This window comes from Motacilla alba, chromosome 1A, assembly GCF_015832195.1.
Source record: "Motacilla alba alba isolate MOTALB_02 chromosome 1A, Motacilla_alba_V1.0_pri, whole genome shotgun sequence".
Taxonomy (NCBI): domain Eukaryota; kingdom Metazoa; phylum Chordata; class Aves; order Passeriformes; family Motacillidae; genus Motacilla; species Motacilla alba.
Genome location: NC_052031.1, coordinates 18,529,995 through 18,602,083, shown reverse-complemented (window position 1 = coordinate 18,602,083; position 72,089 = coordinate 18,529,995). Strand labels below are relative to the sequence as shown.

Sequence of the window (72,089 nt, the reverse complement as noted above, 5' to 3'; positions counted from 1 at the left end):
CAGGTGCAGAGCATTTGATAGTGAGGTGTCAAGTACTGATGAAAGGAAAGAACTAAGGCCACTCAGAATCCTACACAGGTCAAAACTTAATTCATGGCCATATTTATAAATCTCAACAGTATGCCCTACTTTTTAACCAGCTTCACAGGTACCTTTGCAAATGAGAAAATACATTAAACATTTCAGAATTGTTAATCAATTACAACACTTTACAGCTATTCATGAAGAAAAATTGCAGTGAGAAAAAGTAATGCAAATGAGTTATCATAATTGCATTTATTGTTTTATCTCAAGCTCTATGATTTTCGTATTTCTCTGTCATTTTGAGATTCCTCAGCAGGTATGAGCTCCACTGTCCTCTCTAGGATATTTTTATCAATATTCACAATTTAATATGTAGGATTCCAATATACTTAAAGGAAAACTTCTGCAACTGATCTTGAAAATCTTGGTTAGTCCCTATCTAAACCATGATTTTTGAGTGCATCTTAAAGATGCACTGTTCCCAGTTTAGTACTTGTTGTGGTGATGCACTCAAGTAGCTCTAATAGCTGAGGATCACCATTTCCCCTGACAACTCTTAGCCAAAATACTCTTGGTGGTATAGGACCCAGTTCTTCAGTTCTTGTCCAAAAATTCCAATAATTTCAAGAGAGATTTTGTCTGTGTGATGACTACAGAGAAATCCCTTAACTTGTGACAAAAGAGTGTCTGCCCTAGAGAGAAAATAAATAAGAAAGCCTGAAGTTGTAAAGGAAGCCTGTTCTGCAGTGCTGAAAAGCGGTAGGAAAAGGAGAAAGAAGCCCTTCAGTCTTTCAGAAGTCATAGCTGCACGTCTCTGTAAGACAACTACTGTTATTTGGAAAGCGGGGGCAAGGTAACTTGGAAGAAAAGCAGAGCATAAAAATAATCTCAAAACCTGAGTCCTTGATGGCATTTTTGTTAATACCACAAAGAGCAGTTGCTCAACCCTGAGATTAGCTCAGTTGTTTAGAGCATGCTAACTAACACCAGTTCTTTTTCCCCCCGTGCTTGTTGGTGTGAAAGGATTCATAACAATGTTGATCTTAATTGTACCTCTCTTTTCCTCTGCTGAACAGACTTTCTATGTCACCAACTAACAGCACAATCCTTTTATGGCCTGTGACAAACTCCTACTGATACAGGTGATGAGGGGAACATTGGTGAGTCACAGTTTCAGAACAAATAATACACACTATCATATTCTTTACTAAGTTATATCCTATTATTTAGTATTATTTTAAAACTAATGTCATCATGGCAAAAACTGCACTGGAGCCAGAGGTTCTTTTCACCCAGATAGTTTTCACTGGTTATGAATATATATATATGTGTGTGTGTGTGTGTGTATGATGGCAACTTTTGTTTACATCTTCCTGCCATCTTATAACTTTCTTAATTCCAGAACAAAGTAATATAGTTGACAACACTGATTATTTAGCCAAGTTATTAACAGACCTGAAATTATTTACTCTTTCTAACCAATTTTTATTTTCTTATAATATGTTGAATTTCTTTGATGGAAATTTCAAACTACACAACTTCATATATATGGCTATCTATATATATATAATATTTCAAACTCCTACAGTAGGTTTTCTCTAATGAACAAATTCAATTGAAGCTCACTGACAACTGAGCACCACAAATAGTGGTCATCAAGGCAATATTAAGAAGTCATAAAGAACCCCTGGACAAACACAAGATTATCAGAAGTGCACATTAAGTTCTCCCAGATCTTGCAGGTGGCCAGTACAAGCCTTGTGTGGCACTGGTGACAAACTGGGATGGAAGATACTTCAAGTAGCATAGTGATAAGGCGTCAAAGGACTTGGTGCTGGTGTTCTTCAGGGAAAGATTACCACGCACAGAGGGCATGTGTTTGTTCTCTAGTACTGTGCTTCTGCACTCCAGCTGCTAAAATTGAATGTAATTGATTGCCAATTGGCTTAGACCTGGAAAAAAAAATAAAAACATTTGTGTTGAAATGAGAGTATCTTGGCATGTCTAGATTAACATTTACAATGCTGTTAACTGACTCAAGTTAATGCAATCAACTCAGAGGAGCAAAACACTCCAGAATCACAGAATCAGCTAAGAGATTGTCTAATCAAACTTTCTGCAAGCACATTTTCCCAGGTAGGTTTTTGAACTAACACCTCTTTGAGAGCTATGGATAATAAAAAGTGGTTCGTTGTCTCTTTTGTCACTAGTTTTATATAAAGCCTGTTTGGGAACCTTTGTTGGAGTACCTGTTACCCCAAATTAGCTGGTATGGTTTCAGTTTTCAACTGAAACCCTGGTGTGGGTAGGTAGATCAGTACTTACCACAGCCTGATGTATGATTCTCATGTATATTTCCATGTATTTCCATCACCTTAGAAGGTGATTTGCTTATTTAAAGAGCAATATGGGGTATGAAAGGGTTATGTAAATAGATGCTTTGCAACTAGAGTTTAAATAGGTAAATGTCATTTAAAAATCACAAAGTGAAGAAAAGTTGCAATGGCATCTTTGTCTGAATACAGCTGCTCACTGATTACCTAAAACTATGGAGCAGCTACTTGCAACAGATTTACCCTGTGCATGCATTTCAGTCTAACCATCTCAAAACTGACTGTGGTATGTTGTACAAATTTTGACCACAGGCCGGCCTGCATATGCCACTGTAATTTATACAGTTGATTACCTTCCACTTTCTCAAAGATATTAACTGGCATGAACCTTCATTTTTTTTTTTTCATTTCCAGTAATTAATTCCCTGTAGAGAGTGACTGAAAATACTAAACAAAAGCTTTTAATCAGAAATTATTAGAGTTGTCTTGTCAGCCGTCTGTTAATCACTGTGCATTTTTGTATAAGGAGTGAAAATTGTATTAAACCTTATATTTAATTAAAATATATTGTTTCTGTAGCAGACTGGAAAGTACCGTTATCTGTTTAGACTTGCACCCTAAGATTCATTAAGGCTTGATTTCCTGCAATATGCAGGTATTTAGAAATTCGTTCTACTGGGCACTGAATGAAGGTACAAAAGGCGAGGGTGGTAGCACACGCAAGAATTCTTTTGTTGAAGGTCTTCCAAACCCCCACCGTAATGCAGACTGACAACATAGACAAGGAATACTAATGAAATTGAATGGGATTAAAACTAGAAAGTGAAGAATAATGAGGAAAAAAATTGCTTTGCAGATTTTGGGATTCATTGTGGCAGTCTGGTCTTGTGAATGACATGGACACTAGAATTTTCTACAATCATTTCTGTTTGAATCTTTACTATAAAAATTAAAAAGTGATTTTTTTGTAAATTTGCCATTTCTGGGGAAGCGACTACAGTAGCTTGTTGAAAGCTAATGAGACCTGAATGCTCTGGTGTAAGATTCCTCTAAAGATTTAGAAGGAAAAAAAATATGGGAAAATGACAATGACTGATTACTGTTTATTTTTACAGTGAGGTGCAGACTTGCAAAGCATTGCTTGTTTTTAATGTCTTTTTAATGCATCAGCATCCTGCTACATCATCATTATGTAGGAACATGTAAGAGGTGCATATACTATTACTGTTTTCTGGGAACAATTTAATATCAGCCCCAGGTTCTTGCCAGAGTGTGGTAGACGCTGCTCTATCCATCAAGATGACTCAACTGCAGACAGTCACTTGGCCAAAACTGGTGTTAAGTGTTGGCTTGTAAGACCAATCTTATCACTGCGTCTGCTGCTTGTTGTGTTTTGTAGAATCTCACTGTTATCAAGCTTGAGGAGGAGTTTTGCTGTGTTCCTGCCTGTTCCTTGCCCCAGGGTTCATCTTTAGCTACCTGGATTTCTTATCTCTTCACTATTCTTTACCATTTTCACACCACACCCTTTGGTTTCATAGATCTCTTGACTATCTCTTGGTTTCTCTGTCTCTTGCCTCCAGCCCCAACATCAGGGATTTGCCAACAGCGTTCATGCCCCAGGTGTATTGCTGCTGTGCAGACTTTGGAGGGATTGCCCTGGGAACATATGGTCAGATGCAGCAGTAACAAGTGCAGAACCTCACTGAGAGCCAGATGCAGGCATGGCTAAAAAGCCATTAATGTTTTATATTACTCCTATTTATCATTAGCAGCCGATGATTAAGTAAGTAATATGACTGATCTCAGGCAATAAACACAACTTTGCTCTGAAGCACTTGCAGTCCAGAAAGGCAAACAGCAGGCAAAGTGTAAGGGGAAAGGGATGAATATATGTTTTTGAAACAATACCGTCTATTTCTACTGGCCCTCTGCCTGGCCATTATTAACTCAGAGAACTTTGTAGGTATCCAAGTTGGATCTTCCTGCTGTTGCTGGAAAATTTTTCTTGGCTCAAGTATGAAAATAATTTCCTTTCAAACTCAACACTATGTTGTTACAATATCCATTTTGATAATCTAATGGTCAAATGTGATGATTGTCTCTTGGAGCACCTCACAGGGACACTATTGTTGTGTGGCAGTGACCTTACATCTGGGAACAGCCTTGCTTAGGGCTTCCCAAATCTGTCTCTTACAAGGCCACGTGACAGATATGCGCAAGGCTCCATGCCTTGTTTAAAAACTCCTTGACACAGTCATGCCACTTCTGACTCTTTGTACTGCTGTGACATGACCCTGACACTGCAAATATTCTTCTGTATTATGCAAGGGTGTCACTACAGAAGGAGGATTATGTGAGGTCATGGCTAGAGTCTGATCCTGCCTCAGTCCCAGATGTACAAGCAGAAAACTGTTGAGTGGATTAATTTGTAAGTGGCTTTTAGAGGCAACTGCCCTCTTATCTGACATTGCTAGGTGAACAGATGCTAGATGTTGCTAGATATTGCTAGGTGTTGCTGGATGGCCCCAATCTGTTCAACAACCATCTGCATTAACTTATAACATAGGATAACCTTGTACAAGAGCAGCCAATGGAACCAGCCCGCCTTTGTCACACGCATGGGCTTATTTTTACTTCTTTAGGCATGTACACATTACTCTATTTTTATCCCTTGACAGCACTGAGACTTAGTCATAGTTGATAGCTGATCTCATCTCCTCTTCATCAACCAAAAAAAAAAATCTAGTCAGAGGAGCCATATCACTTCTAACAGGAAACTGTACGAGCCAAGTTGGTCTGCTGAAACAGAAGACACACCAAAGCAGAAAACATTGATAAAAGTAGGTGTGTAATGTAGGCCTTTCTTTCAAGCTACACAATTGGACTTCCCTGGCAGAATGGAGCTGCTGGAGGAGACCTTTCACTGCCTAACTTCATGTTTCCAGCTTCATTACATTAGTACTCTAGTATCACAAGTATCTACCACATACATAGGTGCCTATGAAACCCACATATTCCTGTTGGAAGAGTCTTCAAATATCTTATAAAAGCTATTACTGCTGATGCATATGAATTCTGTGGATTTTTTTGCCTATATCTGCCCTTCTTAAAAAGAAAATCAAACCATACCATGGTCAGGTTTCCCCTCCATCTCCTTACCCATTGCCATTTTCACTCTTACCAGTATGTCTTCACTTTGCCAGATGGTGAGAAAGAAAGAGATCTCAGGTCTTGATTATCTTGACTTTAGAAATTAATGTTGTCATCACATGAAGTGTTAACATAATGAAAGCAAACTTGACTTTCAGAAAAATCAGTGAGCTGGAGGAAAGTAGTTACATCCCTTTGGACTGAAATTAGACAAGTTCAGGGAATGTAGGAATAACTACTTGTTGTATACAACAGGAGCACATCAGAGCAAGAGCCTTCCCAGATGTGCTTTGGATCACCTCTAAAGGGCTTTGGAAGGCCTATGACATGGCAATCAGAAAACTGCCAAGAGGGCAGATGCAGAAGCAAGCTAAAAGGTAGATATTTGCTTTAACTCTGTTAATTGCATGAGCTGTTGGGGCTGGGGGAGACCTAAAGTTTGATTAGAACCTTTCTGCTCTGTGACATTTCAAAAGAAAGATTATATCTGCGTCTGCTCCCCAAAGAAAGGAAAGAGTGACCAACAGCAGAAAAGCTCGGAAGGTGAGTGGGAACCAAATGATCTCGTGCTGTTGGTGGCAATAGTGGATACAGGGTGAGGAGCACTGACGTGGACACAATGCAGAAGAATGATGTCTTGGAAAAGTCCATTCATCATGGGTTTAAGGATCAGTACTGCAAAGATTTTAAGCGCTAATAGCACATAATATCGCTATCTAAAGTTCTGTCTAGACTTGGGAGACCAAGGACAGATTGTCCTAGATTAGACAGGTTTCAGGGAGATTAGATAAAGTCCTTCGATTTTTTTTTCTTTTACTTGTGATATTAACGAAATAGGGCTCTTAGGATATCATTAAAACTGTTAGCACCTGCTCAGGTGCAAATGTGAAGACACATGGAAATAAAGCACTTTGTCCTTAACAACATCAATAAACTGCGATTTTCCTCTAAAGGATTCACTACTTGCTAAACTGTCAAGGCCAAAGATCTCTTTATCCTGAGTGCTCAGAGGATTTTGTTAACATAGATTTCATTTACATCGTTGGATCTTGAGCCTTTCCAGACAGTTAAGATAAGCAAGGCTCCAACAGGTGAAAATGAGAGGGAGGAGGTTCCAGTAACTCAATCTTCTCTCCAGCACCTTGGGAAGTCATACGATTTTTGGGCAACTAAAGTACTTTTGTAGTACTGCAAGGCATCTAGTCAGTCTGGAAGAAATCAACACTTCAAGAGAACTTCTTCAGTAGGTGTTAAGTGCTCCCATCCTCTCGGCAGGAGATTTTCATTAATGAAAACATCTCGTGGGGATGAGTCCAGGAAGAAAACAATGCAGTGCTGAGGGGTGTGAACGGCTGCATTCTCTTTGGTGGGTCCTCATCCTCCCTGCCTGGGGTTCCGTGCTCACAGTCTGTGATGCTGTCAGTTGTTAGCAGCTGACACAGCCAGGTTTTGTGGTTGTTCACATCATGCAGTCATGTCATAGCTATCATCAAGGCGGTAACAGAGAGAAGGGCTCCGGCAGTTTTAGTGTACTAGAGACCCTGGATCCTGCAGCCCCTGCTCCTTAAGGACACCCGAGGCTCAATGGAAATGTTCACCCCCCACCTTTTCCTCCTCCCTTCCTTCCCCACGTGCATCTTTGCCTGAAGAGAGAAGGACCGCTAAGCCACTGGCCACTGAGGTCAGACAGGGAGAAGGGAGAGATTTGGATGCCTCCTGCAGTGGCAAGAGGATCCATCAGATCTTGTTTCCTGTAGAAGAAAGGTATGCAAAGACTCCCAGTTTCCTTGGGAAAGTATGTAGAGAATCCATGAGACAGCTGGAGAGGCAAGGACCTTTATTGCCTTTGTTTTCATGAAGGAAGACAGATATTACACACACACACACACACACACACACACACACACACACACGCACACACTCTTCATTCCTAGCATGCATTGGCTTTGGCAGCGTGTTCCAGATTTCCCTTTTTCCATGACATCCTCACCTTGTCCTGTCTCATGCTTTTGCCTCCTGAACTTCTCTTCCTGTTGGGAAAATAGGGGACAACTCTACCCACATACCCTTTCTGTCCCAGTGTCTGTTTCCTTTACTGCCTGCCCCCAACAAACAAAGCCACATAAAATTGCTTTTTAATTTTCCAAACTAGTTTGAGTACTATTTGAGCTGTATTTCTGACTGGGTTTAAACAGTTAACAAGCCCTTATGGTGCTTGTCAAAATGCATATTGCTGGCAGTGGGGTGGGTGATTTTAATAATCAATGCCATTGTAGAAAGCAATCTCCTTTGTCCTCTTCTTAATACTGTTACACTTGTTACTTCTGCTGCCTTTACCTAGTAAAAGTTATTGTAGAAGCCTGGACAAGAAAGATGTCATCTCTTTCTGACTCTGTCAATAGAAACCTTCTCTGTATTACTGGAGAAAAAAAAAATTGGAGATATATTCTTCCAGCCCTTTCATTTCATCTGCATTTGCAATAGGTTTCTGAATGTCAAGGTCACACATTTATTTTAGACCTTTTAGCTGTTAGCCAAATAGCAGCAGTGGAATTTGATCATTAGATACTCAAACCCAAGAAAGATGACCGTATGGTTATATGTTATTAAATGTTGCAAAGAAAGAAGAGAAGAAAACAAATCCCTGCATATCTGTTCAGTACTTAGAGAAATTTCATCCAAAAAATTCAATTAGTTCCTTGCACATGTCACGTGGAGCACATCAGTTTCACTGCTCCACGTCATTTAAGCTGAGAGTGCAGAGCATTTGGGAAAGAAAGAGGCCAGGGTTTGGCATCATCATCATCATCATCATCATCATCATCATAATCATCATCATCCCGGGCTCTGCTCAGGCAGGGGACCTCCAGCTCCTGCCCGAGCTGTGGCCAGGCACTGACAGGGCACAAGCACCCAACACTGAGTGAGTGAGCTCATTCAAGAGCTGCACCTAATCATGAGTTTGATCTACAAGAAAATTAAAAATATATGAATCCCAGAATCTAAGGTGTGTGAGAGTTTTTTGTTGTTTTTTTTTCCCTTTTTTTCTGAAGAGAACTGTCACAATAAAAAAGTAATTAATAATGTATTTTGCTGTTAGTGTCTTTATAAAGAATTGATTTTTCTGGCGTGAATTTGGGTTTTTCTCCAAGATAAGATGCTCTTTGAATAATTCACAATACTATCCTAGAGCAAATTGGGATTTATAGCAGAAACAACAATAATATTTTTAAAGGTAAATTAAATCATGTGCCATTATTCTCCTGTAAGGCTCTTTATTTAAACACACCTTGCTCATTTCAGCAATACGAGTTATAATTACATCCAAACACTTTATTTATGTAACAGTAGGATTACTACAGAGAAACAAAACGGGAATCCAAACAAGATATTTTTAAAGAAAACTTTCATTGCCTCCCCACAAAAAATGAAGCAGTTTCTTCCACTTCCAACATCAGGACTTGGCAGACCTAATACTAGATCATCTTTTTTTCTAGTAAGACAAGTGTTTCAGAGGAACACAAATGACCTTTCTCACAACCCTAAAATAACAATGCCTTTTTAAAAGGCATATGTATGATATAAATTTCCTCATCATTACATGTTTTCTCACTTGGCCCCATAATTTTGTGATGTAAACAGTGTCAGCCCAGACAGTCTGACCTTTAGTAAAGGTTTTACTTGAGCCCAGCTTAATTATCCTTCAGCTCAGTGAGAGAAGTTATATGGCTATAAACCACAAATGAAACATACATTTATATTATCAACTATTCCTTCATAAGACATTTTAAAAGAGCCTTATAAAGCTTTTTTTTTATGTGAGAAATATCAGTTCTTAATTTAATTTTTCCTGATGAAATTTGTTGTCAATGTCCTTGCACTGGCAAGATGTCCATGAAACCTATGAGTGGCCCACAAGTGGAAAAGAAAACTCATACAGGAGGCAAGTTTCTTCTTTGAGAATAAATAGCAATATTATGGTGGCATTTATCAGGCAGGAGTAAAGACAGTATTTTGTTTGCTCTGCACCTGTCAACATTAAGGCAAGAATTTATGACTTCTATTAGCACATATTCTTCTGGATATACATACACCAGTGGCTACTGTAAAAGCAACTAAAAGGGTTTAAAATACAAAAGCCAAATGCTCTTAAAGGTGATTTTCAAGAGATTGTTAAAATTAAGTTTGTCTTTGCTTCTTATTTAATACATACTAAAATTGCATAAGAGGATTCTTTTACTTCAATTTTAAGAGGTTCAGAATTAAAAAAAAATATATATAACAAAAAGTTAAATAATTTTTAAAAAGCACAAAAAAATGCAACATGCTATATAGTATGTATGATATATGTACATGTTTTCATCCAAAGAGAAAGTAGAAACCTGATTTATTTACTCTTTTATTCCACACTTGGTTCTCACTATATTCTTATTAGTGCATATTTAGGCCTGAAAGAAGCACCAGGAGTGAGGTAGCTCTGTGATGAAAAGAATTTATCCCTCCCTGGTATTTCTGCCTGAAGGGAGAAGGCAACTTTTCTGTAGCTCTGAACAATTTCCCTGGATGTCATGGTTTAACCCCAGCCATCAGCCAAGCCCCACACCAATCTTGCTCACTTCCACCTGGTGAGATGGAGGAGAGAGTTGAAAAAGCAAAAATGACAAAACTCATGGATGGAGACAAAACCAGTTCAATTGGGATAGCAAAAGCCTCACAAATAAAGCAAAATAAGGAACTGATTCACACTTCCCATGGGCAGGCAGGTGTTCAGCCATCTCAAGAAAAGCAGGGCTCTATCACACGTGGCAGCAACTTGGGAAGATAAATGTGATTACTGGAAACATTCCCCTCTTCCTTCCTCTTCCCCCAGCTTTATACACTGAGAATGATGCCATGTGGTTTGGAATCTGCCTTGGGTCATTTGGCATCAGCTGTCCTGGCTGTGTCCCTTCCCAGCTTCCTGTGCCTCCCCAGCCTCCTTGCTGGTGGGATAATGTGAGCAGCAGAAAAATCTTTGACTCCGTGTAAGCACTGCTGTGCAGCAGCTGAAGCATCTCTTTGTAATCAACAGTTCCCAGCACAAATCCCAAACACAGCCCCATAACTAGCTTCTGTTGAGAAAATTAACTCTATCCCAGCCAGAACCAGCCACAGAGTAACTAGGGACTGTGCAGGAAAAGAAAATTGTAATTATAAATATAGGAGATACATTAATTAACATTGCCTTTACGGATCAATCATCTAGGAAGTATTTGTGTTTCTAGTACTCAAAAAAAAAAATATTCTGCTATTGTCAGCAAGCTTACGTTTCTTCAAATGTGGAAAAGAGCACCTGGTTAACTCTCAGTCAAATGTAGAAAGAAATTGCTTACCCAGACTTTATATATTTTTGCTCCTGTATCCAAAATAGCATACATAAATTTGCTTGTACTTGAATTTCATAGCCAGGCTTAAAAACTGTTATAATATTTCAGTCAGACACAGAGATTAAATATGTCCAAATGCTAGTTTAAGCAAAGCTTTTGTCAAAAGGAGAACCTGAGGTTTCTGACATGATGTAGCCAGTAGATAGAGCAGAAAAAGTGTCACCGTAGCAATTTTGCATTCGGGTATTAAAGAATTGCAGAATTATGCTACTTTTGTTTTTTTTCCATTTGCCTTGGAAAACCAAATTTCTAAAAATCTTTGGTTTGGATACTTAATTTATACTTGCAATAAAATAAAATTGTCATTAGCTCTAAAAGCAGAACTTAGTCTATCTAGCTTCTGTCCAAACCACTGATGTTCCCTTCAGCTAATATTGTCCATGGCTATATAATACTTTTCTGACTTTTCATTATATATAGCAACAAAGGATTTAATTGCATCTATTTCTCCAAAATGTGATCAATAACTCTAAATGTAGTCTGTTACTTGGTTGAGATTTGCTTAAAACAGCATAAATGGTACATAATGGGACTTATTTCCATGACAGAAATTAGGACTTTGAAAAACTTGTGTCACTGTCTTAGACATCATGAAAGCTGTATTCTTTACAAATCACTCATGGTCTCAAAAAAAGCAAAAATATTTGTAAATAAAATGTTTTTTTTTTTCTTTACTTCCGCCTAACGAGTACAGAAGGAAGTATGTTTGTTTCCTTTCTGGGGGAGCAGAGTAATATTTTTTCTGTATGTTCTGTATTTCCTATATTTATTACTATTTCTATCCATTCACTTCTGACTACACTACAAAATATTTTTTTCTCCCTGTGTTAAGGATCATGACAGGAATCTTTAATTACTACCAAGTTGCACTTGAAGCCAAAACCAGGGACACGTGATGTGAAACTCTGCATTCTTTGCAGTCTTGGGTGTCCAGTAGAAATTTTAATTCACAGCAGCAGGCTGTAATGCTGCAGCAAAAGAAACACAGTTTATTTGGGCTCTGGTCCTACTTACTTTGGAAAAGCTCTTTATGTTCTTTACAGAAAATGTATACTCTCTTTTAGAAAGAATGAAGAACAGAGTTTTCGAGGCCAAGATCCTGGGCAGATATTTCATGTCAATTCCCAGTTCTACAGCTCAGGAGGAAATGAAGCAGCTTTGACACTTGTGTATCAAAAGCACAGAAAACCCATGTAAACACCTACTCAGAGCAGAAATAAGAACGAACAGAAAATATTTTTAATGGTGATAGAGAGATGCTTGGAGACTAAGTACCATGCAGCTGCTCACTCATACCTGCCCCCTCCTGTCTCAGTGGGATGGGGAGGAGAACTGGAAAAAAAGGGTAAAAGACATGGGTTAAGATAATAATTTATTAATTTAAATAGTTTAATAATTGAAATACTTATTATAATTATTATTTTATTTATTATTAATTATAATAATTAATCATAATAAAACCACAAATAATAGCAAAACCAGACAGGAATAAAACCCAAGAGAAACAATGCCCAATCCAGTTGCTCACCACTGACTGACACCCAGTCTGGCTTGAGCAACTATTGGCCCCTCCTGGCCAACTCCCCCCAGTTTAAACACTGGGTATGACATTCTGTGGTGTTGAATACACACTTTGACCAGTTTGGGTCAGATGTCCCAGCTGTGCTCCCTCCCAGCTTCTTGTGCAGCTCCTCACTGGCAGAGCATGGGACACTGAAAAGTCCTTGACAGGGTCAGCACTACTCAGCAACAGCCAAAACATCAATATCAGCGTGTTATCCTCATTCTCATACCAAATCCAAAACACAGCAGTGTGCCAGCCACTTGGAACAACATTAACTCTATCCCAGCCAAAAGGAGAGCTATTCATAAGGCATGTTTCTGTCTTGTGAATTTAGCCCACTATAAAGGGAACTTTGCTGTTTTGCTGGTGTCAAAACATACACATAGCTTTTGAGAAGACAATAGAATGTGTTTTGCTGGCAGAGTCATTCACAGCATCATCAATTCTGTGAGTGTTCTCTGTATCCTGCAAATACTGAGTCAGGGAAATGTCACTTCAACTGTGTTTACATCCTTTTATGCTCATTTAAAAAAAGATTAAAATAAAGGCATCAAGCTTTCTAAAATGGCAAATTTGAAAAAATAAACAAAACGAAAAAAAACCAACTAAAACGTTTGCTGGAACATATTTATTATTTCTATTCATTTCTATACCTTAATTTTTGATGCTTAATTATACAGATCAACCTTTCACAAAAGGCATTATCATGTGAGTTGTATAAATAACCAAAAATATAGAAATTTTGAATGTTAATATTCACAAAAGAATTCTGATTAATTAGTTCTGGACTATTTTTCAAGTAATTAAGAAAAAAAAAAGTTTCTCAATTCTCTTATGAATATTCTGAAAAAGAAAAAAAAAGTCACTCCCAACTTTTATTTTTTCACAGAGTGACCCAATCAATTAGGTTGGAAAAGACCTCTGAGATCATCGAGTCCTACTTGTGACCAAACACCACCAGGACAACAAACCATGGCACTTGGTGCCATGTCCAGTCTTTCCTCAACCACCCCTGGAGACAGTGACTTTACAACCTCCCTGGGCAGCCCATGCCAACAGCTAATCAACCTTTTTGGGAAGAATTTCTTCCAGATGTCCAACCTAAACCTCCCCTGGTGCAGCTTGAGGCTGTGTGTTCCTGTCCTCTCACTAGGTACCTGGGGGATGAGGCTGGGTGGCTCTACCCTCCTTTCAGGCACTCTAGAGTGAGATAAAGTCACTCACCAGAGTGGGATAAAGTCTCCCCCAAGCTCCTCTTCCCCACGTTGAAGACCCTCGGCTCCTCAGCCACTCCTCACAGGAGACAGGACATGTGCTTTGTTCCACTTCAGTCGCAGATCAAAAGATCACTTTCCAGCTGACATCTCTGACTGAACACAACAACTGCTGCTGAGATTTACTCAGGGGTGGCAGATGAAAATCAGCTGTGTTAGGATCAGTCAAAGGAAACAGACGCTGCACTGCTACCTAGAGAGTAGATAGAAGGGTACTCACTGTCTCTTTAGATAGAACCCTACCAAAAATGTGTGTCAAATAACAACAAAAAAAATTTCAAAATAGTTTGTACATTAAATATTTGAACATTTGCTATGGAAAGAAGCAGGGATATTCAATGTGTGTTGTAAAAAGATCTTGAATTCTGTTGAACCCATTAATTTGTGCAACTAATTGATGTTCTATGAGTGGTATTCATTATCACTGAGAATACAGCTCTATGTTACAAATGAAATGCAATTATAAGAGGGTTGCTTTTCCTTCATTTAGAAAATCCAGTCTGTGAACTTTTCCTTTTGTAATATTGAATACTTTTGCTTTAAGCAGAACATGTGGTGGATCTTCTTTGGTTTAGTTATTTAAAAGAAAAACCCAAACCAATAACTATAGGGTCATATGCAAAGACCTCCCCAAAAATGTGTGACTTTACATGTGTGTAAATGCAGGTTTGTTTGAACTGGACAGAGATCTCTTGACACATCTCTAAACTCTAAATGCACTAAGGCAGATTTGCACTTCCTTCTGTGATCTCTCTGCAACTACCCTTGCCTGACATGCCACTGCACACGCTGGCCTGTTTAAAACCTGAAATATTGCAAATTCTGTCCCAGCTTTAAAGTGATTATTTTTTACAGAAAGTTTGAAATTATCTTTTTTATTATGTGAACATGAAAATGAAAAATCTTATTGTATTAACATTTAGACCTGTGAGGTACATTCATACTATGACTTTGCCTAACTTATCCAAGTTTTATATTCTGTGGTATATGCAGTCAGTGTAGTTTCTGTTCCTAAGGATGCCTGTGCAATGACGTGTGAGAGAATGTGCTTCTGATTCTGGAATGGAGAGGAATCCATTTCCTTAAAACAGGTTAAAACAAAAAACCCACACTAACCTGTTAATAATACTAAGTCCAAAAGATGCAAGGGTAAGTGGCACCTATAACTAACTTTTTAATAGAGTTATTTAGGCAAGAATGCATTGCTTCAGTCTCAGCAGTGTAGTTTGCAAAAGTATTTCACATCTCTATCCAGCAGCTTGCTAAGTGTTCTGTCACTGGCAGCAATGGTCTCTTTGCTCCCTTTTGCTAGTCTCTCTAGAATTGCCTGCCAAGGAAGGATTAGCATCCTGAGCTGAAGAAGATGGTGGCATTACCACTTTCTCTTTAGGATACCACTGAGAAGGAAGGGTGAACTAGCAGCTTGCAAAATCCTTCCTTGGCTACTGACTATCCCAAACTCCTTTGCTGCATCCTGTTTCCACATGGTCTTACCCATTTTCAAGGCTATGACCACTTCTTTGAATTCCTTCTTCTGCACTCACATTTCAGTGAGTGTTTTCCCCTCCTCTTCCCCCCATCTCCCCTTTGTGAGCAGGCTTTCTGCCACTCCATGTCCACAGCTTGGGATCCTGCCAAGACAATTGAGACAGCAAGTCTGGAAATAGCCTCTACAGCCTTGCTTTGCTAGACTGGAAACTTTTAAAAAATACTCTGGAAAGATTTATACAATGGATTGGCAGCTGATTAACAGAAAAACACACCCAGGAGCCAAAATGAATTTCGAGTCCTGTAGAAGGATGCCAGCTTAACAGCTCTGCAACCCAAAGCTATCCACAGGACAGGTACAGGACAGGGACCAACTCTACCAGCTTCTGCCACTCTCTCTGAGGAAACCTGATGACTGTGATGAGAAACAGTCACTGTCCCTGGATGTGATTTTTCATTGAAGTAAGACCTGAGGGTTAAAGAGTACAGGAAACAGTCTCATAAGCATTATATTGGTCTTTTTAGGCTTTTTCCTTCTCTGAAGTCCATGGCAGTAGTTTGGATCTCATTAGCATTTAGAGTAGGTCAGACTCATACCACCACTCTGATGTTTTTAATTGCTCAGCAGAACATTTTTTCATCCAAAGAAGATTAAAGTCATGTGACAAAAATTTTCAAATCTGTCTAATTTCAGGTAAGTTGTCTGTTAAACAATACCCTACTGAGATCAAAAGAATGGACAAGTGAGCCCCGGATAGCAAACATATCTATGGCAAAAAAAGGTGCATCAAGTAATGAAGATATTTTCCTCTTAGTTATTTTAATACACACAAAGAGAGTTAAGTCCAGTGTTATTCTTAATATGTCACAAACTTTGACACTTTTTAGTTGTTCCTTGTGAACTCCTTTATTTTCAGCATTGAAAACAGAATATTACAAGCATTGTAATACCACCAGCAATATGTTATTAGCCATTATTGTATTTTGTGCTCCCCTGTATCCTGTAGTGCATGTTTTGTTTACTAAATTACAGTGATTCTAAGTGTATATTCTTTTGGAATAGCAGTAGGAATAATTGCTCTGATTTATATTATTCCAGCTCCGCAGTTTTCTCTTATTATTTTCAAGCAAAAATGCATTTGAAGCACTGAATCAACAACATCTTTCTTGTTTCTGTGTTAGTTTTGAAAATACTGGGTTTTACTGAACTGAATGTTCATAGATTTAAAAATAAATTAATAGAGAATTAAGTTAAAACACACTGAAGTTTTTTTGCCTACATGTACCACATCCTTAGAGCTCTTGAAGGACCCAAAGCCTCAACCAGGTATTTAAAAGAATCACTTGAAGTTTTCAGACTTTTTTCAGCAGAAAACTGGTTTCAATAAAAGCTTTCTCGTAAAACACTGACTAGTTTCAGCTAACTTTATTTTTAACAACTGAACTCTGAAAACTTAAACATTCTCTTTTTCAGGTAAAACTATAAAAACATTGACCCAAAGTAAATTGGGGTAAGTTACTGCATTAGATAAAAAATATGTTGCTCCTTGTTCCCTGGTCTGACTTGGGATTGTCTTCCAAATGATAACTAGGCCATTCTCATGTCTTTGCATTTCATTTCTACTTTCTACTCTGGGAAACATATCATCACTTCCAATGAAAACTGCCTAGTCAGAATAGACTCTTATTTCTGTGGGAAATATTCTATATTTTCTTACCACCAAACCAAAGAGTCTATCAGATAAAAGTCAAAACCTCATTGACACAGTGTAGTAAGTTATTGACAGTATTTTTCAATGAAAATATAATTAGAACTTACTTTTCCTTATATAAAAAAATTATATGTCAGTTGTTATTTCTCATTTTTTCTTTCCTCCCTGTAGATTTAAATGTTCCAAGCTGTATGTTATTTTGTAAAATTTGCTGTGGATAACGCCTGACACTCCCATGGCCTGGAGATGGTCGGTACAACAATTTGGGCTCTAATTATTGGAGGCAAACTTGTACTTTCTACATTTATTACAAAGTAAAACCACTTTTACGATCCTTTTTCTTTTTTTCCTCTCTCCTCTGTGAATTTACCATCACAGGATAGGTCAGGTTGGATGGGACTACCAGAGGTCTCCAGTCCAAGCTTGTGCTCAAAGCAGGATCATCTTGAGGTCAAACACAGATGCTTACGGTTTTATCCAGTTGTGTCTTCAACATCTCCAAGGCTGAACTTCTTCAAGTGTTGGACCATCCTCCTGGGAAAAAAAATTACGTGTCCTCTGAACAGCTCCTGCTTCAATCTATGCTCATGGTCTTCTGGCTTCCTGCCATGCCCCAGAATGCCTCACACCATGCTCCTGGTGACCTGCTGTTAGGAGTTCAGGTTTGCTCTTTGGTCTGCCCAAAGCCATCCCTTTTCCTCTATGGGCAAGCCCAGCTTCCTCAGCCTCTTCACAGGACAAATGCTCAGCATCCCAACATCTTCACAACCTCGTGCTGAATGTTCAATTTCTCAATAACTGTTTTGTAAAGGGGGACCCAAAGATGGACGTGATACTCTAGAGGATGAATAGAAGGATAATCCCTTTTCTCAGTGTGCTGGCTCTGCTTCTGTTAAGATAGCCTGGGAGGCTTTTTCATACTCATCTCACTTCCCACCGGAGCCCCAGGACTGCTTTCTGCACATTTGCTCCCCAGTCATCACTGCCCAGCCTGTGTCATTGAGAGTGACACAGGCCATCGCCTTCCGAGAGATTGGGACTTTCATTCATCCTTGTTGAGTTTCTTGTATTACTTACTGGCCCTTTCCACAAATTCATATTCTTCTGCTTATTTCTCTTAGAAGACTTATTAAAAAATTTCACTTGATGTTAGCTTGTCTATGATTCCTAAATAATCAGTACCTGTCAACACCAGACAGGAGAGACACATGGGGCTCCAGGCTGGAGCAAGCTGAATGGTGTCAGCTGAATGCACGTGGCTGCTGTAAGGTGGGCATGTGAAAATGCACTTCAGCCAAGGGTAAATGTCCTTTTTTTGGACCAGAGGTATAATATGTTCAGGAACTGTTATAGCCATTAACAGATGCTTAATACAGTTGAGTTTGACCTGCCAAGAGTTGACCCAATGATATGTCTGTGACTTAAATTGTTCATTATGGATGTCCTCATCTTTGCCTTTCTTGCTTTTTTATTCAATGCTTTTTTTTTTTATTTCATGGATTCATTATGTTCTTGCAGGACTTAATGGTAACATTGGCTGCATTGAAAGCCATGTCTTTGACCAGTGTTGCAAATTCTGACAGGAACCAGGCTTTTCTGCAGTGCCATGTCAGTAAATCACTGGATCTAACACAGACAGTGCCTGCAACTGGTACTGGAGGTACTTTCTCCCTGCAGAAGGTTTTCCCACCACCAAAATTATGTTCTCTGTGACTCTCTCCAGCAGGCATAGCACTAATTCACATAATTTCTCAGACCATATTGACACACATATTGAGCCAACCTTCAACTTCCCCATAATCCAACTGAAGTGTTCTGTCAAAGGAAGCTACTGAGTATACCTGGAATTTGGTTATGGTCCTGATTGCTACTACCATCTGAAGTATTAGTATATTCATTCAAGATGTGAATATCTGAATTTAGGATTCCTGAAACAGCTTTTCCAGGTGACCATGACCTTTGATTCTGAATTCTCCTAATCTCACCTTCCCTTCCCTGGCTGAGTCTCTGTGCAGCCAAGATCCTGAGAGTCACAGGAAGAGAAAGAACATTCACCCAGGGGCTCTCTAGTTCTTCTTTGGTGTCTGGGATATTCAGATGAGACAAAAGATGTAAAGGCTGTAATATCCATGCTTGTGACCATTTCTGTCACTTTCTGTCCAACAGTGACAAATAAATGTCAGATGGCTTGACTTTCCTTCTTTTAGCTGGAGTTAAATCTCTCTTTTACTTGTTTCTCGTGCACTCCTCTCTCCACCATAGTGGGTTGATGATGAGATTGTTTTGGAGACTGGTGGCTGGAAAAGGAGAGTTAGGGCTACTCATACTGAAAGGAACTCGGAATACAGATCTGATTCCTAAGGTCTTTTTGCCTCTAGGCTATTAAAATGGAGCAAAGAAAAAGGAACACTAAGTTCTCCCAGGAAAAAAATTTCAATCACTTCAACGCATAAAATATCTAGATAATTTATTGCTACTTCAAATTTAAAGACACTTCCTTCTCTTATGGTAGAGGGCACAGCAAAATTCACTTTAGGAGTATGGATCATTCCATAAGGAATATGAATGTAAGATCTATATCCAGATAACTGTGCTTTTCAGGCTTGGGAAACACAGAGAAGTAGTACTTTAACATTTAATTTGGAGAATATGTATTTTCCTGTCTTTAAACTTTTGTTGTGCTTTTTGTCATTTTAAAGGACAGCAAAGTAAATTTTTATAAATTTCTGGAAATAATAGAATAAGTCTTTGCTTTTACTAAGACTTAATTAGATAATTTAACATAATATTAACCTTACTAGGAAGCTTTATAAAAATTTTCATATCCAAGCAGCTTTCCTGTTGAGATATATGAAAGTGCATCTAAACCAATAAAGCCTGATTCAGGAAATGATGGGCTCATTTGCATCCTGGCCAGAACATCAATCAATAGCTTTCATTTTGTTTAAAGGCCAGGGGCCAAATTAGAGTTTAAAAAGTCCTTGTAAAACCTTTGGGTAATTTTGAGATTGAATCTAATGAAAGATTAATGAATACAGGCATCCATTTCTAGCCCATCTATTTACATATGACTTCTACCTGAAGTCCTGCTGAGTGGCAATCAAAGTGAATCAGTCTGTTTCTGCAGATAGTGCTGACTAGCTAAGAATAGCTCCTGCTACCATAGCAATCTCTTTTTTTCTGTGCTTGTATCAAAAGTCTAGAAAGCCAGATATAAGAAGGAACAGCAGGTGCACTCTCTGTTTATCACTCCTAAAAAATTTACCAGAATTTCCTCTCTAAGTATTGGAATCATAGTAAATATTAGGTATGGTAATATCACCACATAATGGCTCCTACAAGCTACAGATGTGGAGAAAATCTCCACTGGTGAATGAGAGCACAATACTCTTTGAATCATAAATTCGTATTTCCAAACAAACTGCTGAGTATATTTGGTTACATGATTCTTTTTGCAGTGGTAATCACTAGATTGACTAATCTGAAGTTTTTATTCTATGTAATAAATACATCTAATTAATTTCATTTTCCAATATTATTTGAGCTGCAGAAAGAACACATATTTTCACTACTGCTACTTTATTTACTTTCATGAAACACTTGATTTGCTTTCTTTTTTAAGGGAGACTAAATATTCCTGGTCTAAAATTTTCTTATAAGAATAGCAGCTGAAGTTTTTATTTAGTCTTTTTTTTCATGTGAAATTAGTTATTTTGGTTTTATGTCCCACACAAACAGAATAAATTGTTTTTTTTGTCATCCAAGTTGCATGATGTTTCTCCTACAACTTAACTAAACTTAAGCTTCATGAGACCCCACCCCTCAATTTCCTCTGAATTATTTTTTTACTGCGGAAGTGTTACTTGGATACGCAGAAATTATGAGAACCCTTTATTTTCTAGCCTATTTTCTAAAATAGGGATGTAATATCTTAACATAATGAAAATATGTTTTTTTTAAAGTAACCTTTCTTATAGAGGCTCCTTTTCCTTGTACCTTCAGAATTTAAACTTTACATATAAAATCAAAAAATTTTCAGAGCACTTTTTTTTTTTTCAGAGCGCATTTTTTCACCCTTTCTCCAGATAACTAGATTATGTATATTTGCTTTGTCCTGATCTTCACTGAGTATCTTAGTATATCTGAACTATTTCCAGTCATTCCCTCTCTTTCAAGCCAGTTCCCAGTCACTGTTACCATCTGGGAATCGCCACACCAGGGACTGGGAGCTCCTGCTAGTTGTGCATTGACAAGTCCTTTTATTGTTACTAGGTGCTAATCAGAGAAGTCACTGATAATGAAGTGATTTTAGAGCCTTCTGTTCATTCTACTGGAATGAATTCTTTTAATAGACTTAGGGATTAAATGTAAAAAGAATAAAAATTCCTCCCAGGTATCTTCTTGAATGTGATTAAGGATCTTGAAACAATCAATAGAAAGCTTTACTCATGCTGTATATACAGAAATGAAAAGGAATATTCTGTTGCATTTGAGTGGAAAAGGAAGATGATTGAACTTGATTTAGACTTTATTCTAATTGAAGAATGGGCAAAAAACCCTTATTTTTCCTTTGCTGTGAATGTTAATAGCTTGTGTTTTTTCTAGAAAATTTAGTTCTAGAAAATTTAACGCATTTTATACCAGACTTAAGAAAAAGTACACTTTAATTGAGACAGAATATACAGATGGAGGAAAGCTACAACTGCAATGTACCAGTCCCAAGAATACCAAAGATTAGTAAAAAAGCATAACCATGTTCAAATTCCTGATCCAAGTGGAATTTTAGAGTTCAGAGCACGAGAGAAGTAAGCACCACAGAAGTAGTCTGCGTTAAGAATTAGCACTGGCTCAAGGAGCTCTCCTCAGAGTTTCCCTCCCAAGGCTGCACAGAGGAGTCAGGTCCCTAGTGTTATAGGTAGTAACCAATAAGGCCGAATTGATGACCGAGAGAGCCAAATTAAATAAAAGAAACAGAATTTATTTTGCAAATCAAAATACAATTTCAATAGCCACAATCGAAAGGACAGCGTTGAGCCCAGGATTGGCGCTGGGTGAACCTCGTTCCGACCTCTATCACATCGCAACCCACAGTGTTCACCAAGCTCATCTGGTGAGCTTGGGTTTTATACTGTTTTTCTTGCCCGGGTCAAAGTTCCTCTTGTTCTTTTCTTCTCCTTCGCATATTCATGCAGTCTTCTCTCTCTTCTCAGAGTCGGAAAAAGCCTGTCTCCAGGTAGACAAAGCAGTTCTTGGGGGTACAATAGCAAGCTCCTGGAAAAGATGAATGTTAATTCTGTACAAGAACCAGGCATTGGGATGCGGGTTCTGGGTTATCTCCATCTTTAGTCATTATTGATCGTTGATGGCTTGGGGGTTGCTGAAATCACCCAACATTTCCGCAGTGGCCAGCTCCTTCACTTGCCAATTTGGAACTCTATTCAGTGACCACCAGTGATTTCAAATGCAGTGAGGTAATCTTCTCTCAAGACCCTATGTGTGATTTCTAAACCTTGGTACTATTTCTGACAGGCATCTTACAAATATGACGTATTTCATACATACCCTTTTTATAAGCACGAATTTATTCTAACATTTATTATACCAGGCAAGGGAGGAGCTCACCATGCCAGAGGATCTGGGTGTGGTAGGGTAAGGCTGCATGCAGGAACCCACACCGTGACTGAAGAGGGGAAGCAGCCATCAGCAGGTTTTTAGTGAGATAATCAGGAGACCACAACCAGAACAGGTCACTGGGAGCTGCAGCAATGAGATGCATCATTCTGTGACTATCCTCAAGGGCCCAAAAACCTATGGACTGATCCTGGCACTACAGAATTCTGTGTGGTACTGACTTGTGCAGCAAAGAGGCAGCCAAGTCCCATTAGCTTCCATGGAAAAGCACCTCAGGATTTTTGCTTTGTGAAGAACTGAATTAAACATATATGAAAGAATACAAATAAAACACAGCATCCTTTGATAAAAATGGAGAAACTCTCAGTACAGTCTTCCTTCTGATAGCTCATTGCAGCTACTCTTGTTTTCTGAGGGTAGATGTGGTTTCTCAATGTGATTATATAAAATTCCTAGAGCACTTTGTCATGATATGTAGATATTTCTATCAATAAATTATATACTTGAATTGTCTGAGGGAGCCACAAGGTCTAAAAAGAGCATATTGTATGAGGAAGTTTTGAAATCTGTGTGATCCTGGCATCCAAATTATGTTAAAGCACTAGCCTGTTTTACTCCAAAGCTCAAAGAGACAGCTGCTTAATGTGTGAAACCAAAGACACACAAATGCTCCCCTCAAAAACACAGAAGTCCCTCACATGTATAAATGAAGGGTGCCCAAAATATTGCCCACAAGAAAAGTTCTGCTCCCCTGTGATCACAATTGTTTTCTCTGTGTAAGCAATTTAAAGCAATCATATGCTCAATATCTCAAGCCGTTACTTGAGACCTCATCATCTAGCAGAGATGACACAACACAATCAAAAAAGGCAGACATTTGACAAGATGATGTGCTGGAGCCTTGTCTTCTCTTTCCCTCTACATTAGATTATCTAAAAGAAGATCCCATCACTGTCTTCTTGCAGCTCTCATTGCCTTTTGAAACTCTGACACCACTCTGCTAGGATTTGCTCCCTCTTATATGGAACCTGTTCACTTTATCCAGGAAATGAGGTCTGGTAAATAAATACACAGACTTTTAGTGACAGAGAGTTTTTGCAATTAATTTTGAATAAGAGCAGAAATATTTTAAATCCAAATTGTCTTGAAAAGTGAGCAATAAACTAAATCAAAAGCTTTTCATGTCCTTTTACCCTTTTCTTTCAGATATTACCATTTACCTCCAGTTATTACATCATTTACCTCCAGACAAGACATTTTTCACCTAAGTGATTCCAATAACTGAAATAAATAAGGTTTATGAAGATGATATTCTGTGAACCATGTAAATGAATTTATCCAAACTCAGAGCTCCACAATGTAGATATAAATATCTGACCTTGTTCTCTCACAGACTTTTTTTAATCTGTGGAGAAAAAAAACCTCTTCTTGCATGTTATTCATCTCATGTCAAAGTAGGCAACCAAAATAAATCAAATTAATTGGACTCTAAATTGTCATTTTTATCAATGATATAAAGGGAGGTTAGAGAGACTATCTCAGATGTAGAAAACTACGAAGTAGATATTTAAAGTTAGGTGAAATGAATCTCATCTCATCAGAAAATGAATCCTATAAAAAGTGTCTATTTAAGAGCTAGTCCTTAGAAGAGGTTGTGACACCCAATATTTTACTATCTGATTTAATTCGATGAACCAATTATAACTTTACAGACTTCTGCAGTTCCTCTTTCAATTGTCAGTTCTAAAAAGCCTTTGTATTATAATTTATTTGCTAATCCAATAAAAATTATTGCACTTTGATCCCTGTCCTCTTCTCCTCTCCCCCTCTGTAACTGAAAAGCTTCTGCTCTTCATTTCTTTTGGTCCTGCTGATTATATTAGCTTTTATCTTGCAGAATTCTGAGGTTGATACATTGACATATGTGAAAAGTCATAAAAATTTAAGGTGTCAAGGAAGGAAAAAAACCTTTCCTTCTGGATTTCTTAACAATTTCAAAAATGCTGATAACTTTTCAAACTTCGGTTTAAAAAGAGAAGGTGTTTTTTAGAAAGTTATTAAATTAAATTCCCAATTGTCCTGGTTTCAGCCCAAATCAGTGGGATGGGGCACAGCCAAATTCATAATGCTACTCAATACCACTTTACATTATTTCTGGGGTGGGGAAAGAAGGACTTCCCCTTCTGGCGGAGAAATGGTGGGGAAGAGTTGGTCAGTGTCTGTCTCCGTTTCCATGTAAATCGTTTCTTTGTCTCATGCCATTTGTTACTAATATTGTTGCAGTTACAGTTAGTTTTCCTATCTCATTTCTGTTCCCAGTAAATTGTTCTTATCTCAGCCCATGATTTGCAGCTTTTGTGCCTCCAATTCTCAGCTCTGTCCTCAGAGCAGGAAGGGGGAAGGCAGGTGGGGGAAAGGAGCTGGTGAGCAGCACCTGCTTTGAGAGAGCCTCTGTGGGGACCCTGAATTGGGCAGTACTGATCTGAAACCATGGCAACTCAGCAATGTGAATGTCATTTCATTTCATCCAACTAAAAAATATATTCTTACAAATGAGTTAGTTAAAATGAATCGTGGCTCTAACTTAAGGGGATTCTACTCCTCTCTAGCTCTGCCTCTGTATTGACAGAATGGTTTCTATTGGAGCTGTAGTATCTCTGCAAAAGGGTTAGCAATACCTTCTTTCACCCATTGAACACCTGTGCTTGACCCAGGGCAGTTCTCTATAGCTCTGGCAATTTTACATGGAAATAAATGTGTGGCTGGAGTGGACAGTGATGGACAGAATCTTCTAAAGTCAGTTTTCATACTGAAGACAAAATGTAGTTTGATGGTTTTATGCCATTGCTCTGGGTTTCCCTGCAGTCAGTAAATGGAAATGTCCTCAGATGATAAATAATTTCAACTATTTTTGGCACTCATAATAGCATGAGATGAGAAGGGCATCATCCAAAGATAGCTGTCTTTGTTGGAGGAAGTCTAGACAACCCTGCTAGATGTTGTAGTTTTGAAAAGCTGAATTTGAGAGAGATAATCTTATTATAAATCTTTTAGGATTAATTTGAGTATGCAGATTTAAAAACCCAAGTGAAAATATAAAAAAAGTAAATCTACAATAAGAGTTCATCTGGTTGAGAAAGGAATTTAGCAGTGCCTGGTGAGTCACACACTTACTGCCAGAAACTAGCATTGCAATTATTTATGTATTTATGCATTTTTCTTAGAAAAATTAAAAGAGGTAACTGTGCTAAAAATTAGTAGATGACCACTGAAGCCTTTTGGAAGACGGTTGGTATTTTTAACTCTTTATTGAACAATAAATTAACCTTGTGGGATGTATATCAAGACCAGGGCTGGATTTTTCGGATTTTTCAGAGGAAAATACAACACCTGCATAGGGAGCTAGTCTGTGAGACAAACACACACAGTCAGCTTTGCAGGCTTCTGGCCTGGGTACCAAGGCGGGCCTGTGCCCTGCTCCCAGCAATGCATGCAAAGAAGAATACTGTGAACTTCTCTGAAAGAATCTGCCATGGTCAGGGGCTCCTACTGGTCAACCTAGTACATCTCTACATGTCAATCTCTACATGTCCCTTGTGATGCTTTCAGTTCCTCATTTGTTGCCCCTCAAATGCATTACTGTAGATTTCCAAATGTTTTGTATGTGTTTATCATAAAAACTGAAAACAGCTACCCTGGACTCCCTAGAGGAGGCCAATGATATAACTGCTTTACTTAGGCACACAGCTTTCACAGGAAATGGTAAACACTGTACATTTCTAAGGGTTCTGAATTTGCTGCCCCAGCACAAACTTCTGGAATATGCAAAGTTCTGTTGCAGACAGCCAAAACTGCAGCTGGGAATATCTTTGTAACATCAGCTTCACTGCTTTAGCTTTCTCAAAACCATGTCCCCACTGATTTCATGAAATGGTAATTCCTGGTATGGCTTATGATAACTGAGTTCCAGTTTCCCTCCCAAATATTTCATCTTTTGTGGGAGATATTCTCAGGGAGAGTTTTACTACTGTACCTTCAGAGATAGAAAATCAGACTGGTTTAATGTGTATTAACATCACTGCATTTCTCCTTTGAAGATATCCTTAGTTATTTTAGAGACTGAACTCTCTCATCGAGCGAGCACGTAAAGCTAGATCTTCCACCTGATGGAAACAGAAATACATTTTTTGTTTTGCTGCCTCAAAAATGTCAAACTTCTGCAACCAACATGTATCCATAAACAGTGACTGACTAAATATAGAGTCTGGGAACATTTGAGATATTTCTGTGTCTGTCATGGAGTTCATGGGACCGAAGCCAATTGTTGTCTGCATGGATATACATCACAGTGACTTCAGGTGACTTCAGTAAGAGTTCAGATTAGAAACCTCAACTCTATTGGGAGCCCAGAACCTGCAAGAACCAACCTGGAAACTCTTTGGATATCAGCAAAATCAGAGCCCAAGGCTTTCATAAAAATCTCACACATTTGAGTGAAAAAGTTTTAGAAAAACGAAATCCACGTCAACAGGCAGAAAAAAATAACACAACGGCAATTTCCCTCTGACTTTGGGACAACACGTTTCCTGTTTAGTTGGAGGCACCCGTGGATATTTCCATGGTGAGTGGCATCAGGTTTGGCTCCAGCAGCCTGGATGTGAGGCATCCCACTCTGAAGTCCTGCAGTTTTTAGCAGATACTAAAGGTAAGTCACTGCCCATGTGGGACTCTCAGAAGCTGATTGAGCAGTGTCAGGCAGAGACCAGAGGTAACTAAGCCAGGCCTTGATTGCACAAATAAAGTCAGAGATTTTTTGCCATTACAGAAGATGTTTAACATTCCATAATTTTTTTTTTTTAAGATGCAATTTTGCAAGTCCATTAGTGCTCCACAAACACAATTCTCCATTTTTTTTCTTTTCATTACAATCATTTGTTCCTTATCTGGGAAAGTCAGTACAGTTGAAAGAAAAAACCACACCATGAAATAGTTTTATTTTCCAGAGCAAATGATGGTCCTATTACATTTACCCTGTGGTAGTTTCACATTTAGTTAACTATATTTCAGTGAACACAGATATTTACAGCCCCTTGAAGAAAATACTGACCTAAGATTTGCTTTGGTCAGTAGCTTGTCTTACAGAGAATTTAAAGATCTCACAAAAAGAAGACTTCTGATTATTATTTACATGTGCCCAACTCATAGAAATCTGTATTCATTAAAGTGATAGGTTCTCTGTTATACAATAAAGCATATTTGTAACAGAGTAATTTTTTACTAATTCAAGTGTTTACCTGTGTTAGTTTTCTCAAATACTTGATGGTCTGCACTTATAACTTGAGTGATTAAGGCTTGATCTCACTAGAAAAAATTTGCAAGGACACTCATGAATGTTCACAGTTTCAATATTCTGATTTACAACAAAGGAAATCAGTTTCATGTCCTTTCTGATCTGTCATAATGTCAGATATGTTTTCACTTATTGACCTCCAAAAAGTATTCTTAATCCTAGATAATTTATCATGAATTTCCAAAGTTTGATTTTAATAGTCTAGGTATTTGCAACTTACCATGGCAACTGTTAAAGCTGAGGGATGAATAAATAAGGTTTTGCACCTGTGTGCAGGAGTGTCTATACAGCCTCCTGTGAGTGACTATGGGTCGTGACTGAATAGGAGCAGTAACTGGTTTTTCTCATTTTTTCTTCTCCTTATAGTTAGGATGGGTTCAGATCAGCAATAAAAAAAATGTTAGTTACACATAGAGCAACTAATTGCTATGGGCAATCTATTAGCCCATTACTGTAAACTCAAAACTCTTATATTAGGACTTGAAATATATTTAAGTAATCAATGTCATTTAAAATACTGAAATTGTCTATATAATATTTTCAGAAGATTGCTACAATTTCAACTTTTCATTGAGAAACATGAGTGACTTCCCTAGGGAGACTTCAAAGATTAAAAGAAGTTTTCAAAGTGTAAACCCCATGATAATAACTTCTAAGTGGCAGTGCTGACTGCTGCGAGCTATGAGTGTGCACATGGATACTTGAAATTACATCCTACATCAAAGAAGCTTCCATGATGCATAATGGTGTTTAATGTTAGAAGTAGATCTCCTTTAGAGCCTTAGAGCTGCTGTAAAGGCACAAAAGCTCAAAGAAATTCACACGTTTCAGGGAGAATAAAATGTGGAGTGAGTTCTTAATGTAGAATATAAATAGTAGAGTCACATTAGCTGTTTTCTGCAGCAGGGAAACTTTGCACTTTCTTTCTTGTAATACTGATTTTCCAAACTTGCTGAAAGGGAAAGTTAGTATTTGTACATTCTTCTTGTGAAACTGAGGAGTCCAGCCATCAGGAGTTACAATTTCTTATTTTACTTTTGAAATACACTCTTACATTTCAAAATCAGAGCCTACCTGAAGAAACTTAGGTTGAAGACTTATTCCACAGGCAACAGCTGAATTTTATTCATGGATTTGATCTGACTGTTTTTATTTAGACAGTTTGTCCCATTTGTCCCATCTGAAGCAGGACAGATTGTTTTAAATAAAAGTAATGGAGAATAAATGGAGTTAAAAGCTTCTGAGCAAATTTATGCCCTCAGAGAATTAGTAGGTTAGTTCTCCTGAGGAACAAGGCTAAAGAAAAAAGGAAATTTGGCTGTTCCTCACAGAAACACTATTAAGATCACAATCACAAGCTCTTCTTATGAAAGAGTTCAGCTTCACTAAATCTTCTGCTCTTCATTAACCTCAAACACAAAAAGGAAGCATGAAGAAATTGAAACTAGGTCAGTATATCAGGCACAAGGATAAAAGAACAGTGTAAGTATAAATGGACAAAATTAGGAAAACCAAGTGTGAAATGTGGTACAATCAGAAAAGACCACAAAGAGGAAAAAGAAAACATCTGTAAATTCATTACTAGCATGTGGAAAATCTAGTGGAGAGCTGACTCAGTAGTAAGTGGGAGGGAACTGTAGATGTCACAGATGTCACCAGAAGGGCAAGAACGATTTGAGTTGTTCCATTTCGTTGAGGCTCTAGCTGCAGTAAATTGCTAATGTGCAGCAGTGGTTTAATGATACTGAGGGTTCAAAACACTGTACTCAGATGAGCGTGGCAGGAACAGGGTAAAACAATCCCTCTGCTTGTCAGTGCCTTCCTCTGTTCCAGGTCACTGTCCTTGCAGCAGCAGCAGCGGAACAGGAAAAAAGCAGCTTCAGCTGCCTCAGTTAATGGTTTGACATCTTAATGCAAATGCATCTCCACATCTGCTTCACCGAAATGCTTGGGGTGTGAAGGCAGAGTAAATACTGAGTAGCCCTGAGTCCATACATGTCAGTATTGAAGAGACTGCAGATAGCCCTATAAACCATCTTAGATAAACAAGTTGTTTTCTGTTCTCTTTGAGAGCTCAGAGAAAGGTATGAGAACTCAAATTACTAGAAAGGGTAAATATAATGCCTAGTTTAATACATAGGAAGGCAATGGGGGAGTAGAGGAAAAGAGAGAGACAGAGAAAGAGGAGACAAAACAAGAGAAAGACAGAAACAGAGAATTACAGACCAACCAGCTCAAGTTCCTGGAAAAACACCGGGACAAATAATCAAACTGTCTGCAAGCACCTTGAAGATAACAAATGAGATGAACAATAGCCAACAGGGATTTGTCAAGTACAAATTGTGTAAAATCAATCTAATTTTCTTCTATGAGAAAGTAACAGATTTTGTAGAGAGAAGGAAAGGAGAAGATGTAATATATCTTGACTCTGATGTAGCTTTTGATTCTCATGCTGCATTGTCATTAACAAGTTAGGGAAATCAGGTCTGGAAGTAAATTTTATAGACTGGTGCCAAAAAAAAAAAAAAATAGAAAACCACAACTTTAGTTGACATTAATCTACAGTCTAACAGGAAAATGCATGTATTGAACTGGGATCTTCGGAAGGGTCTCCCTCATCTAGAAATGTTTGCTACCTCAAATTCTATATGCACTTATACAAGGTAGAATTATTAACTGCCAAATAATATTTGTGGAACAGGGGGTGTAGTGCTGGTTCCTTAAGGAAAGACCCAGGCAGGTGGATCAGAAGCTGGATTTAGCAAGAGTGTGCTATTGTGAAAAACTCAGGCTCTGTGCTGGGATTTAAAAGCAGGAGTAGAGGCTGCAAAGCATTAGTTAGTATTTCCACTGTGATTAGCCCTGGCTAGAGGTAGTTGGATTAATATAGCTGGTCTGAGGTACTTGAGGTGGATTTGTGGCAAGTTCAGAGGTGAGCAGCAGGTTCACTAAAAGGTATAGCCTGCCAGGGAACACTGGAGGAAACAGGGCTGTTCAAAAAGGCTCAGGGGGATGTGGTAATAATCCTCAAATATCAAAAGTTTTTGAAAAGTAGAAATAAATAATTTTTTTCTTATTGCCCAGTGCTGAGAAAATTTTAGGCAATGGGTTTGCAGCAGTACAAATCTCATACAGACCCTGGGAAGAAACTCAGTCTCAGGGCTGGCTAACTGCTGTGGAAGATTGCGAGGGAGGATGCACAGTCACCCTGGTTTGTAGGAATGTCAGCAGTGACGCACTTTACCAGGTCCCACCTTGGACTGGATGACCTCTGAATGTCCTTTCCTCATCTCTTTCTTCACAGGGAGAGTACATTTGAAGTGGGGCTGAGAGCCAAAACAAATCAGGGGGAAGCTGAACAAGAGATGTAGAGAGGTTTCTCTATGTTACAAGTTTCTGTAAAAGAACAGAATGGAAAAATCATACTATGGGCTGGGATAAATATGGGCAGTGTGCACTGACAGTGACAGGGAATTACAGACCAAAATTTTCAGTAAATTTTTTATTATATAAAAATAAAATAAATATATATTTATATATAATGTAAATTTTATATATTTATATATTTTAGATATTTTAATAATATATATAATATATAATATATAATATATATATATAAAAATCATGTATCTATATAGACATATTAAAATAATCTTAAGGCCATACATTTCAATTCTATATTGCTATGTGTTGATAAATTAGAAAAAAAAATTCTGTATGTAATGCATTTTTTATTATTTATATATATGTAATACAATTAATATATTATTTTTTTGATAATTTAGTTTTTATAATAAGGGTTGTACCAGTCAAAAACATGAAGAGACAGCTCGGAAAACCTTTTTTCTCAGGTATGTGATTGTAAGACCCTCTGAATTTAGTAGTAATTGATGTAAAATTTAGGAAGAATGTTCCACAAAATAGGGTTTGTGCATTTTGTTTAGCCACATTTTTAATTTTGAATGTTGTCTTTTGTTTCTTAAAGAAATAATAATGTTTTGTTGTCAAAAGTTATGTTTTAAACCAATATTTTAAACCAATCTTTATATTTTTTTTAAAAAAAGTTACTGTAGTGTCTGGATATATGTGATTGTACTGTCCAGTGTTTAGACACTTTAGTAGAATCTATTTCTGAACAGCCTTAATTCCTTAGATTTTTAATGATCAGCGCCAAGATGCTGCTATCTCCATAATGTCTCCACCTTAGACACTAAGACATTAATTTCAGATGTAAAACTCTGTTAAAAAGGCTGTCCAAAACCATCTTTTGATAATTTTTATTGCTGGTTTAAGAAACATCTGAGTCTTCAAGGTTATAGTACTTTCCATTTGTAACAATTCAGTACTGGGACAGAGCTAAAATAATTTCCTCTTGCTGACAATCCTATCAGCAGTACCTTTTAACAACTAGTTTATTTCAGATAACAGAAATTTCACTGAACTTTTGCTGACAATTAATATATCTTGTGATCTACTGTATTCTTTCTTACCCAGAAGACTGAACTGTAACCAGTAAATATCGTATTATATTCTGCAATTTTTATTTTTCCTTACTTCTCTTTTTTTTAATGTGAACCTTTAAGAGAAATCCTAGGGTGGACATGCTAAAACTGCACATCTCTGTGGATATTACAAATAGGTGTTGCATTTAAACTTCTTAATCTCTCCACTGAAAGTAAATTTATAGGTGAAACTCCTTTAGGTTTTCCCCTTTCCCAGAAGTTAACCTTCAAATTTCATGCTCAGATACAACCTGCATATTGAAATGCTGGGAAGATGCAAATTGCTTTAGCATCAGTGACTGCCAGGCCATAGATATTCAGTACTCTGAGCATTTGGTTTGTTGGTTGGGTGGGAAAAGCTGAAGATACAACTTCTTTGCAAGGTCACTCAGGTGCTGTGTGTTGGAAAGGAGAACAGATACCAAATGAAGCATTTTCACATGTGGTACAATATTGTCCAGTCCTAATATTTTCTAGTAGACTATGTCCTGCCATGGAAGCTTGAAAGGTGTAATTTTCCTGCTTGGCAGTAATGCTGACTCACTGGGGTGGTCTAAACAAGTCATTTCAGCTTCTTTGACATCCAGTTTTTCTATCTGTACGACAAAGGTTGGGGTGTCTTGTAACAGAAATGGAGAGGAATAGAGTAATGCGAGCACTCCATCAGCAGAAATGGTGCTAGTATTAATTACCCGACTGACATCATGTATGAACATTGAGTAGGCACTGTCACCTGTTTTTCCAGCACAAGTGCAACACTTCTTTTGGGTTTCTCTTCTTACAAGACTACATCATTATAGTCTATGAAAGCAAACATTTAAAGATACTGGTATCAAGCCAGGAGCACCTGACTGAGCTCTAAAATATTAAAGTTGACGGGGCTACAAACTGATGTTGAAAGACTTCAAACACATAAACTGTAGAATAAATTGCTGACTGCTCTTGTGAAGCTCTCTGCCATTACCTTTTTTTGCTCCCCTTACAAAATAAAATCCTTCATTCCTACATTTATTTCTCTCCAGGGAAAGCAATGAGGCTTGGAGTGAAAAATACATTAAATCCAGTGTAAGGCATTCCAATACAAGATTGCAAACACTATGGGCACACTACAACTCTGTTTTAGTGTATCAGTCTAGCAACTCAGACTTTATCCTGAATTTCTGACAGACAGACTTTTTGCTGCATCAAGTATTCTCCATTTTTAAGTATAAATGACATATTACATCTTTTGCCTAATGTAACTGCAAGGCTGGCACATGCCAGCCTTATTTTAATCTATTCCTATACTAGGAAGTGATGCAGTAACATATAAATCTGGTAATCAGTGGGATCTAATAGATATTTAGGCATGTCACACCAGAGAAAGGTGGTCAGGTCAGGAAAGATTACAGAAACATATTAAAATTAAATAAAAAGGGGTCAGTATCTCACCACATGCATTTTGCCACTGTTTATAATTCACTAAAGACAAAGGTCACTTCCAAGTTTTATGCCATTTAGTTACTTATTTAGAATCTCATTTTTTCTCTGTTGAGATTAAGTGAATTGAGCATTTTGCCTCGGCAGTGTTCTTTTAGTTCTGTTTAGTCACATGCATTTCTAATATGTTTAAAAATATGGCCAGAACTGAAATCTCTGCTGTCTGGAAAGCTCTTGCTCAGTCACTTACCCATACTAAGGGGCATCCCAATTTGACCTGAAAGTTCTCCAAATGCTTTGTGCATGCCTGGGATGACTCTGTGGTAAGCAGCTGTGTTTCTATTTCTTGCCTGCAGCTGACCAGGGTCCAGGAATGAAGCAGAGTGGCATGCAGGTTCCCAGCTGGGGGCTCCTGAGTTCAAAGCAGCCCTGGCGCACTGAGCACAGGTAGGTGTGGCTGTGCATCCAGGCACACCAGGAACACACCAACAATGTCTGCTGCCTGGTGCAAAACTCACAAAACAATAAAGTATCAGCTGTGAGAGTTATCCCCCTTCCCCACAGCAAATGAGTGCCTCCGGAGGAGTGCAATGTCAGGTGGTAATAACAACCACTAAGGCTTACAGCATCCTCAGTCCCCCAGGTAATTTGTGTTTTGCCATCACAGGATAGGTTCCCTAATTCCCAGTTTGATGTCTGGCTAATCCACCTGTGACATGCTAAGGTAAGTCTTCATATTTTGGTATCTTTACAGGGATAATGTACAATTCTGGATGAAGCTGATAAGAACCAGAACTGGATTAAGGAGCCCATATGTAATGGCAAGTGAAAAGAGATAGCAAATGTGCTCTTAAGTGTACACACTGAGATTCCTTATTCTCATGCATTCCAGCGATCTAGCCTGGAAGAGAGGCTGAGATATGCAGGATTGTACCTGATTGCTTGCAAGTTTGTCACCATATATCCTAAGAACTGAGCCCTAGGGTAAAAAGTTACTGGGTTCTGTATATAAAATGAAAAAGAAAATGAGATAAAAACTGCAAGTTTTCCTTGTAAATATAGATGAAAATATAAGAGAGCAAGGGAATACAGTATTTACTATTGACTGTTTAGGACACAACAAAAATTAAACTGGGAATTATTTAATAGCTGTGAGACATGCAATAAAATATTTGTCAAACAAAAGTGAATGTCATTTTTATGAAGATATAACTTCTTTTATGATATATCATACTTTGCTAGCTTATTATTTTGCTTTTGTGAACACATCTGCACAAAAAAGTAGATATTTTTTCTCCTTTGTTAATAATTTTTTATTACAATTCATCATGAAATACCTAGAGATGGAAACTTTGAAGATTAAAAGCAGGTTTATTTTAATAATGTGTAAAAATATTGAATAATATTTCTGGTTTATGTATTTACATATTTTCAATATATGAAAATTTGTTCAGGTTTATTATGCAGCAATAAAAGTAAAATAATTCAAAAGAGGGCTATAATCTTTCTTTATTGATCTAACAAACAACTTCACAAATTGTTCATGGCTGTACCTGCACTATAATCTAGATATGGACAAAGCAGATTTGCTGTTATTGGTGACTCTTGGTAACAATACAGCCACTGTTGGGGTAGCTCATCCCACTTTCTAATTTGTGTCACTTCTTCAGAGATTGTTTAAAAAATCTTCCCAATTCATAGCTCCTTCACATGCAGATGGCTGTGCAGCCACAGGGTGGGCTGCATCTGCCTGGCTGAGGGTGTCCTGGAAAAGAAGGGGTGGGGCGGGAATAGATTTCTATTTTTTCTGCTGTAAAATATTTAATATCCTTTTCTAGTGTCGTGTGTTGGAAGTGCGGGTGGTAGCAAGGGGATGGGAAGGAGAAGCTGAGCTGATGTGTGGATGAGGCATCCCCGGTGCTCAGGCAGAGCTGCCGTGACTCTTTTTGTGGTTAGAGGTGCAGCTCCGTGAGTATTGCCTTTCAGGCATAGCTGAGCTTGTGCTGATAGAGGAAATGACCTCTGAAAAAGACTTTCCAAGCACCCCTCCTTTGGTGGGGTTATTTTGAATTCCTTTGTTTCAAAAGATTTAGTTGATAATGCAGCTACCTCAAACAGAGCCTACCAACACAGGCGGGAAAGGCAGAAATCAGCAGGTAGGGTTAGTTTTGGGCTGTGCTATTAAGAGAAAAAGTTGATTTGAGCTACATCCAGAAATGTAAACTACAATTAATTTCTCCCCAGACCAGTCTGGCTTTGTACTTCAAACCTTAAATTCTGGAATCAGGACTTCTTGTGGAAAACAGGTAAAACTGGTTCTTGAACTTTAGTCACACAGGAATTTCACGGGTGATCACTGATACATTCTAGCACCTGTGCATACCAAGAATCATTCCTGATTCCACAGTAGGATAAATTGCCCCTAATTATGTATATTTCCCTACAGAAGCTAAAGGAAAAAGCACATCTTATAAAGTGATTTGATACTGAGCTTTATTAAATACTAAGACATCCTGACTCTTTTTTTCAGCTCTTTCTCTTTCCTAGGCGTGTAAGAAACACAAATGCATGCAAACACGCTGGCACAGGAGAATGAACACCATGGAAAGAGGAGACAGGAGAATGGGGTGAAAAACCCAAATAATGCTTTTCTGTGGATCTCCCAGGAGACATCCAGATCATTTTAGCTGTGCTGAGACACCAATCTTGATGAGTCTCCGGATGAGCTCTGACTCTTTTGGAGATTGCTATTGCCAGGTGATATCCTGCTGCTCTTCCAGGGGAGCCTCCTGCCACATGCAGCTCAGCTGGCAGGAAGGACCATATGCCCAGGCCTCAGCACCATCCTCTGCAGCCCGTAACACTTTGAACTGACTCAGGTTTAGGCTTGTGCTTGCACACCAGGCTGAGCTCTGCAGCAGCTGTAGGGGACATGGTGTGTGCTGGCTGTGACAGGTACAGCCAGCTCAGTCAGACTGGCAGAGGGGCAGGTGGATAGCAGGGTGTCAGTAGGTACCCAAAGAGCCCTGGAAATACTCAGATCATTCCATCTGGAGATACCTTAATGTAACTTAATTTTAGGCCTATTAAACCCTATTAAAGATATCTACTAATTTCATTAAAGCAGAAGATAAACTGTACATATAATTTCTCTGTTGGCTTAATTTCCCACCTCATTCCTTTACTTGCTTTCATCAGTACTTTGATTCGGCTCCTACCACCTTTCTTCCTGCTAACTGTTCCTTCCTTTTTGTATATTATTTTTGGATTTATCCAAAAGATTTAACAGATAATACCCATCTTCACATGAGGTGGGTTTGTAAGTACAAGTGCTCTGAATGTAAAGGGGACAAATACCACACTGGCCTACATGGCAAGGAAAAAAAAAACCTACAGAAAATGTCTGTGCTTGCCATGCAAAGATTCATGGCTACTTTAAGACAACTGGTTCAGTCAGCATATTTCAGCAGACTTGGGCTACTTCAGTTCACTGTTTGCATATTTTATATCAAGTGACCTGCCAAATGTCATGAAGAGGTGAACAGGGAATAGAGAAATCAGTCAAGGTGATGGATGAGATGCAGACTTGATTGTTTATTCAAATAATTCCCACAACGATTGAGCCTTACTGATTGCAGACATCATTTTGTCACAATCATTAGGAGAGGGCAAAGGTGACAGGAATTTAATGGCCAAATTAGAGCTATTGAACGGTGCCAATATGACAATATTTTAAAACTCTGAAGCAGAAGAATTTTATCAGTGAACATTAAGAACTCCTTTCTCTAAAATATCTATTTCTCTGTTTTGCTTGTTTGTTTGTTTATTTGCTTTTCCTTTCAAAGCACATATCATGTGCTTTTTGCTCCAGAGAGTTTCTTCAGTAGCTCCTAGTTTCCCTCCAGGACTTTTCCCTTAAAAGAAACATGGATTCTCACTATTCCCTCCCATGCCCCTTTAAATATGTGAACAAATACTTCAAATATGTAATTGCACCCTCCCCTCTTTCCCTTTTATGTTGGCCATGGTGCTGGTGTGAGGGAAGCAGCCAGGAGCAGGCAGCAGGGCAGGGTGATCCTGCAAGGTCCTGTGCTGCACTGCCCTTGCCTTCAGAGGGGATAAGGTTTGTATAGACTCCAACACATTTATACAAAATCCCACGTTTCTTTTCCATCTTTAAAGACATGGCCATTGTGCTTGATTTGAAGAGAGAGGAGAGTGTGAAGGGCACAGGGACTGTGAAAACAACACCTTTTTTCCAAGTACCCTAGGTTTGGTCCTGTCTTTTTACTCCAGAAACACTGTGGTTTAGGTCAGTACTGTATTAAGCATGTTGATCTATCTCTTGTAGGATGATAACTACTCATACTTGCAATCCAAAACCAAACAACCCATCATCCAAAACAATACAAATCCTTCTTGCCTGGTAAGAATTCAACTGTTTAAAACACAACTTTCCACCTTCTTTGAAAGAAAATATTAGTCTGGTCCACAGACTTTTTGACAGCATCAGACTCTACCAGTTCAAAGGTACTGAAATGTCATCTTCTATAAAACATCAATTAACATAAAATGTTGCTGACAATAAAAAAAAAGTCCCACTAGAAAATAATTAAATAAGTGCAACCTAATTAATTTAGAGGAAATTAGTGAGATTTATTTGAGAATTTAAAATACTATCACATGAGAAATACCTCGAAACATATTAATGATTTTCTTACTTTAAGATCTCATGGTGAAAAAAATCAAAGAAAATGTTTATGCAGAATAAAAATAAAGTAAGAAGAGAAGGAGAACAATTTTTAACAATTTCTAGGTGTGTTCAGAGCCACTGAGAAAGAGACCTATGAGTACGTCAGACTAGATGGTAGACTGAAATATGATTAAAAATTCTCTTGTCATAAATAATTTATTAAAAAATTCCCTTTACACCATCTTTTAAAGTGGCTCAAGTTAACGTTTATTTTTGATTAGACAAACAAGGACAGTTAGTCTCCTGATTTCACTTTGATGGCAGGTGTTTATTGTGAGGTAGGTTGAATTTGGACTTTTGCCACCACTAACTTGGAGTTTCTGCTATGATCCGTGAATTCAAAATTTGAAAATGAATGTTTGGAAGGATGCCCTTGTGTATATTCGTTGACCAGAGAATCATTGGGAGTTGCTGGCTCTGTGCAACTGGAAAACAGATGACATCAGGGTCCATAAGCTGGAGCATTTGTAGCACAGTTCAGAAGAACTGCTGACATTATCTGGATTTGCCAGCTTGAGGAGTACTGCTTAAAAATCTCACCAGTCAGAAAAGACAAATTCAGAATGAAAGATGTGTGGAGGACATCCTTTATGATGATAAGAGTGGAAATCCTTTCTTAAGAGAGCAGTGAACACATTTGTGCTTTTCATCTTAAACATAGCTAAGACGACATGATTTCTTTGTATACACTTATGAGGTTTACTGCAAGTGGGTCAAAATTAATAAACTAAATGATTTTTATAGCAACAGCTGAAAACAATTAATCCAATTGTATATTTAGACTTCAAATTAAAGTTTTCTAATTTTCAGAGAAGTGAAATTCTATACAATTTTCCAAAGACCTCCTGAATACAAAAGACATTTCTTTAATAATATGGTTTACAAAATATATTGCAAAATTTATTTGCTTAAGTTAATTCAGCACAGAATCTGGTAACCCACTCTTTAGTCTCCCTGTTTTCAAGAAAATCCCTCTTTGATGATGAATGCTATGTTAAACTTGACTGGATTAGACCTTGAAGACCAACTTGAAGTAGTGAAATTCCTTATCATCTCCAAAGTTGTTAGTAGGACAAGTTTTCTGTGGCATGAAACTCATCTTCTAGAATTTACCAAAGCTGCTAAACTTAAGGAGTAGGGAGATGTATCTACAGCTTCAGCTTGCTCCTCTCTCTTCCCTACATCCAGATCTTTATTTTGAACTGGCTCACAAAAAAAAACCAAACAAAAATAAAACCCACAAAAAACCACACAAAACAAAACAAAACAGCAACAAAAAAAAGTATAATTCAAACTATTCTTTATACAAAATGAAAAATATTAACCATGCTCCTATTTACTTCTCCTCTGTGCAGTCTTGAAGGCCTCCAGCTCCTTGTTTGGCTGGTCTTTAAACAGCATATGGTCATGGCTTTGATAAATTGTCCTTTATGTGGACAGGAGTGGGATTTATCCAAGCATTAGTTAAGACTTTTATCTCTGTAATATATAAATTTAACTCCACTTTCTACTTAAAAATAGCATTAACATTTTACAGAAAAGTGTACAGGTTATTTTCAAGTTAGTCTCAAAAATTTTGTTTTGATTGCAATGTCAAAAGGCATTGCAAGGATTAAAAAAGCTCCTGCAGAGCTCCTGGTGATTACTGTCTTCACCAGGTGTGAAAATAAAGAAGTAATATGAACACTGAGGGTGAGAAGAGGCTTCCAGGCCCTTCATTATGACATGTTTTATGAGCTTTTCATTCTCATAGACAATCTTAGAATCATGATAGAGCTCAGAAAATATTGATTTGCATTGTGTTCAGTAGCGATGACCAGAAGTCAAGTTAATGCAGTCAGGTTTGGCAAGCTACATCTTGATGAGTTCTGAAGTAAAACATTAGCTCTTCATTCCTTGTCTTTTGTTTGACTAATCAAAGGCAGAGAAATATAACTCTATTGTGAAGCTTTATTTTGTAAGCCATAGGGGAGTATCTAAACATGTCAGCAAGTAGCAATAATTGGCCAAATAATGCACCAGCTTGTAAATACCACTGCTCCTTTTATTTCACTTATGGAATTCATCATACTTGGACCTTGACTATTAACTACTGTATTGAGTTAGGAACAAAGTAAAAATTACATTTGTTGCTGAACTCTTACTATGTCAGATTCCACTGTGAGAGTCTAAATTGCACTTCATGTAAAATTTCAGGAAAATTCACAGCCAAATAAATAGAATGCCAAAAGTAAAATAAACAAAGTAACAGTGAAATGAAAATAGCACCTGCAGTAAAAATGACAACAGTTATTTTATAAAGGCAATTATTTGAGTACCTTTATATCATATATCATATGGATGAGAATGGTCTTCCAGTGTTCTGGCATAGTATGGAAAACATCCACTGCAGACATTTACTCATTTTCCATTGAAAGCATCATTAAAATAGAGACACAAATCTGAGCAAAGAAGTTTCTCTTGAATTACTCATAAGCTGGCTTTGCCTCTTCTTGACCTTACCCAAAGACATATATTTGAGAGCTTACATGCATTGTACCTGTTCAGCTGTATTTCAGCAACAACAGTATCATATTACAATACAATAACTAAAGCAAAAGATTAATGACTGCTGAACTGTTTATGCTAATGATTCTTTTATCACAAGTAATTAACTGTTTCCTTTTCCTGTTTCACCTTATCGCTTTAAAATTAGTTGTATTATTGATAGGATTGCTTCTACAAGAAAATTATTTCCTTTTAGTAGGAGGAGTTGTTTATTTAGTCCATTTTGAAACATTCTCTAAAGTCTGAGTTTAAAACACATGCTTCAGTTTCTTATGTACTGTACTTGAGCAGATCAAGGATAGCTCATCCAAGATCCATGAAGAATCTTGGGATTTTTCATAGTAAAAATATCTTACTTGGGTTTTCTCAAATGATTTACCACAGCTGATAAATTTGTTAATCTCTTCCTTTCCTAAGTGTTATTTGTCCATTTCTGTCTAGTGGCCATACCATTGGCATCTTTTCACTCAGTTCTGAAAAGCATATGTTAAAAAATTAGTACTGAATGCCTTATAAACTGGCAACAATTCATACATAGAATTCAACTGTCACACATTTGATTAACACTGAATTGTTTATTCCATGTGGTACATGATTGGTGTCTGTTGGTTCATAGTCTTCAAATATTTACAGGTCAGGAGCCTCTTGAAAAAAAAAAGGCAAATATTCTAGATATATATTGCTGCGTTTGTGTTAAAATTCATTTTAATTTCTGGAGGCATGAGCACAAATCTGAGGAATCTGTTAGTTGTACTATTTAAAACTTTTCACACTTTCTGCTAAACAAAACTATATCAGAGATTTCATTTGTAAATTACTATATTTCTCAAACAGCTCTGCTCAGTATGTGCTAACACTGAATTGTATATGAGAAAAAATTGTTTATGAAAAAAATACAAATTGTAGATGAAAAAAGAATTTCCACTGCAGTGTTCTAAGCAGAGCAACAGAGCTGGTGAAGGGTCTGGAGTACAAGTCCTGTGAGGAGCAGCTGAGGCAGCTGGGGGTGTTGAGGCTGGAGAAAAGGAAGTTCGGGGGAGACATATCCCTCTCTACAATTACCTGAAAGGAGGTTGTGGTGAAATGGGTGTTGATCTTTCCTCCTAAGTAAGTGATAGGATGATGGAAAGTGGCCCCAAGTTACACCAGGAGAGATTTATATTGGATACTAGAGAATGTTTCTTCAAGTTGGAAGAGGAACAGGCTTCCCAGAAAAACGTTGGAATCATCATTCTTGGAGGTATTTAAAAGATATGCAGACGTGGTGCTCAGATATGTAGTCCAGTGACAGACTTGACCATGTTAGGTTAATGGCTGGACTTGATTGTAAAGATACTTTCCATCCTAAATGACTCGATGATTCCATAATCATCTGGTCAAAGGATACAGGGAAGACAGAGCCAGACCTTTCTTGGAGGTGCAGCAATGGGACAAGAGGTGAAGGACATCAGTTAGAGCACTGGAATTTTCAGTTGTATGTAAAGAATAATTTTTTTAATCATTGATATTGCCAAATACAGGGACAGGCCATGCAGAGTCATTATGGCATCTCCACCTTTGCAATTGTTCAAGACTCAACTAGACAAGTCGACTTTGTTAGGTGTGCTCTGAGCAGAGAATTAGACCAGTTAATTTCAGGAGCTCTGGTCCAGTCTGAGCTATTCTGTGATCTCATGCTCACTTCAAACACTTTCAGGACCCATTTCCTTTACGCAAGTGCCTATTTGAACAAAACTTATAAAAAGGTAGTTATCTCTAAGTGTTTTTGCCCTATCAAGCTGTGTTGAAATTAGCCAAGAGGCTGAGCGCAGACTTTCGGAGAGTGATTGCGTGAATCATGTTCCACAAAAAACAAGCAAAAATGTAGTTAATCAAATGTTGGCATGTAGTTCTTTAGAATAGCCCTATCCAGGTTCTATTTAGCTTTCTTCCATCTGAAAAAGTAAAAGATTCAGAGAACAAAGCATTATTGTTGAGAACATTAATTTTGGACTCTCCTAGCTGGGTCCCAATCAAAGCTTTCTTTGTTAGGTAGTAAAACCTTCTCATTCTCTTACAAAGCCAAAACAAAGTAGAAACAAAGGTTACACATAAGGGGATAAAGAGACCAAAACCCAGCTGACTTCCTTAGTGCAGCTTCAGAACAAACTACAGATCAGACTCAACCATCCCAAATCACCTAACCATCTGGCCCCATACACTAGCTTAAACAATAAAACCTGTTTATACAAGAAAAGAATTAATATGACAGGTTGGAAACACAGTGCTTCAACATTTTGGGAGGACTTCTTTGTTGTGTATATACATTATCACAGCCCTAACCCTGGAAGTCTTTGTACATTTGAGCCTAGTCTTTTGGCTATGGTAGCTCACATAATCCTTTCACATAGGTATTCAAGGGCTTGATGCTTCAGTCTCTGCCTCACCATGCTTCAAAGACATCATATATCACCAACATGGGTGACAGCATAAATCTGTTTCAGTCTGACTTTTGCACTTGAAGGATCCAGGCTGTGGAGCAAAGTGTGTGTCACCAGAGCAGTGGGACACACTCCATCACCAGGACAGAGCAGCTCCAGGCCACACAACAGATACGCTCCAGTAATGAATTGGAGATCCATTTCAATACTCTGGCAGCCCAGATCTGCTGAATGGCTGGGTATTGGTCACCTTAGCTTCATACTCAGAAGGGTGTTATGGTCAGGGCTTCTGGTAAGAAAACAAGTATTCAAGAAGGGGAAAAGGCCAAACTTGTCCTTTCTGTTTTCCCATATTTTCTTTCCAATTAGATTACTTACACAGTTTAATAGTAATTTTATATTATTAACTATGCTAAACTCCTTACCTGATAAGATAGAGTGCAATTCCATTTACATAAGCGAAAGACTCAGTGCAGGGTATATTCATTTTTGGATTAGGATTGCAAGTATGAGCTAGTTATCATCCTACAACAGATATGTGCTTAATACAATGCTGACCTAAACAACAGTGTTTCTGGAGTGAAAACAAAGGACAAGTCCTAAGGTACTTGGAAAAAAGGTGTTGTGTTCACAGTCCCTGTGCCCTTCACACTCTTCTCTCTCTTCAAACCAAACACAATGGCAGTGTTCTTAAAGATGGACAAGAAATGTGGGATTTGACCATATCCAACCTTCATTCACAATGGTGTGAGGAGAAAATCAGTATTTTTCACCATGACATTTCAGCATAAGAATCCGTATGCACTTTATGTTTTAAAACCTGATGAAGAAACTTGATGATAAAATTATCAACAAACGTAGATATAATAATAATAAAACCAAAATGGGACATTCAAGTCAAAGAACCTCTTCTGTGTATTTTGAGTCACATAACTGTCAAACTTCTACATAAAGCACTTAAAGGCTGATTTTGGTAACCCCAAGCTGGACTCAGATTTTTACTAAGTGTCTATTTACAAAACAACACACTTGCTACTGCTGTAGTAGGAGAGCTTGTGCTATGTTAGGAAAGTGTTGTTGCGCACTTTATCACTGTTATATGTAGGAAGCTGTTACAGGCTTTAATTTTAGGTTTTCTGAAAAACTCAGAATTCTTTAACTTCAAAATGAAAACCCTGAAGAGAAAAATCACTCAATATATTTATTAACATGTATGTTTCAGTAGCTGTTGTGGTTTCATCAATACCAATACCAGCCTTACACATATACTGCCCCTTATACTGTAGTTAAGCTCTCTGTGTGGCTGGTTGCATGGAAAACCTCTTAAGTAAAGGCTATCCACAAGATTTCTGATAGAAAATGGGAACAGAGTTGTCTCCAAACACATGAAGATTGGGTATTTTTATTTAACAAAAGCAAAACAAAACAGAGATATCCAAGGCAGTGTTACAGGAGAGACGACGTTCACTGCCAAGTAGGTGCTGTGAGTAGAACCAGAGGACAGAAGGGAACAGCAACATTTACTGAGTGTGATTGTTTCCAGAAGGTAATTTAGAAAAGGGGCTTTATGAGTCCAAACTAGCTCCTGACTCAGGAGCATATGTGGAAAGGGAGAAATCAACCTGCAAGTTTCCACTCAGCTGTAAATTTTGGGAGTCTTTTAAACAATTTGTCTTGACTTGCCTGCTTGATATTGCAGTTAGCATTGCATTCAAGTGTGCACATATATATGCCTCCTAATGTCTTGAGAGCAAGACAGACACTTTATTTTCAGAGTTTAAAAGGGTGCATTTTTTACAGCATGGTTGTCAGTTGTGTTCACTATGGCAGAGATAAAGGTGTGAGGAAAGGGGTGCTTGCAGTTCAGAAGCACTCACAGCTGCTCTCACTCTAATGCAGGAGGGCAGAACTTACTGAATGCATTTGAGCACCCAGTCACTGCTAAAATGGCAGCTGCCTCCCCTCGAGGGGCCTCTAGGGCTTAAAGTCTGCAGTGATCACCTAAGAAATGGACATGCTATTACAGAGAATAAGCTTGGGGTCGAGCCATGCCAAGTCAGTTATCATTCCAGAGTGGGTTGTTTCCAGGTCTCTCTAATCTCAGTGAAGAATCACTAATAGACTCATGGCAAAGAACTCCATTTATGCATTAGATTTTGTGTGGTTGTCAAAATAACATTTAGGGTTAGAAAATCACATGAGAATTTCTTGATATTCTTAGAGGAGGAAAGTGAAGAAAGCAATGAAGGGCTTTGAACCCCCTGGATTATATGAGAGACGATACTGGGATGTTCCACTGAGACATTATGATTCCTGAAGTGCTGGTAATTGTCAATAGACAGAAGACAAGAAAAAGGCTTATACTTATCTGCTGTAAAAAAGGCCCAATAATTCATATGAAAGGAGAAGAAAATATTTCAGTTAAATCTATAGGTGAATCTGCAGAAGAAGGAAAATACAAACTAACATTCATGTACAAAATTTCCTAGAATAGAGTCTGGTAATCAGAGCACACACAATTCATCTGATGGACACACAGAAGGAAAGAGTTCAGTAAGGATCATTTTATATCTATCACACATCAGGTTTTCTAAACATCTGCAAGTGCTATTTCAGACTTCACAGGTAAGTATTGCTTGTTCTTGCTGTAATGTGGATTAAATGAAAGGATTAAGAATAGTTTCAAGGCAAACCACTAACATCAAGGCATCATTTCTGTGCAGTGGAAATTCTTGTAACCATAGATCTGCATTGCTCTTGTGACACCTGTCACTTTGGCTCTCAGAGAACAGATTGGCATGAAGGGACAACCTGTGGGTTGGCATAATAAAGTCCTACGTGGAGAGTCAAATCAGATCACCTAAAATAAATATCTATAACTGGTCAGCTGACTATCTCCTTGTACTCCCCAGACTCTATTTCCATTGACTAGAGTGAGAGCTTGCGTGCTTTTCAGGCAGAGAAACAAATGGTATCCAAGATTGAATTACACGAATGCTCTGAGGAGCTGACAGAACAAGCAAAGTTCAGGAAGAACTTTCAGCAGCCAGCATTTGCTAAAAAATCTTTCAGGTGCTGGCAAAGATATTTGTGATGAATAACAGTAAAGTCCAAGGGCCCTAAGTGACTGTAAAAGTGCAAACAAGCACATGCCTATGTAAATTAAATACAGCACAAAAAGCCTGCAGCTGGGGGTGACTGAGTCTTTTAAAGAAGCCGAAGCAGTTTATGACTTCAGCATTGCTGGGTCTGAGCCAGGCAGCCTTTCCTTCTAGAAGGGTGCCCCAGTGTGAGGGCAGTGCCACCGCAGCCCTGCGCTGCTTCTCTGGACGCTGGTTTTGTATTTCTGCCTGGCACTGCAGCGCACAGTGCAGGCACGTCCATGCGGAGACCTTGGACTGCCCTGGGATTTACAAGCATGCTCTGTGTTGCTGCCCGAAAGCAGGCACCAAAAATCTAAAGTAGGAAAGTTCTGAGCAGCCAATTCAACCTCAGCCAAGCTAGGAGAAGATTTTCTTGTGTGAGGAGGAGTACATCTAATGCACTGAAGAATGCAGGGCAGGAGAATCCAGTAGTCACCTAATCATCCTATTAACGCCAAAAGCCCCAGAGTTAGAAAGCATGACAGAAAGGGTGACTTGTATTCGTGTACTGAACTGTCCATCTGAATGAGAAAACTGCTTCTTAAGAGAACATACTCAATTTTCTGCTACTGAGATTTTACTGCATTGCTAAAGACATTTAAATATCTATTTAAACAAAGATGAAAATTCATCTCCTCCTCTTGAAGTCATCTGACTACTGAATAAAAGAGGAACATTTCCTGCTTTCTCCCCTGGGAGTGATATCTAGGCCAAGTCTCTCTTGGCACTGTAGAGGTTCCTCAGCATGAACATCAACTCCCCTCAGTTTCCACTGTGCAACCTTTTTGACTGCATGAGTCACTGCACGCATACAAGCATCCAGGCTGCAAAGGGCTCTCCTCACAAGTCTTGGGAGAGGGCCACAGCAGTCTCTCTGTTTGTGACCCTGTGCAATATGGCACACAACCTGCAGGTATTCCAGATCTACTGATCAGAGAGAGAAAGTTTCCTATTGCAGGAGAAGCAGGAGCTCCCAGATAGACACAGAAGACTAGAGATTTTGCAAAAAGTTCTGTATTTAAAGTACAAATACAATGAATTCTAAAGCTTCCCAGAAAGTGCAAGCACAACAGCTTATATATAAAATAGCTGCCTGATATACAACATATTCCTTCTACTCTTGTGACAGATGATGGAGTATGGGTAGACAAACCCCAACCTAAATGGTTTCTGTAAACAAGCTATTCTTGTCACTAAGACAGATTTTCTGCTGTACTATTAGATAAGCTTGGAACAGGGAACGACTAAAGATCTCATATTCTAGGAGGTTGCTTAGAATATAGGTGTCTCCATACTGCTCTGCTGCCCTTGTGGGTCTAGACTGAAATGTCTGCTTTGCATTGCACAGACATTACTGTAGAATAAATTGTATGTATTTCCAGGTACAAGTCTCTCTAGTCTGAATTCTCAGGCTAACAGCAGTCACTGTATCACCACTTGTTTCTCCCAACAGCATTTGAATGTACTGTCAAATTTCAGCTTAGCTTGATTTTGAGAAGTAGTGGCCACAGAACTAACATTCCTATAAATTTTGAAATATATTGTAGTTGGTGAGATTCAGGAAAAGCCTTCATCATATGCAAGTTTCCAAGAGAAAAAGAGTGTCTTTAAACACAACAAACTCAGAGCATGCAGCCAAGCAGAAGGTAAATCCAAAGAAAATGAAACTTTGTTTGTTCTAATGGTAATGCCATTACTTATTCTGCAGGACAAAATGCCAGGCTCACCAGCTACTGACATGACACTGCTGAGGACAGAGACATGGCAGGAGTCTGCAAAAATTGTCTAGCAAGCAACAAGATCTTCCTGATGGGGGGACTTGGATGTTTGATGTATTTGAATGTAGCAGTTCATATCAGTTCATATCAGTTACTTACACCACAGTAAGTAATAGGTTTTTTGATACAAAAAGCAGAGTCAAATGCAGTGTTCCAGTTCCAGCCAAACTCCTATTTACTTTGAAAATTGAAAGAGAGGACTTAGTTCTTGTGTGGTCTGATGCTATTTAAGTAGGATGTTGTGCCACTTTCTCACAAGCCAGAATGATCATTTGAACACAAAAGTAAAAAAATGGTCAGCTTATCTGCAGAACACAAAGAAAGAATTAAAAAAAACCCCAAAAAACCAACCAAACAAAAAAAAAAACCCAAACAAAACAAACAGAGAAAAACAAGGAAGTGATTCAAAACACCAGTTCAAGGAAGAATTTTTTGCCAAACAAAATGCTGGTACATTTTTATTTTAAGGACAATGAAAACACCTCACATTTATTCTTGATCCTTCTGATATTAGCTCCAGCATCTGCCAGACTAGGACATGAATGCAATGTATGGGGAAATTTTCAGTTATAATGTAGTTTTTTAACAGGGTGCACATAAAGGTCCTGACCCTTAGTAGGATCATTACTTGCATTGAGATTTCAGCAACATGTTTTCTTTTTAGCCTGGAATCCCAAAGCAGAGCTATTGAGGGACAGCAGATCCCAGTGCTGCCTGCTAATTAGGAGCCCTACAAATGTAGGTCACAAAAACAAAAGCAATGCTTTTCCGGGAGAAGACAAATGTGTGATTTGTGAATGAAAAGCCAGGAAGTTTTAAAAGTGAAACAGAAGTAAATTCAATCAGGCTCTTCTTACAAATGAAAGCAGTGAAATATCCTGGCCTTCAGTACTTGAAGAGTAGAGAAGATTTTATTAACCCTTTGGTCTTCCAGATAAACTGAAACTACAGCCAATTAACATTACAAATATATTTTCCAGTGCTTACTAAAGTGAGGAATTTGTTTTAGAAATATCAAACCATCACAGAGTCAACCATTATACAGAAGAAATAGGAAAATAGAGGTAAAATAGTCTCTTGTTCCCCTCGTTGACATTAAACTACACTTTGCTAAGTACAGCTGTAGTCTGGCTCCCTCATTCAGTACAAGACACACTTCAAACCTGTCACTGATTATTTAAGTTCTTCCAATTTGCTTTAATTGTGGAATATGGTTTTAGGTTGGATAAGCACTTTCACATGTGAAGATCCTTCCTTGGGAGAAAGGCGAGTGTTTTTTTTTAATCAAAATAATAATGTCTCCACTATGTGACTTCTGAAGATGCAATTATTCTCCCTTTTAGAGAGACTGATAAGGTTCCTGATTATACAGCCTCACAGATAAAAAGGATTATAGAAGAGTTTACAGCAGTATGGTACTAATCCATACATCCTGAATAACTGCCTGTTATTAAAAATCTGACATTCTATCTTACCTCTTACTGAAGTCAATGGAAGGGTCTTTTCCTTTATGTAATTTATATGTAGACTGATTTACCAAGCCATGTCCTCCTTCCCAGCAAATCACATTTCTCACCATGATGAATGTCATTACTGAGTAGCAAGGCACAGTAGGATGTTGGTTTGTTCTGCAATAACCATGCACTTGACTGGGAATTTAGGGTGTCTATGTCAGAGACACCCCCTGCACCAGCTCTTTCTTTTTGCTGAGCAGAATTTTTTGCAAATATCCATTCAGTAAATTTTTTTCCACCTTCCTAAACTCAATGAATTCTTGCTTTTTGTCATCTTAACAAAGTGGCAGAGAATTCTAAAAAGCTATTACTCTCATCTCTCTTTTCCACAAGCTTAGCTTTAAGAAATTATTCTTCTGAATTCCTTTCCCTCATCTGTTTAATTGCAAAATTTAATTTTAAATAATAGCTATTAAAAGGCATTGATAGGTCTGTCACAGGGACTACAGTAATCCCCCCCACTGTAGTTACCTCAACAGCTTAAAGTATTCACAGTCAGAACATAACCTATTTTGTCAGTATATAAAAAGAAAAACTTGTCAACTAGATATTTAAATATGTAAACCTACCACCTCTTCATCTTTTTATTTCCCATCAAAACAGTGTTTCAATAGCCAAATTATTTCATAGTCCTATCTAGAGTCCAGTATTTGTGGGTTGCAACGCAAGATAACTGGATTTTGTTCTGTGCTTCACCACAGCTTCTGATCTGAGGAAAAGTTCCAAATGCCACAAATTAGTACTACAATTCTGCCTAAGTCCAAAACTGTGACTTTCAAAACCCTTTGCTCAGCTGCTGCCAACCCTGGGGGCAAATGCTCTGAGTGAGTGACTATCTCCCAAGGGTTAAGTGAGAACCATGGAACTGGGCTCTGTACAAGATGCAAAAGAGGACACATGGGGTTTTTTAACTGATCCAAAAAATTGCAGTGTTTCATTAGATTGGAGCCCTCATCCTATGAAAAAGTACCTCATTTCCCTAAAAGTGCTCAAGAACAACATTTCTACAGAAATGGACAATATCTTGTCCATTGTCCCTGTCAAATGGCCTGAGAAATTCTTCTGGATTGTAGGGGGGCACATGTTTGCTGCTCAGTAATTATGCATCTATAGCATATTCCCTGTTCCACCCACAGAATTTGCCTTTATAAAGACCCTGTATTTTGCTAATAGGATATACACAATACTTCTCTTCATGTTTTAGGAATCAAATGTATAATATTTTCTTGAAGTTTAATTCCAATCTGTAACATATAGATAAATGTTTGAGACACTGTTAAATCACAAACAGCCCAACTGACAGACATAGAAGAGGTGGCAAATTTCTTCCAAAGAGAGCAGCAAAAATTATCACATGCAGATCAGGAGCACCATCAACAAAAGGAACTGGGGTTATAAATACAAGTCCACTGTATAAAAAAGAAAGATGGAATCAAGCCAAGACTTTAATATTTCAGAGGTATTTACTGTATTTACTGTACAAAAATATATATGCCTTAATCCCAAAATGAAAGTTATTTTACAAAGACTTGGGATATATAGAGCAATTAGTTGCTTAACAAAATTAAACCACAATTTTCAGAAATTTAATTTTTATTAGTGAATAATGTTATAGGCCTGTAGATAAATCAATGTGGTAAACAGTAAGGATTATTTTTGCCTTCTGACTTTAAAATGGGAGCAAAATTATTTTCAAATAGTAACAAAAAAGCAGGGAACTATGTATCCTTAAGTTATATGAATGCTGTGCAAATAGAGACTTATTGTTACAAGACTAATACAGAAGACAGTTTCATTTCCAGAGGAACATCTCAGGAAAACAAAAAGGAACAAAAAAACACTCCTCATAATATAGTGCAACACAGCAGAGCACTAAGGAGGAAAAATAACTCTGGCTTGGAGTTTTGGGACATTTTAATTGTGTGATGAGTCTTGAAACAAAGTAAGAGATTTCAAATGAGCAAATAGTAGCAGAAATCATTTTGAAAGATTAAAGTGCAGCAGTAGCATCTTCCACATTTTTCTCTGGAAAATTTTCATTTTTCATCATTCATTCTAGCAAAAGTATTTCTCCTTAGAAGTTTGACCTTATTTTTCCTTTACCTTCTCTCCCCCATATTTTCATTTTTTTTCTCAGACCAGACCAAGGAGAATGTTATTCATTTTCTCTTCCAGATGCTCACCCTTCTCTCTCCTATCCTTTGCTTTGATCTGTTACTATCCTCTTCAATCATTGCTTAACCACAGAGCTGCTATTTCTTTTGAACTTTAAGTTGAAAGTAAACTGATGTACAGATTAAACTTTGGTGAATCTCTTGCTTTGTTAGAGATTAATTTTGGGTCTTCTGGTAGATTGAGTTTCTGCTTTTTCCTCTTAGGTTTCAATCAGGATGTGATCTCTTATGAGAGAACCCCTTAAAATGTAAGCTTTAACTGATCTCGACCTAGGTAAAGGATGAAAAGATATTTTTTCTTTATTACTGTATTTCAGAATGATTAAAATCTTTCTTTTTTATGTGAAGAAATATTTTAACTTCTGTATTATAATTCCATAAGCTAATCAAGAGGCTGAAGTTTTCAGAAATGAAGTATTTGTTTTCACCCTCAACAGGAGACACATTTGAATTACATCTGTCATTGAATTGTCGGAATTGTGGAGAAAAAAGCTGCCACAAAAAGATAATTTCTTTTCCATCTTTCCTTTTTCTTCTCCCTCACTGACCAGTGCAGCATGTGGCTGTTTTTTAGGCATAGGCATATAAGATTTTGTTTCTTAATATCTCATTTGTTTCTTGTCTCATTCAATTGTCCCTTGGTTCCCAATTTAGAAAATATCTCTTTCAAGGAATTTCTTTAGCACAAATTACACACGAACTAATTAAAGTCCATTAGAAATTTGTGCTACTAATTCTTCCAGCCACTCTGGCATGCTAACATGGAGTGCTATACTAAGCCTGAACTTTTCTTTCTACATCACAGCCATATATAATTTTCTGCTTTTAATTTGATGTCCATATTTAAATATGTCATCCAGATAGAAAGCATTATATTTCTATAAAACAGAAAGTTAAGTGGAATTATACAAGTATTGCAAGGTTGTTTAAACAAATAGGTATAAAACCATAAAGTGAATAATAAAATAATAAGTGAATGATAAAAAAATCCCGTAAAACTCAAAATCAATTTTTAAACTATTAAACCATAGTTTCTTGTGATTTCAGTGCCAAAATAATTTTCTCATCTAGATGTGCAAAATGCCTGCAAGCTCACCTTTTACTCTGCACAGATATTTTCAATTATAATTCAAAATTGTACTTTTGTACAAATTTCAATTGTACAATTGAAAATATCAAACATGCTATGCTAGTAAACTGAACTCTTAATCACTTCTTAAACTTATAAAGAGATGATTCCATTAAACTGGGTAAGGATGTATTTCCTTGTATCTGTGAAAGATTACATTGCTAAAACTTCTTTAATGTGATGCCCATATTGACATCTTCTCAAGAAGAGATTAGGAAACTTTAAGGATCAATCTTTAGGAGTTCCTACCATTGACCTAACCTTGTTCACATTATTGATTATAATTTCTTTTAAAGTATTTTTTCACTCAACTAAATTTATTTCACTTAAGATGTCATTTGTATAGAAATTATTGTTGTGAGTGAGTCTATTTTCATAAACTCTTCAAAGTCATCCCTTTTAATTCTACAACAGAAGGGCAAAGGAAAGCTCCTTGATACATCTACTTCATTTGCTTTATCACTTTTCTTTGCTTATCAAATGTTAAGGGACAATTTTATTAAAGCTTTTCCACACTCCAGACACATGTAGAATGGTTCTTTTACCAGTAAACATTTATAGATATCTCATCACAGAAGTGGAGGACCATTCTTACTGAATGTTGATCCGTGGGCTACCGTCACAGGATGGTGAGCTGTTATGTCACATGTTTAGTTAATTCTACTCTTTTCAAATAAATAAATGTCCCCAAATTAATGAATTCTGAAGCATGACTACATGTCTGCATGTCTAAACAATTACAACACTTTCTCCAGATAAAAAATTTCTCATGAGCAGCAGTTTTCCTATACAAAGAGTTCTTCAGGTCTTATACTGGTAAATAATTAAGAAATAAGGACTGTGATAATTTAATTTTGTTTGGTGGATATATGCCTTTCATAACACAGCAGAATTACTCTGTCATTTCATAGGTCAAGTATATATTAGACTTTAACCTTCTGTGAAAAAAAATGACAAACAAACAACAAACCAAAAACATACACATGAATGGCTGTTTGTCAAAGTCCGAAAAATTACTAGATTCTCCTGGGAAAATATGTCAGATCCTACACAGTTATATGTCACCATATATACAGTACAGGTGAGAAACAAAAGGAGTATTCCTCTGCTGACAGGCAGTAGCCATTAAATCTCCAGGCAAGGAAGCATAGGTGCTAAAATGTTCTATGAAGAGGCAACCAAATATCTCAGGTCAGAAATGAGTCAATCTCAAAGTCTTCCAGCTAGCAAAGCAGCTTGAGAATTTTCTTTGTCACCTCATGTCCTTTCTCGGTAGCACATTTGGCTGTTTCCTCTCACAGAGATTTCAAATAAAATGAAAGCATAGACAGAATTTACAGCCAGACATTCAGTCCAAAAATTTCCTCTGCTCTTACCCCTGAGACCTTGAACTAGGCAGCTGTAGAAATCCTACTTGTTTGTTTGGACTGTCCTCTACTTAGAATCCCTGTTTTAACTATCAAGTTTTCATGTTTCTATGAAGCTTTTCCCACTCCACCACTAAGTCTGCTTTTCCTGAAATGGAAAAAGTCTGTCTTGGCTTCAGTCTTTTACCCTGGTATTTGACAATTGACTCCTTAATTACATCTGCTAGAGTAGCTGGTGGATTTTTAACTTGTGAATTGCTATAGTATTGGATCTCATTAAGTCGAGGTGCAAGGTCAGTAAATGCCCTCCTTGACTTGATATCAAATAGCAATTGAGTACATACCTTTAAAATAAAATATAAGAGGTGTCTTATATGCCCACATAACTCTGTGACCTTGGTGTAAGAAATGTGCTGCTAAACTCTGATAAAGGGGGTGAGGACTGAGCTGCTGGGAGTCTCTCTGCAGACTCAAGGCAACTCCATTTGGTACAGGTGTTATGACCCTGATTCCACAATTACTCAAATACTGAAAAATTACTGATTCTTAGAGTCTATGTGCTTTGGGATGGACTTTCCACTGCACTGGACCAATGTTATGCTGATATGAGAACAAAGGAGTCTTTACTGACATGGCACTAATATAAGGATGAAAAAACCAGAAGCATATAAGAAGAGACTGTAAATATTAAAACTGCCACAGACACAGGAGAGAGCGAGAGCATATTGCAAACCAGAGTCCTCACAGGCAGAAACAAAGTTCCAACAAGTACTGAAACCAGCCAGCCCAACCACCAAAGCTGTACCTCAATATTAGCAAATAATATGGACAATTCAGCTGTTCAAAATAAGTAATGCAGTAAACCTGTCTAGACTGTATCACAATTTGGATCTCATGCCATTTTTCCTATACAGGAAGAACAGCACTACAGGCCATGAGATTACTGTCACAGGAATAGATCAGGAATACACTCAGACAGATAATAGATAGGAAACGACAAGCTGCTCTCCCTGATTTTGCTGCAGTACACAAGACTTCAAGTAGATTACTTTCCCTTCATCCTTTCAGACATGATCACATTGTGCCGGAATAACCTCAAAGAAATACAAGTCAGTACCATTTCTGATTAATTTCCTGACCATAATTTGCTAGATCATCCAATCAGAAAGTACTTTGTAACTTGTGATCATTTATAACTAACATAACTCCTAATTAAAATACAGAAAATGAGAAAAGAACTGGAATATTTTCAAGGGTCTCAAGAGTGAAAGGAACTAATAACTGAAATGCTTATCAAAATGATTTAATTTTTTAGCTGTTTCATAAAAAAGGAGCAATAATTCTGACTCCAAAAAAAGTAAAAAAAAAAAGTAAAAAAAGAAAGTTGTATATCCAGATGATGTAATTGAAAAAATGAGAATTAATTTCATGCTTAAGCATCTAATGAAAATCTGAGGAATTAAACAGCCACTGCTGAATACCTTGACATCTCTTGGCAGCCAATGATTGGTGCACTTACAGAGCCTAAATAAGTACTAAGGTTCTGTGTAAAACCCGAGATGCCATGGTTAACATGACAGTCTTTCACATACTGCTACATTCCATCCTGTGAAATGGCTCTTATCTCCTGCTGCAGCAAAGGCTTTAAACTGCCATTGAGATCAGTGAACCAAAAGCAGTCAGTACACTTTGAGGTGTCCAGCATGTTTAGGATATAAAACTTGCAATATATATCTGTTACTATCAGCCTTTCTGTTTGAGGCTCACATGATTTCAGTGCAGCAGCAAGTCTCTTCCATCTCTTTTCCCAGATTTGTTTCCAGAGAATAAAAATAAATCTTTAAGATAACTACAGACACTATATTCACTTGTAAAGAAACATCTTAGATGGGACCATGTTTTAAATTTGGCATTACTTCCAGACTTGACTCAGAGTTAGTACAAGAATCTTGCTTACAGGGATGACAACAAATGATTCACTCTGTGCTGTTTTGTTGATCCAGCTGTAGGGCTGAATTAGACAACAGGCTTCTAGAAAGACAGAAAAATATGATTTTACAGCAGACAGAGAGTGACATGCCTTGGATCTACCAGGATGACTCACATACTTGCAGTGAGAAGTAACCCTTGCCTTAGTCAGTACACAAATTAGCAATGATTAATCATGCATAAAAAAGGCTGGAATGACTACAGCAAAATACATCCCAAATAAAACATAAGTCCTTCCAAAAATACTTGTGAGTTTTTAGCATATTCATGTTTGTTATGGTTCATTCAACCTACACCCTGCCACTGTTGTACTTGCTTGTCAGAAAATGTTACTACAATAAAGAATAGCAAAAAATTAATTTCAAAGTAATATTTATAAGGTTTCAAGTATGTTTGACCTCAAATTTCCATGTCAGATTTAGGTCTAGAAATTATTCAGAAAACTGTTTATTCTATTAACCAACCTTTTAAAATTTTATTTTATGCTGCACGTGTGGCATAAAATAAATAGCATATTTGTATCTTCCCCCAGATCTTAATATATTGAAGAGATTAGAAATGTGTAAAAGTGTTCATCATAACATCTTGTTCTTCTTGAGAGCATCTATCAAAGCAAACAAAGATTAAACAATAGCAAATAGCAACATATATGAGCTCTCTATACCTGTGGCTGAAAGACACTACCTTGATGATTTCTGTAACCAGAAAAGAGTTCAGAGGTCAGGTCAGGAGCTCAGAAGATTGGGAGAGGGGAGGTGAAAGTGGAGGAGGTGGAAATCATTGCATTTTTTAGATAGAGAAACATGAGGAAACTGCAATCTATTCATAGCTACACGCAGATGGTTTCATGCCCAAGAAGAAAAAATCAGCTGTTTGTCAGGAAAGATATATACTGCAAAATATTCACTCAGCTCAAGTAATAAGTGGGGTCAGGGTAGAAAAAAATAATACACTTATTTCACATTATTTTCTTCCTTACAAAGAAGCCATGTCAATGGCCAGTGCAGGTATTCCTTTGGACTGCTGTCCCCAGCCCAGGGACCAGCTGCTCACCTCCCTGACGGCTTTCGTTCGCACTCCGTGTCGCCAGTACCACGTGCACAGCTCTCAGACTGCTGGAGCTCAGGGCCTGTCTAAGCCTAGAAAGTACTCAAAATCAATTTGTTCCTCTGTTTAAATGCACAAAGAGACTGGCTTATCACTTACTCAGAGGTGCATTGGCTGAGGGTATAAAGCTTCTAGACTCCAGTGCAAGCTGATAAAAGGCAGCTAAAGCTACCCTAACTTCTTAGACAAGCCTGATCCATTGGACATGCTCAGGTCATGCACTGACTTCCACACAATAGCCTAACAGAATAGACTAACATTTACAATGTGGAAAGCCCACACTTTTGACTCTTTTTGGCCTGAGGTAGTTTTCAATCTGCTGATCCCATTTTTAAGAAGGTGTTCTTACTGCTGGAGATACCAAAGGTGTGATGCTGAGCAGAGGGAAAGTGAGACTTAGGGCACTGGAGCAAGACTGATCCAGATGGGGATTTAGTCCAGGAAAGGTAGAGTGTCTTAATTTTTAATAGCATAAATTTTGATTCAAAGAGTGGGTTATATTACAAAACTCTGGGACTTTGAAGATGGGGAACCAGCTCTTTCTGAAAATTTCCTCATTCACTTTCTCTGAGAACCTGTAAATATCATGGCCACTGTTGATACTTACATGGTTTTTGACACTTTGTCTACTGACTGAGTGTTCTGTTATCTATCATACCTGTTCTCTATCACATCCAGGTACCATTATCATAATCCATTATCTAGTTCTTGATTAAATCAACTACTCTTATAAGCACAGTGAAAAAAAACAAAAACAAACCAGTTTTGCCCCAGAGAAGCTGAGAAGGAATAAAAGGTGTGAAGAAAAATGGTGGAGCCTGGCTTGGTGGCTTGCTGAGGGCTCAGCAGGAGTGCTGACATGAGAACCCCAAAACTATGCCTTGCAGTCTGGTCTTTCAGTGTCTAGCATACATTTCTTTGTTTCTATTTCATTTGTTCATTTGTTGTGCACTGTACAAAGATGTGCATTTGAAAACTTTACAAATCCTAATTTGTATGTTTTTCTTTTTCTGTGGTCCCAAAACACCTGTTTGAAATTTCAGAAATGAGAATGGTAAACTCTTTTGTTTTGGGACTTTTTTTTTAAAATTTTTATTTTTGCATTAACTTTGCTAGAAATAGTTGCATGGTATATTATCTATTGCATCACAAGCTGGACAAAGTACTTGAAACACTGCATGAGTGTGTCTGGGGCTAGATAAACATTTCATGCTACTTCGAATTCCCATATAGACTTAAATTCTGGACTTAAAAGTATCTTTTCTGTGATGTTAATTAGAATTCGTGCAATGACAGCTGGCATAATTTAAACTATATAACTTGAATTTTGGGCATTGAAATTGTATTTGTGACCACATCCCAAAGGCCTGAAGAGGGAAATACTGGACTTGGGACATAATTGATTTCCAGCATATTTTATAAGAAAAATCTATTTGTGTCTAGTGTACATTTATCCTTTTATACCTTTTAAGGTACATCAAAATACCATCTATTCTCATTTAAAACACACCAGACTCTAGTGAACCAGACATTTGGAGCTTATACAAGCCAGCTACTGTTTGACCTAGTTTCATTACAAGCCTGAAACTGCCCATTACACACTTAATGATGAGTAAGATGAAAAATTGAATTCAATCTACCTCGCAGGACTTGAGAAACCATCCAGACAAATCTGATCCAAGAAAAGCAGCTGAAATGAATATGCCAGATTGTGAACTCCAGTGTCTGAGGGAGGAGCTGACACACTCATTTTTTCTGCCCCTTCCACAAGTGTCACCTCTCACTATGTCCCAGCTGTCGGGCAGGTGAGGCTGTACCTGAGCTCAGCTCCGCTAAATTCATCAGCTCCTTCCTGCCAGAGCATGCAGCCTTTCAGTCACCTTTCAAAGAGCAGCAGCACAGCGGGGCTGCCATGCCCAGGTTAACAAGCTCTGCTTTCTCAGCAATGGTATTGACTTGGGTTTAATATTTCACTCACCATGATTGCTGTTTTCGAGGATAACTCAGACTCATTACTTACTACAGCCTGTGATACACAAAACTGTACACTCAGGTATGAAATATTACATTTAACTACATAAGACCAAAGTCTCTTTCTTCCACCAACATAAAGAAGTAAAAGACCAACCTTTCAGATTCTTCTTAGCTATCATTGTGTGATGGAAATGTGCCTAAAATCCTTGTTTAAAACACAGAACAAATCAAGGTCTATCACCGATGAAAACACACAGCCAATCCTAGATTTGCACTGGTATGACTGAGAGCAAAATTTGTTCTGGAGTGTCAAAGAGGTATCACAATGAATTAAAGAGTGCAACCAATTTAAAAGAAAAATGCTCATTAGTGTGAATAGAAAACCATCACAGAAGAAAAATGCCAGCACTTACTGCAATACATCAGCTATTTCCATTAACATAGTAACTAACCATTTCTGGGTAATATGATTCATGGCTAAACAGAATACTGAAAAATTATATCTTCCATTCACATGAATAAATTAGAGCTCTTCTGTATCTTTATCACCTATCTCTGTTGATATTTTATTGAATACTTTTAGCACAGACAGTGAAAAAGGTAAAGTTGTTTTGTACACAATTATATATGCATATATGAGTTTCACTGATCCTATATATAAACCAAATAAAAATGAGCAAACCAACCCAAACCTTTGGTTTCAGAGATATTCTCCAAAAGAAGTAACCTCTAACACTGCTGGTTTTGAGCAGACCGATTCCAGACCAGCTTTGAAAATCCCAGTCAAAGCACATAGTTTTGCAATAGACTCATCTGGATAGTTTCTTAGCCAAAACAATTTCAACAAAAAGGCTGGTTCCAGACATACCGTATTAAATAACCCTGAACTGGCAAAGAGTGATGCATACATTCCATCTGAGAGTCTGCCACGGCTCCGGTCAGTTGAGGTAATGCAAGTTCAGTTCCATTTTCAGCAAATTGTCAAAACAGTCCTTTTGTACCTTTGGTGTTGAAGCACATATAAAAATCTGAGTAGATAATGTACTATTTCAGATTCTTTAAACTTTTAAAAACAAAGAAAAGTGGGATCAGTGGTTACAGTGAAAGCAGAAATAAATGTGAGTGTGTAATTTTATTGGCAGACAGGAGTATATGGTCATCATCAAACAAGATCCTGGTTTTTTCCTCAATTATGTCATAGTTCACTGTAATTTTAGTTGCTCTGTGGGAGCTACTCACAGACAAGAATTAAAGCAGTCTGCAAACTATAAAGATGGGACAAGTCCTCATCTCAGCCTAAATTATTTTTTTTTCCTTCTCATGGCCTTTTCCCTCACAACTGTGGCACATAGTTTGAAAGTGGCTTACCTATAGTTTGAAAACAATTTCTATAGGCTGGGTAGAGGTGGATGGTGAAGTGCCAAGACCAAAGCAGGAGCCCTGATCCTGGCAGCCCTCTGCACAGACAAGAGGGAGGGCAGGGGCAGAAAGGCAGGGATCTGGCCCAGCATCCTCATCCTCTCCCATCAGGATCCTTCTCCACAATATTACTCCTAGAAAATACTCCACAACTCTATCTTTCCCACCTTCATATTTTTAATTTTTTAAAATATTAACCTATCCTAGGCTCTGCTACATTCAGTGTAGCCACAAAAATTGGCTTAATGTTAGCAGTATATCAAACTTCTGAAAAAAAGCAAGAAACTTGGCATTGCGTATTGTGATGTCCAGTTAATATCTGCAAAACCTTGTGTTAATACCCCCTACCACTCATTCCTTTCAGCATGATTCAGGGCCAATCTAGTTTTTACTTAACAGTCTGCTGTAGTAGTAGTTTTCTACTACTTGGATCCTTGAAGAACTGGAAGGATCGAATACAAATACAATGCAATAATACAAATGCAATAATACATGTGCAAATATGCAACATTTGCTTTGGCAGCCAAGAAAGCGAATGCCATCCTGGGGTGCATCAAGTACAGCATAAACAGCTGGTGGAAAGCAGTAGTTATCCCTCTGTATTCAGTGTTGGTGCAGGCTCACTTTGTATCCTCTGCAGTTCTGGGCATCACAGAGGAGACATGACACTGCTCCTCCAGCTCACCCACAAAGATCTTTAGTTGAACTAGTGAGTTTCTTTAGTCTTTTCATTTAAAAAAATTAATCTATATATAGAGAGACTATTTCAGACAACATACCAATACAAAGAATCTTTGCCTCACTGATAACAAAATTTCACCTGCTTCTAATGGTTCTCGAAGTTGGGTCCAGAGAGGTGCAGACAACCAAAGAGACACATTGCCTACTTGTCAAAAGATTTTTCCACAGGGTTTGAGGTGTCCACAAAGAATAAAGGAAGAGAATGAGGAAGACAGGCACACAGATCAATACAGATATTTTTATTCCATGTGAATCTCAAGGGCAGTACGTGCAGCACGCTGATTTGGCTTCATGTAGTTTGAGTAAATTCAAACTAGCATAGCTTGCACAGCATAGGTAGAATGTGAAAACCTGTCCCTGTGCCTCTAAAAGCACAACAGGCCTCAGTTCACACCTTGCCTACTGTGACCCCTTCTTCCAAGGTTAATAGGTCATTGCTTCAGTACTGATTAAATTTCTATGAACTATCAAAATCAACTCTTCTTGTTACAAAAACTCATACCAAAAAAAAATGTGGCAAGATCTAACTCTGACAAAGCTTTGAGCAATATTGAAAAGACAGAGCATAAAAAGACAGGAATGTAAATTACATGTGATGAGTGCTGGTTCTTCAGTGGCTCTTGCATTGTTTAAGGTCAAAATCTGAAAACCAAATGTTTACAGCCATTGATATCATTTATCAAACTTAGTCTCCCAGAAGTGTTAGTGCTTTCAGTTTGAAGGGATATATTTTAGTGCTCTTTGCAGATCTAGGATAGTTTGCATGCTTAGGACCCTATAAATCTTTCAAATGCAAAATGTAACATGGCTCAGTTCATGCACCTCATTTAGAGTCTGTTTATATTGGTACAAATAATAGTTTCAGTATGTAATGAGTGTCATTCTAGGGCCCTTCAGAAATAATACCTGTATGATGGTAGATATTAGAAAAAAATTCGGTTATTATGGTGTGTACAGAGCCTTTCAGCTCACTACAAAAATGGGAGAGACAAAACCATATAAATATAAGTGAAATTCACACAAATGGAAAAGGGATAATGGTTTGAACACATATATGTGGTAAGACCTCCATCCTTCCCCGACTGCAGTGTTTTCTTTTATAAATTGTAAACTCTTAGGGACTGACCCTCAACAAATGAATACTTTGACTAGAATATTAGAGATCAACCTTGTTAGGGACTCTAGATGCTAATGTAATACAAATTATGTAAATAAGTATGACTTGTAGTCCTTAATCTAGGAATGTCACATTAAAAAGTCAATCACTGAATAAATCTACAAGCATTTGTGGAAGGACAGTCTAAGACTTTATGGGTAATCATCCTCTGTGTTGGCAGAGAAAGGTGCGCCTTCCTCCTTTGTTTTCCCTGTGGTTGCACAAATCCTTCACTCTCCTCTGTGAAGTAGCCTTGGCACTGTGGAAATCTTCCTCATGGCTGGTGTCCACCACAGCGATTTGCCACTAGGAGCTACAGACTCAGTCCCTTCAAGGTGGAGAGTATCTAGGATGGTGACCAAACTGGTTGGCTCCCACAAGGATGGTGAATAATTGTTTCTGAATGAAAATAATAACTTCTAGATTTTCCTGGTCCAGCGCATCAGACACATTCTGAACGTGCCTGATGGTTCACCTAGGAAAGTTAGGCGACATTTAGGTACTTCTCTAGACATCTCTGAACTGCTTAGCCAGAAGGTAGGGGCCCAAATGGCCAAACTGGGACACGCCCAGGCAGGCAGAGGGTGGACTTGGAGCTCCCAACAGGTACTTCTACAGAAGTCACCAGACTGCTCTCTGAGACTTCAGCTCTGCAGTGTTGTCCTATTGCCAGCCTTGACACAAAATCAGTGACCTGATCAGTCCACCTTGGTGTGGACTCCCAGTTTCTTTGCTATTCTTGCTGTGGACATATTGTAGTAAAACTAGACCTCTGAATCAGTTGAGCTGGAAGAACTTAAAAGATCCACATGCTAGGACAAGCTAATACCAAGGCTGTCTGAGTAATGGAAACACTGGGTAAATGCTTGTGGAGTGTTTTACCACTTGCAGTCCATATAAGCTGTAAACAGCATGTGTCTAGCACACAGAGCTTCCAGGATAGAACAATATATTCCCACTGTCCTTGAAAATCGTTGCATGTAAGATAGTTCAGCACACTATCCTTGTGCTGAACTAGATGTCAAAGCTTCTGGCACTCCATCAAACCAAATAATCTATTTCCAAAGTAACAGACCATTTAGCATTAAAATTGGCACTTAAGGGTTGATATAAAATGTAAATTAAATGTAGGATATGAGTAAATGAGGCTACTTTTATACTTCAATTTTTGTCCTGGCACCAAGGTTGATAATTTTAAGCAAATCATAAGTACTCTTTCTCTTTTTAAAAGTACGGTTTTCAATTTCATTTGTGGCATTGCTTTCAAAGCAGAGAAACATCACCTTCACTACCAATTCACATGAGAGCAATATGACTATCAATCACGGTGGCTTGGAAAGAGCTGGTAAGATTTCAAAGCTAGGGATAAAGATAAAAGAATTAAATTAAGTAATGCTAGAATGAAGCAATCAAGATTAAATGTGTTCTCAGCTGTTGAGTTAACAGGTTCTGAGTTTTTATCGAACAAAAGGTTAAAGAAATGAACCTTTAACAGCAATTATTTCAGTTTAATGTTTTTTTTAAGCTCAAGCTCACAGCAGTTGAATTTCTTCTGTCACTTAAAGAAAAAGTAAAACACCTGACATTATCATGTCTCGTTAAAGTCTCTCAAGAAGTTAATTTAACACTTGTGATGATCATGTCCAAACAGGCTTTGTGATTTAATTACAACCCTAAGAGTTTTGAAAATCCCATATAGTAAGTAAATTTATGGGCTGGTGATTTTAAAAAGGCTCAAAAATCTTGAAATAAATTATTTATTTAAATGAATTAAATTAGACATAACTTAATTAAACTGAAAATAATGAAAATATTTCTTAAAATGTTGAGAAAGCCCAAGAAATCTTATTTGGTAAATGCTGTCCTGGGAGAAAAAATGTCAGTGGATGATAAGTGAATATCCTTGATGAAACTAATGTAAATTCAAAGCATGGTTGTCATATCTAACAAGAATTTCCAAGAGAAATTTGAGAGGTCACGGCTCAATTCTCTTAAAAAATATGTAACATATTTTCCTGCGTAACTGTTGCTTGTTTGAATTCTTTCACCTACCAGCTTCCCCCCAGACCTAAAATTCTTGTTATTGTGGTTTTGCCTTGCAGTGTGGAACCAGAGATGGGGGGCCAGAGAGGGGTACATTTGAGTCAGGGGCTTCATGATGAGCATACCTTAGGGTTGTCCTGGAGAACAGACTGTCACTTCCATGTCTTAGGGACAAAAAGGACAAAAGGACATCAGGGCTTCCAGTGGCTCTGCTCTTCTGAGTCATCTGCCCCAGAAATCAACACACAGCCCAGGGCTGAGACAGTGGTGTCTCTCCTGCTTCTCAGTGCACTTGTGTGGGCAGCTGGTTCACAGGCAATGGAGCAGGGCTGCCAGTGGCCTGCCAAAAGGGAGAAGGCCAGCGCATAAACTAAGACTGGTAATACAAACCTGGCATTGGAATCACATGGGGTGCACAAGACCCAAACACATAGTTCCTCCTGAGGTTTATTTTAATGGTCTCTCTCAAAAAAAGTAAGACAAATTAACTGAAACACGTGAAATTCGAATGGGGGAGCTAAACTTCAGTAAGCTTCAATGTAGATATTCCACCTAGAATTATGTGCCTTAACCTGGTTTCAGGCTTCTGTATAAAGAATGGTTAGCTCAAAAATCAAGGGGGATTCAAAAGTGATGTTTATTTCTTTGCCATCACTGACTCTGCTTTTCCATCCTCATCTCACCACAGTCCCCACACTGTCCCATAGGTGTAAGATCTTTAAGTGTTCCATCCCCTGTAGCAGTTTATGCAGTGCTGCTCACCCAGCTCAGGCACTGGGGCCCACCCAACATAAGGGATCCTGCCTCATCTTTCAAACACAGTCCCACAGGCTGTCCCATCTCAGCCTCTCCAGCTTCAGCAGCATGAGACAGACTGAAAAGACCAAATTCAAGACATAGCTCTTTTGGAGGGTAGAAAGGAAAAGGTTCTCTCAGCCATGGAGAAAGGAGAAGAAGAGCAGATGGTTTGGTGCATTTTCATGATTTGTTTAAGCCATTCACAGTGTCAATTGCATTGACAGGCACCTGAATTGTTTCTTCCCCCACCTCACATCTACCTCAGACTGGGACTCATGTGGTCATCTGGATCAGGAGTTGATATGGCTGAAAAATAACTCTGTAAATGAGTGAATGTGAAAGATTTATGTTTAACCCAGGCCACTTATCTAATCAAGTTCTCTTCAAAGCCCTGCAAATGGCTGCACTGACAACATGAGGGGGTGATGGAAGAGTGAGAATGAGTAACCAGAGGTATGAAGTAGTACGGGTTGCTTGTGCTGCACTAGAGTTGAAACAAATATGGGTCAAATGACAGACTTAGTGGTTTTTTAAAAAAAACTTTCACAAAGGAACATCTCACACTGGAAAAATATTAGGGAATTTGAAGGAATTGGAAGGTTTGTCTTGTTCACAAGAATTCACAGATAGATTTCAAAAATAATCAAGCACCAAGATCGTCAGCTTTCCTCTTTCAAACTTGACAGCGTCACATTTTCAAACACCTAAATCAAATCATTTTCCTCTGAGCACCAAAAAAAAGGCCTCCATTTGGTGCCTAAGAGTACTAAGTATGCTTGAGGAATGAGACTCCTGAGGATAGGGAGTGTCTGGCTGCTAATGTGCTTCTTCAGTTTTCAGCGTATGCCAAGAGAAGAAGGGAAGGAATGAGCCAAGAATCCCAAATGCTGTTTCCCCATGCAACACATTCTGCTGTAAGGATGATGCTGAGCTTGACTTCAGCATTCAAAAATCTTGCCATTTTCTTTCCACACTTGATTTTATTGCTTTTTGGGCTATTTTTTAATACAAATCAGTGATGGAGCCAGTTTCTATAGTAGGTGCAAAAAAGAGTTTCAGAGTCAACCATTGTAACAGGTAGCTCTCACAGGAAAATGATTGGTGGCAAATAAAAATTGGGAGGAAAGGTGAATCCACATAAATGCTGTTGCATTAAAGAAAGGAGTGGGTTTGAAGCAACATTTTATGACTGGTCAGTTAAAAGTTTAATTTAGAGCAATCAAATATTTGTCTAATAAAGACAAGGCTTGATACTTTTAAAAACAGTATCATGAGCATGTAAAACTCCTTAAATCAACATAAACAGAGAAAGTAAGTGCAGGAATGAGAATCAAACCTAAGAACCAAGAATTACATCCCAGAAACCCAAAGAATGAATGAACATGCAAAGTGTTACCCAACAAATCAAGGCAAACAGTATCTCAACATGGACGTTCTGAAAAGTCATTCACTACATTCACATCTTGGAGGGAATGTGCAAGGCTCCAGCCAAGTGGTGGCAGAGGTGGTGGTGGTGGTGATTTCATTTTCATCTTTCAGCCCCAGCACTAGCTCTCAGTCTTCCCACACCACTCACCCTTTCCCCATGGCATATTCCCAACATGCAACCGCGGCATCCTGGGGCCTGTGCTGTGAATGAGATCCTTGAAATATTCCCTTTAAAAATGTCTATTTTTACCTCAGTACATTTATTGGTCAGTCTGAGCAGGAGGATAAGTTAGTCCAGTGGAACTTAGGGACACGATTTTCTAGTGGATTTGGCAGAGCTGGGTTAATGATCAGACTCAGTCATTTTAGAGGTCTTTCACAATGTAAATGATTCTATGATTCCATGACTTTTTGTGACAATATTCTCCTTCAATATCTCACTGCCTCAGGCCTTAATTTTGGAAAGGATCTCATTGAATATGCTTGAGTCCTACTGATGCAGGGCATATGGCTAAGTACTTCCCTGATCAGACATGTGCATATGTGGCTTCTCAGATTGATATCTTAGATCATAACTTATTTGCAAAATACATTATTAATTCTCTGGCAAGTTTTGTGAGAACAAGAATAAACAGATAAATAAATAAAGTCAAATAGTTTCTCTATTTTTGGGTAAAGAGAAATTTTTGGCTAATCTTCCTTTGCTAATTTCTGAATACACTTTAAGTGTATCTTTAACCTCTATTTTGGGTTTTTAAAAACAAACAGATTAGAAGAAACTTAAAATGATCTTTCAGATTTTTAAAGGTTAATAATTATTTTTTGCTATAAAAAGGTAAAATATTGTCTCTGGCAAAATGTTTGTAGGAAGCACTTGGCTGTTTTGGTACAACTGAAGAGTGATGAAGTCTAAATAAATTCAATAGACTTGACATATTCCTCTATTTATATTATTCAAATAAGAAAGACCCCATTTACATTCTGTCAGAGACCTTAACAGAAGGCTGTCAATTGTGACAAATTTCACAAAGCAATACTTGATATGTGTTTATGTCTTTTTGTGCTTGTAGCTGTCATGGAGTGACTAATTCACAACAAAAGCTTCATTTGATGATTTTAGGATCTTAATTGTGTCAAATATCCATGTAGAGAATTCAGTTTTGAGAAAACAATTATTCAACTTTTCCAGTAATCGTTTTTTTGAACCATTTAATGATACAATCATTCATGGACATTGAAAATCTGGCTGTGCTGTGTAGGCATGGTTACCCACATCACTCAAGTGGGATCATTTTGCTCTGATGTTTGTCTGGGCATGGGAAAGTGTCTGGTGATGACTCTCCCACGTGCACAGGTGAAATATGTTCCAGTGTTCTGTGGGTGTGAAGCTTTGAAAATTCTTCATAACCACATATTTCACTTAAAAAGTCCATTGAAACTTGTGTAGGAAATGAATTTGAAAAGAAACCAAACCCTATAAATACTCCACCAAAAAGTCTCAATTCATTATCACTTATTGGTTAAACTGTTTAACATTACTTGTCTTTCACCTATGCTGCCTGGACTTATCCAGACTCAGACACCTGAACAAGATGTGTCCACAGCTGGAACATCTGGTCTGACTAGTCAGGACAGACAGCTTTGCCCCCTGGAAGTGGCTTGGGTCCCCCAAGATCTGAGCTGCACTCATAGGTTGCCTCTCCCTCTGAACTGAACAAGCTGACAGTCCACAGCATCGAAGCCTCACAATGAGAAGGTTCAGACAGATGCATGGAGTGCAGTGTCCTGGATTAAAGCAACACCTGAGCAGCTGTGAGCACTCACTTGTCTACTATTTTATTCCTTGGCTAACTAGTGCAGTTCTGTGACAGCTATCAAAATGAAGCAACAGAAAATGTTAGCATTTGGAGGCTCTTTTATGAGGAGGATCTAGCCTCTGAGCTGGTCTGGTTGTCTAGAATAAGTGTTCTTTAAAAGGAATCTGGATCAAAATCTTACAAAGGTAACCAGGCCAAAGGTGACTTTGGCTTATGCTGCTTTTTCATGTGATCAGGCAATCTGTCATGTATTCATAATACAACAAAAATGTGTACAGACATTCTGAAAAAGGGAAAAGGGAAAAGAGAAAAATTATGGAATTGTTTTGAGGGAAAAAAATAAAAATTAAGCAAACAGAGAAAATTTTTGAATGGCTAACAGAAACATAGTGTCTCAAGTGCTTCCTCTGCTTTTAATATTCACTGAAAAAGCCATACCACAGAACACAAGAAGCATAAGAACTTAGAGCAGCAGACTGAGAGAATATGATATGTATCTATATGATTTTGCTTAATTAGACATCCTCTTTCACTCACAGTCAGAGAGAGGACACTGCTTTAGACTGCCTTTTCCTCTGTTCTGACATTTGTTTCTTCAAAAAAAATTACTTTTAAAACAATCAACAATCAAATGGAATTTAAGTTGAAAAAATATTACAAGACTGCACCAAGGTCAACCCCCTTTTCACTAAAAGGATTTTCTTCATTTATCTAATGCAACTTTAGATATATTATGCTGATCAATGTGGTTGTTCATTGGCTAAATTATCTCCTTCATTGAACTGCAAAGTTCATAAGGAAAGATGATTAATTCATGCATGTATTGTTTATGCTGTCTTTACTGAAGAAAATATTCCAATTATCATTTAAATAATGGTATTTGACTTTAAAATGGACCAAATATGCAAATATTATTCTACTGCTGTTCTGAGCTGAGCCATTACAGTTCAAAATCAAAAAAGAGTGGGCCAGTTCTGCTTCAATTTATAGCTGTGTGATTTCCTTGTGCAAGGAAAATTACTTTGTGTTTGCCCCAGCACAACAGATAATCAGATGTGAGACATTGGAATGAATATCTCTGGGAAATTTGACATGTTATCTTTGAAAATATGATATTCATTTACTGTTAGGAATGAATGATTTAAATCACAAACTTGGGGCATTATTTTCCTTGGGCTGTTGCACTTTCAGGACATAAACCTAGCTTTGAGAGAATCGCCAGCTATCTAAATTTTCATTAATGAGAGGAACTTTAAGCTAGAAATCCATGCAAAACATTACAGATAAGCCAGTAAATAGAGAAAATGTGCTTTCATGCAGCAGCCATTAAAAGAAAACTCTGCTCCTGATGAGAAAACTTAAACCACCCCAAATCAAAGCAACCCCCACCCCACAGGAAAAGTCCTGAGGTCAGCAATTCAATACTTTGTTTTTCTTGATCTGTATGGCCGCATATTAATAATGTCTGGGGGTGGGGGCATGTTAACCATGAAGGAATTTGGGATGTTTTCATTATTGCTGGGCAAATAACTCTTGAAAAGTAAGCATCTCTTTTATGCATAGATCAAGTGAACTTGGCAGCAGCAGCGTCATTGATGCTAACAGTGTGTGACAGGAAACAAACCCATGTGACTGCTGTGTTTTGTAAGTCGAGCTCTTGTGTAAGATTCCGGTACATTCTTTTCCAGCTATTCTCTCAGAAATTTGAACTTTTAATTAGAAGGCAACATTGAAGCATGTCCAGCACTGACAGTCTTAATGCTGTTTCTTCTCCACATTAACATGCAAACCAGCTTCAGTCAGCATGCAAGGACATAGTGCATAATTGGCTTCATCGTCCATGATGAACAAATGCGTGTTTTGGGGAGGGAGAGGATGTAGCAGTGTTTTCTAATCAAATGATCAGGACTTTCAAATCCTAGTAGACGTGTAATTTTCTAATAGAAACTCTAATGACCATTTTATTTTATCAGTTGGAACAAAACGCATGTATCAAATTCAAGTTGTTTGTAAGGATAGATGAGCTATTAGAAAAGCAAATCAATTCGCTTAAAAATATTTGAAATGTAGCACATTTTTTAAAGTGAATATCTACTAAAATTGTGGCCAATATCAAAATACAAATACATAGCCAGATTCTGATCTCTGGAAAGATGAGCTATTATATGAAACATATATAATATGCACCATCATTTAAAACCCTAGAATCCAGGTCAGTAATGAGCACAGAGCTTTGTAAGGTGTGTGTATTAAAGATCTTCAGTAATATCTAATACAGATTTTTAGTAGTACCAATGTAGGGACTGATATTACATGACACAGTAAGTTTACTCCATCAACTGCTGACTTCAGTGTTCAGTTTGAATTCTGAAATTAATTTTGAGTGATAAATTAAAAACACATTAGCTGACATGAAGCACAGTGAAAAACTAAAATATATATTTTATTATGAAGCTTAATATTACTTTTTCCTATGGTTTGGGGGTGCATTTTGTATGCTACTCAAATAATGAAACACTTACTTGACCAAAAAAACAAAGCAAAAAAAATCCCTATAATTTCAATTTCTGAATTAAACATCCTGTAATGGCAACAGAAGATGATAGGATTAGATCTTGATTTCCAGGTTCACAATATCCACATTTTTCTTTTCCATGGAACTAGTAATAAAGTAGCATGAAAACAGAATCTCTTCCTTCTCAGATTATTGAGTAATGTTACAGAATCAAAATTTTTATAGCACATTCCATAAGAAGCAACATGACAAATCAAATCCAATATTTTTATAGTTCAATCCTCAAGAAATAAAAAATCATTTAAATATCATGTTTTCACCTCCAAAGACAACTACCAACCTGGTGGAAATCAATCTAGACACAAGTAAATTAATATATCAAGAAAGCAGTAACTGAAAGA

At 37.8% G+C, this 72,089-nt stretch overlaps 1 long non-coding RNA gene across 4 annotated transcripts; it reads right to left on the bottom strand.

Annotated features, from left to right (window-relative positions):
* Nucleotides 1–21,900: 21,900 nt before the first annotated feature.
* Nucleotides 21,901–67,665, bottom strand: LOC119708524. Of its 4 annotated transcripts, none has more exons than XR_005259097.1 (5): nt 67,325–67,665; nt 65,256–65,470; nt 31,210–31,351; nt 27,900–27,966; nt 21,901–26,768 (listed from the first exon to the last, which is right to left on the bottom strand). It is a non-coding gene; the product is annotated as an uncharacterized LOC119708524 (long non-coding RNA). The 4 variants fall into 4 exon arrangements; XR_005259096.1 differs by having other exon boundaries at nt 67,505–67,661; XR_005259099.1 differs by lacking the exon at nt 27,900–27,966 and having other exon boundaries at nt 67,505–67,660.
* Nucleotides 67,666–72,089: the final 4,424 nt, after the last annotated feature.